Below are 59,059 nucleotides of genomic sequence, written 5' to 3' on the forward strand. Positions count from 1 at the left end.
TTTTGAGTTCATTGTGAATAAAGACGTGGTGCACTGTGAATCAAATGAGACAGAAAAGACGTTTTGAATGTAACATGTTTTGGTGCTCAAACATCACAGAGCAGATAATGACTATGTAGAAGGTTCGTAAGTAATAGATACCAGTGTGTTTTGGCTTCAAGCTCAATGGAGTGTTGCTTTAAATGCTCGCTGGCTCAGAAACTCGACCGCTTCAAACAAAACCTGATTAGCATTTGACGTCCCTCCTCCGCGGTAAATAGATGGTGCTGTGAATTCTTAACTCCAGCCCTGCCAGGTGTTGAATGGTTGTGTTCAGACTCATGAATGTGTGTTTCTGTGTGTGCTGCTGCTCCAGTCTCAAATTTAAACCCACCTGCTTTGCTCTGATCAAGAAAAGGTAACAGGATAGTCACATTTGGACTTTCTCCCTAGGGTTTGTAAAAAGACTCACACTTAAAATGCATCTTTCTTTCAGTCTCTGTGTTTTGTTGTTTTAATGGTGTATTTTCAAATTCATCAGACACATACTATACATACGCAACAAGAACTCACATACAAAACTATCGACAGTTTTTTTCAACAGATACTTTTATCCAAAGCGAATTACAAAATTAGATAATTCACACATTTTTAGAGCTTCTCAGAAAAAAAGCGGTACAAAACTCACAAGGGTGTTCTTATATATAAACTTAAGGTGCTAATACAGTTGAAGTCAAAAGTTTACATACACCTTGCAGAATCTGCAAAATGTTAATTATTTTACAAAATAAGATGGATCATACAAAATGCATGTTATATTTTATTTAGTATCGCTCACTGATACTTTAGAAGTAAAAAACATGCATTAAGAGTCAGGGGTGTAAACTTTTGAATGGAATGAGGATATACATTTTTCTTATTTTGTCTAAATACTTTTTTTTTTTTTTTTAGTACTGCCCTTCAGAAACTACAGAAGATACTTACATGTTTCCCAGAAGACAAAATAAGTTACATTTACCCTGATCTTCAAATTTAAAAAGTTTTCACCCCCCAACTCTCAATGCATGTTTCCTTCTGAAGCATAAGTGAGCATTTGATGGATCTCAAAATCATACAGTCATTGTAGGAAAGGATTCAAAAACAAAAAAATGCTAAAAAACAAAGAATTTGTGGGACCTGAAAGATTTTTTTGAAAAACAGCAGGCAGTTAACTGTTCAGGACAAACAAGAGACTCATGAATAATTATCACTAAAAAATAATAATAATACAGCTGTGGATGATTTGGATAAAAACTATTAAGAATCTAAACTTTTGAACAGGGTCATTTTTATAAAATCAACTATATGAGACTATATGTAAACGTCTTTTATTCAGGTCAGTACTACATTAAAAATAACATGCATTTTGTATGCATGATACCTCTTATTTGTGTCAAATAATTAGCATTTTGCAGATTCTGCAAGGTGTATGTAAACATTTGACTTCAACTGTATGTACCTTAAAGTACTATGTACCATGTTGGGGTAAATAAACACAGCAGATTTCCCTTAATAAATCCATGCTATAAATAATCAAAAACCTCCTTTTAAAATCAGAATCAGGATTTTAGCACAGCTATTCATCACACACGCTTCTTATTAGCAACGTGACAAATGCAACAACGCTCATCTATCAAATCTGTCGCATTAAATCTGAATCCAAGTACCTCAATACATATACATGAAGATAAACTGTTATGATGCGATATATTCGGCGACGTCTAGCGGCCACTTAATATCCAGGACACACTCACACGCACACAATCACGCAGAGAATCCAAGTACAGAAATCAATGAAATTGTACTGTCAGGGTTTTAGTGTCGTCTTCAACACGGCTGGCCGGAATAGATGCATAGCTCTGGCAGTAGATGAGAGGAGTTGGAGGCATCAGATCAATACCGAGCTGGTGGAACAGGTAATAATATATTGATGGTTTTTATGTGAGGTCTGGAGGGATGGGGGCGGTGTGTGTAAATGAAGAAGGAACTAGCAGATAAGACTCAAATCATGTGTGATAGCAACATAAAATGTCTCTCCACAAACTCTCACTGAGCTCCCGCTAAAAATGGGTTCTAAGAACGTTTTGAGAGTTAGGTTAAAACATTATTTCTGAATGTTTTTGGAACGTACAGTTTTTAAACATACAGTTTTTTAATGAAACATTCTAAAAATCTTGTTTACGCGAACGAAAACATTAAGGGAACGTTCCATTTTATAATTTTGCAAACTTCATGAGAACACTGTCTAAACTTTTGGAACAAGTAGTGACTAAAGCGTTAAAAAAGTTTCATGAACGTATTAATAACATTTTTGTGCTAATATTTTGAGAACGTTTTGACAAGATACCTTTGAACAAGCAATAAATTAGTGTACTAGTAGAACGTTGAGAAAACATTGCCAGAACATTCTGCGAATGTTCCTGTTAGCTGTATAGCGAAGATAGGAATGACTTTCAGTTTCTTCGATTTCAAACTCAAGTGACAATATTCAAATCTTTATACTTAACAGTGACTGGAGTTTGAGAGCATTTGGAACGCTCAGCCTGCGAGGGTTATCTTAAACGACTGTGATTTATTTAGCAGTAATAAGCACATCTGGCCATTTATGGTCCTTTATTTCTGTATGAGAGAGGGCCAGTTGGTATGAATTCAGATTTTGGCTCCTTGAACGTTTTCGGATGAATACAGTGCCCGTATTGTTACTGGAATCGTCTTTATGAAATTGGTACAACTGGATTTTTTTAATACTTTCATGAAATGCCTCCATGAGACAGAATAATTGAAAACATGCTGAAAGGAAAGACATTCATTGAATTGTGCGGACAATAAAGTATTGAACAGGATCACGTGTCACGCATTATGACACAGCTCAGAATGTAATGATTGCCAAATGTAAACTAATTCATTCTGGATGAGGTTCCCTAAAGGAGTACATGTAAAGATGATGACAACACACATGCAGTGGGGTCCAAAAGTCTGAAATTATGTTGAAAACCTAAGAATGTTTTCATTTAATCCATAAAATAAGCAGAGTTTTAGGAGTTCTAACAATGCAAAACAATGAAAAATCATACAGTGAAGTAGATTCTGCACTAAAGTATTGGCATTTATCATGTGTTTTTGTTATTTTCTACAGATAGCCAATGTTGTTGCTTGCCGTGAAGCTCAGGATCCTTTGGTAAACTTTTGGACAACATGATCATCATGTTTGGCTCTTGTCAGCTACAGTTCTGTCATTAAATCATGTGGAGGATACAGAAAATAAGAAATTGATGTAAACGTTTAATTTTCACTACTTTGGGGGCAGTAGTGGCCTAATGGTTAAGAGAGTCGGACTTGTAACCCAAAGGTTGCGGGTTCGAGTCTCAGGTCCGGCAGGGATTGTAGGTGGGGAAGGTGAATAACCAGCACTCACTCCACCCTCAATACCACGACTGAGGTGAGTCCCTTGAGCAAGGAACCGCAGCAATGGCTGCCCACTGCTCCGGGTGTGTGTTCACGGGGTGTGTGTGTTCACTACTGTGTGTGTGCACTTGGATGGGTTAAATGCAGAGGACAAATTCCTGGGTCACCATACTTGGCCTCACTTCACCTCCTTTCCTTTCCCTTTCCTTTCCTCAAACTGATTGTATAACAGCATGTAGTTTCTATAGGGATTTTTTTCATTCGAAAATTGTGATCATTTTCACTTATTTTCTCAGACATTTTGATACTTTATAAATGAAATATGGCATGAATATGCATGACATAAGACAAATAAATGAATATGAATGATAGATATACAAATAAAATTGGAAGCCTTAACTGCATACGAAAGTAAAATAGGTGTTGTTGTTTATCAACTTTGCCCAGCAGTTTTTATATATGAGCAGTGCCCTAAGGCAAATCTGTGCTACAATGGAACTACACCAATGCATTTCCTCATTGTAAAGTAACAAATATTTGTATGCATTGATTAAAAAAAAAACTTAATTAAAAGGAAAACCCCTTCCACTGTGGTATGAAGAAAACATATTGGTCTCAAAAAAATCTATCTATCTATCTATCTATCTATCTATCTATCTATCTACAATTTTTTTTTTTGTAAGTGTGCAACAGATGGTTAATGAAACTTTAGGGATATCTATTAACTGACATTGTGGAAATATACATCACATTTGTGTATAACTTCAATAAATCATACTATAGATCTTACTTTAGATCAGAAACACTCCATTTTAATGTTAATTATGGGTTTCATGCATCATCATTGCTATGACAAATGTAGGGCACCTCACAACTGTATGATATAAGTGGATATGACTACAAAACAGGAAGCTTGTAAATGTTTATATCCATCCTGCATTTTCTAGAGGCTAGAACAGAATCATACTGCGCTAAATGTACAACAAGATATGTGTATGTATGTATGTATGTATGTATGTATATATATATATATATATATATATATATATATATATATTACTTGCTATTTAACATATTAGCATATTAGTATGATTTCCGAAGAATCATGTGACACTGAAGACTGAAAATTCAGCTTTGTATCAAAAAAATAAATTACATTTTAAAATATATTCAAACAGAAAACACTCATTTTAAATTGTAATAATATTTCACAATATTATAAGATGATCAAATAAATGTCTTGATAAGCATAACAGATCCCCAAAAATTATCCCAACCCCAAACTTTCTGATGGTACTAAACTAACTAGTTTCTTTTTTTTTTTTGGTCTTTTTTGGTCTAAGAGGTCTTTATTATAACCATTAGTGACCCTTGGCCTCTGTCAAGAAGAATGATGGCAGAGAAACATTAATCTAGGCTGGAAACTATGTCTGTTTTCCCACATGGCAGTCAAGGTTGTGTAGCCCAAATTGTGCAGAATATCTGGATCACTATACAGTTGACTTTAAATTCCTGATGCCTTGTGCCATTAGCTTTGTCTATTGATAAAAAATAGTTTTTGGATGAGTGAGTTGAAGTTTTAGACTCAAACAGCATCCCATCTGAATGACAAGTACCTTAATGTCAGATCTGGAGTCTTAATACTGCCAGGCAACATTCTGTCATTGGCCCAAACCTGCTTCAAAAGCCACAGCAGGATTATGCAGTATTTTACCATTATTCAGGCCTGTCTTCTGCTGATTGTAACCATATGTTACAGGATGGTGTAGGTAAAAAAAACCCTCTAGTGATTTAAAGTTAAAATCTAAAGAAATTAACTGTACTGGATGTGCTTTAGTGTACACAGTGCATGTTTCAGACTCTGTCACACATGGTTGAGTCCTCAGGTGAACCCCACCAGTGTGAATAGTTCGACTCATACAGCATAAATGATTCATCGCTTACTTGGCAGATCTGAAAAATACTGTTCATGCTAAATAACTGTGATGAATGCATGGCACAGATCTGACCTAAAGTTCAGGGATTTTGATTCTGAGTGCTTTTGAACTGGAATGGTTGGATATGAAGGGGTGTGAAAAGAAAAACTAATTTAGAAAATTTATTTGTACATATTTTAAGAATGAAGTACTAGCCTACTGCTTAATGCAGAGCGTATACTCTATACTGCCTACTATTCATTGAAAAATAAGATAGGATTTTACATTACGCAAATGCAGTGTTGTCATCTGACTTCATTGACATTACATGTTGAATTATGTTAAATAATTAGTGTAGAAGATACTGTAGAGATAGTGAGATAGAGTAGTGTGCTAGTACGCGATTCTATATCGTGCGTCTTTTCTAAATCACAGGATGCCATAATACATTATTGACAACTTGGGTTTTGCAGGACTGATGCTCCTGTTGATGAACTAGTATAATTGCAGTATTATATGTAGGATAAATGTGTATGTAGGGCAACTAAGTGAAGAGCTAGTGGCAAGGAATAAAACCTATAAAAGGGAAAGAAAAAAATAAGGGAAAGAGTGTTTGAGTACGTAATCTCCTAAAATCCCCTCTGAAAAGCATGTATTGCCCATGTTGTGAACATCCTTGAGTCTATAGCGGCAAAGGTTGGTTATACTGCTATCTAGTGGACAATTGTATTTGATACAGAGACAAATGGTACCATTTTTCTACTGGCAGAAGGAGCTTGAAAATCTTGAAAATGGCAAAAAAGTAGAGATTTGGAGAATTTAGTGTTATATCACTAATAGATCCTCTGCAGTGAATGGGTGCCATCAGAATGAGAGTCCAAACAGCTGATAAAAACATAACAATAATCCACAATCCACATGACTGCAGTCCACCATTTAATGTCTTTTTAAAGCGAACTATTCCTTTAAATTCTCTGGATTGCAGTCTTTTTCAAATGCGCATTAATTTGTTTTATAACCACTCTATCCTTGGCTCATCTTCGTAAAACAGTTTTATACATCTCTTGCCAAACTAGACTGAAGTACATTCCTTAAAATAGTATGTTAGTGAGTCATTTCTTAAATCTTTCTAACTTTTAATCCATCTATCAATCCTTTTTTCTGTCATTCATCCATCTACTATTTTTCTGTTTATTCATCATCTATATATCCATCCATCCTTTTTTCCATCCATCTATTTATCCATCCTTTTTTCCATCCATCCATAATTTTAATCTATCCATCCATTCATCCATCCTTTTTCCATCTATTCATCCATCCACCCATCCATAATCTATCATTTTTCCATCCATCTATTCATCCATCATTTTTCCATCCATCCATCATCCATCCTCTTTCCATCTATCTATCCATCTGTCCAGCCATACATCTATTCATCTTTTTTGCCTTTCTTTCCATCCATCCTTTTTCCATCCATCTATCCTGTTTTCCATCTATCCATTCATCCATCCTTTTTGCCATCCATCCATCCATCCTTCCATCCATTTTTCCATCTATCCATTCATCCATCCTTTTTCCTTCCATCCATCCATACATACATTCTTTTTCCTATCTATCATCCATCCTTTCATCCATCCTTTTTTCCATCTATCTATCCTTCATCCATCCATCCTTTTTCCATCTATCTATCTATCTATCATACATCCTTTTTCCATCCATCCATCAATCCATTCATCTATCCTTTTGCCCATCTATCCATACATCCTTTTTCCATTCATCCATCCTTTTTCCTTCCATCCATCCATACATACATTCTTTTTCCTATCTATCATCCATCCTTTCATCCATCCTTTTTTCCATCTATCTATCATTCATCCATCCATCCTTTTTCTATCTATCTATCTATCTATCTATCTATCTATCTATCTATCTATCTATCCATACATCCTTTTTCCATCCATCCATCAATCCATTCATCTATCCTTTTGCCCATCTATCCATACATCCTTTTTCCATCCATCCATCAATCCATTCATCTATCCTTTTGCCCATCTATCCATACATCCTTTTTCCATCCATCCATCAATCCATTCATCTATCCTTTTGCCCATCTATCCATACATCCTTTTTCCATCCATCCATCAATCCATTCATCTATCCTTTTGCCCATCTATCCATACATCCTTTTTCCATCCATCCATCAATCCATTCATCTATCCTTTTGCCCATCTATCCATACATCCTTTTTCCATCCATCCATCAATCCATTCATCTATCCTTTTGCCCATCTATCCATACATCCTTTTTCCATCCATCCATCAATCCATTCATCTATCCTTTTGCCCATCTATCCATACATCCTTTTTCCATCCATCCATCAATCCATTCATCTATCCTTTTGCCCATCTATCCATACATCCTTTTTCCATCCATCCATCCATCCTTTTTTCCATCTATCTATCATCCATCTTTTTTCCATTCATTCATCCATCCATCCTTTTTCATCCATCATCTATACATTTTTCCATCTATCTATCATCCATCCTTTTGTCTATTTATCCATCCATCCATCCATCAATCCATTCATCCATCCTATTGCTCATCTATCCATCCATTCATCCATCCTTTTTTCCTTCTATCCATCCTTCTTATTTCCATTCATTCATTTATCCATCCATTATTTTCCATCGTCTATTATCTATACGTTTTCCATCTATCTATCCATCCATCCATTTGTCCATCTATCATCCCTCTTTTTTCCAATCTATATATCCATCCTTTTTCCATCAATCCATAAAAGCATTCAATGTTGGCCACCAAGTACACAAAAAAAAACACATATATGTGCATTAGTCTAGTCATTCTTTTCCTTGTTCATATGCAGATAGAGAAACTCTCTAATGTAATGAACTCAGTTCAGTTTCACTCTAGATTCTTTCTGTTATAAATATGTCTACGAACACATGACAGCTGTAGGACCATCATGACCAAATAAAGAGCTCAAATTCCATCGTCTCCTTTTCGTCCATCCACCATCCACTTCCTGCCCTCCTTGCTTAAATTATTATAACCTTTCACAATTATAATACTAGTAATCATTTACTATTATCATACTATTATTTACTATTACTATTATTGCTTTGCCCTTTTGAATTAAACCAAATGCAGAAAATAAAACTTCAAAAAGCAGAGAAAAAAGGGAAAAAAAAATATTTCTGTTAAACTATTCCTTAAGAACTCATTTGACCCATGCCAGCAGTACATTCATGCTCATTATTGGTCAGATGGTCAAGAGGCCTCAGCCAATGAGCGGCAGACTTGTACAGTATAACAAACTGACAGAGGGACATTTAAAAGATGGAGAGAGATCAGAGCAGAACTCCTGGGACACAGCTCAGAGAGCAGATACATACGGATCACAGGAGCACCAACAGGACTCAACTCCACAGCAAAGACCATGAGCACCCAGTTCAGCAAAGGACCTATATTTGGACTCTCTGCTGATGTCAGGAACAAGGTATGTGCACTTTATAATACAAATGCAATAAAAATTAAAATATAAAATTAAAATAGATGTGGCTTATCAACATTGCCCAACAGTTTTACATAAAACATGAGCTGTGCTCTATGACAGTTCTGTGCCACATTGCATTTCCTCATTGGAAAGCAACTGTTACACCTGGATCCAGTACAAATATTGATTCAGATAAAAACATGAACTTAATTCGAGGTTAAAGGAAAACCTCCTCCACTGCCAAGTTGCTAACCAATGCATTCAAAATATTTCTCTTAAAAAAACAACAACAATGTACAATAGATGGCTAAATGGTCATGGAAATATACACCAAATTAGTGTATAAATTCAATAAATATTTTACTTGAGAACTTTAGATGAGAAACACTGCATTTTGATTAGAGGTCGACCGATGTATCGGTTCATACCACGTCCTTTATGACATTTGCAAATGACACAAACTTCTTTCGTTATAAACAGATTGAACTGAAACAATCCGGTATCCGCCAGTGTGGTCCAACTTAGCTATCGGTATCGGTAAAAACCAATATCGGTCGAACCTCTAATTTTGATCAGAATTATGGAATTATGTATCATCGCTGCTATGACAAACGTAGGTCACCTTGCAACTGTATCATATAAGAGGTATCCACTTATATCAGTTGCAAGGGGACCTACATTTGTTACATTTTGACTTACAAAACAGGACGCTTTTGTAAATGTTCATGCTTGAACTTACTTCCAAAGGCTAGAACAGAGACACACTGCTCTAAGTTTACAACAACAATAAATGTATATAGTAAAATACAAGATGCAACAACTTGCATGCATGCATAATTTTAGGAAAGCATTATGTTAGTATTAACTTCTCATGACTTCACATCACAGCTGGCACAGAAGTATGACCCTCAGACGGAGGAGGCCCTGAGGTTGTGGATCCATGAGGTCACAGGTCGAACGGTTCCTGACAACTTCATGGAGGGACTGAAGGACGGTGTGATCCTGTGCGAGTGAGTTTCAGAAATGAAAGATGGTTAAAAACCTTTATCTAACCAGTTAAAGGTATGTCAGTGACTTGGCATGTTACCAAACATTAAATAAATAAAGGTTATTTAGGGACAATTATCACAAAAAGCACACAAAATTTTCATTAATAACTAAGGCAGATTAAGTAGATTAAGAAAAAAAGAAAAGTGATCAAGGGTAAAAATTCAAGAGTAACCCAGAAAATAGCACTCACAACTTTTTGAGTTTGGTCTAATTGCTCTTATATGGTGTTTTCTCTCACTAGGCTGATCAACAAACTGCAACCAGGATCCATTCCGAAGGTCAATCATTCAACCCTAAACTGGCACAAGGTACTGTGCATATAAACTTTGCAGGATCACTCATGTCACTGTAGTCAAACTTGTGTGCATACTATGTTTAATTGCAACAACTTGGACGTCACTTTCATGCTATGAAATGGAACTGTAAACCACATTTTTGCCATTCTAAGAATGCAACTGAGGTTTGTTTCAAACGTAATGCCACAGCTGTATGGGTATGTGCTGAGAAATGCAGGGAATGTAGATGTGTACAGAATTTAACTCTAAGCGCCTGCTTAAAACACTGACGCAGATTGGCTTTTCTTTGGGACTGTCAAAGTGGTTATTGATTTAACATGTAAATAGTTACAGAAGATAAAACAAACATGCAATTAAGAATAGTTTGCATAAACAGGGAATGCAGCACAAGAGTCAAACCCATCTAATAAATGGACTATTTTACCTCATTAACTCCTGCCTGTTTAAAGTACTTCACCTGTGGAGTTGACCTACAAATACTGTATTTCTGAATATGGCATAGTGGTATCTACTTATTCCAGCTATTTTGATCTATTCCTTCAAACTCTTTTAGTTAGAGAACATCACTCACTTTGTTCGAGCCATTGGTGAATACGGCCTGAAACCACATGACATGTTTGAGGCCAATGACCTTTTCGAGGACATGAACCACACCCAAGTCCAGTGTACCCTCGTCGCATTGGCTGGAGCGGTGAGGAACGCTGTTGAAACTCTTTAATATCATTTTAGAGCAGCTTAAAGAACCTGTACATATGACTAAAGATATGTAAGATATGTACTATGTCTCCATGTCCTCTCTCCACCCAGGCCAAGACTAAAGGCTTCTACACAAAAAGTGACATCGGTGTGAAGTATGCAGCCAAAAAGCAAAGGAAATTCAATCCTGATAAGATCAAAGCGGGGGATAGCATTATCAGCCAGCAGGTGACTTGACAAGCACTTGACATTTAATGCATCAGTGAGAAATAGCAATGCAACAGGAAAGGTGAATGTAAAACAGTCTCAGTTTCTAGCACTTGCAGCTATGACCATTATTAAAAAATGCAGTTAAATTGTGAAATAATATTATAATTTAAAATAATTTTCTATTTGAATATTTGTTTTTAATGTAATTTATTTCTGTAATGGAAAACTGAATTTTCAGCATTACTTTAGTGTCACATGATCCTTCAGAAATTATTCTAATATGCTGCTCAAGAAACATTTATTATTACTATTAGTGTTGAAAACAGCTGTGCTACTTCATATTTTTTGTGAAAAGTGTACCTTTTTCTCTAAATTCACAGATGGGCTCCAACAAATTTGCCAGCCAAAAGGGCATGACCTCTTATGGAACCAGACGCCATCTCTATGATCCCAATATAGGCATGGAGAAACCAGCGGATCGATCCACAATAAACCTCCAAATGGGCACCAACAAATGTGCCAGCATGGTGAGGCCACATGCCACAATAATGCCAATGTGTATTGATTACTGATGACAGTAAAATACGTACACCATTAATTTACCTCTATGTTACTGAAAAATATAAAAGGATTCAGAAAGCACACTGGACGGTTCTAGAAAGATCATAAATGCCCTAAAAATCCTCAAATGTTGCAATTTAAATATTATAAATATATGAACTTGTATATGTCCTGTTGTAGGCTGGAATGTTTGCTCTTGGCACAGCGAGACAGGTGACAGAAAAGAACGTGAATCTAGACCCGGTGGACACTACAACCGTGTCTCTGCAGATGGGAACCAACAAAGTGCCGTCTCAGAGCGGCCTCACCCCAATGGGAGGCGCACGTCTAGTGTACGACCGCAAATACTGCGCCAAGCCAATTGAACAAGATGGCATTGATTTTGTGAATTAATTCACTTACACCCTGGTATTCAGCATTGGTAGGCGAAGCCCCTTTTTCTCAATCCCAGACCAGCATAACTAAAACTATATTCATAATCATCCTTATGTGGAAAATGTATCAATCAAGCTGGTCTCTGATTAGTTTAAAGGGGATCATCCACCACACGAAAACTCCAAATCAACTGGTTTAGGTGCTTCGTTATGGATCAGTCATAGTTTGCCTTATATAACATATTAACCTTTGTCTTTAAAATTCCTCAAAAATTAATGCAATTGGTATTTAGTGTCAGAATATCAGAAGTTTGACATGTGATTAAACATAAAAGTTAATCAGTTAGTGTCTATATGTGTGGACAACAATAATTATGTATGTCTACACAAACCCTGATAGTACACGTACATCTCGGAGACGTCTATTTGGCATCTGCAGTCACATCTGCAAGACGTAGTTTGCTCATCTGCAATACGTCTATTGGACGTTTGCTATCAGATGTCAAATAGATGTCTATTAGATGTCTTTAAGATGTTTATGAGAATTTATCTACAACTGACATCTTACAGACGTCTGCCAGAGGTTTGTACACAGCAGATGCTTTCCAGATCAAGAGATCTTTAACAGACATCTTGCAGAAGTACGCATGCTATCTGGGAAAGTAATGAAAGCATAAAATTTGGTTCCTTGACATCAGTTACTAATTTATATTCTTTAGGGTGATTGAACAAGTAAAACACTCAAAAATAGATGTTCAGAATATACACAAGTATTGAGGAAGCAATGCAATGGCATTTGCGCATTTTACACACTTTTGAACATTTCAGCCTGTGCTTGTATATGTCTGCTTAATGTTTGAAATGTTTAAGCAGCATGAAACCAACATTGGTAGCTGCATATATACATAATTACTTGTTTCTCACTATTTTATTACTACTATCATTGTAATTGTTGCAAAAAATATGACTGCCTTAGTCCTAATACTGTACTGTATTAGAGTATCCTTACAAAGTGTACTCACAGTATCATGGACAGTGATTTAATTGTATTGTGGCCTTGATATATACCATAATACTGAATGATTATAGCCGATTGAACCATGGCACCAAGGTTCTTCAAAGAATACAGAGGAATTAAAATAGTACCATGTCCATATGATACATTGTCCGACAAAAAACATGGTAATTCTATTGTACTTTTTGTCACTTTTCTAAAGAATTCTCTAGAATTATTCTCTACTACATTCTGAATATGAAAACATTCATAAAACATATTTTATTGCAGACAATAAACGCTGACCAAACTAACGTGTCCTTTTTTTAATAAGTTGTGAAAATCAGTGAATCTGTTGCCATCACAAATATCCAGGGGAGCCACTGACACACTAACCTACATTTAAACGTCTCTGAAAGAGAAGGAACAAATTTGCCACTTTTTGTGATAGCAACTTCTCCATTGTAACAGGTTAAAAGAGCCACGTCGATTCAGACAAATCGATTTAGTGAATCATTTACGTCGTGACGCATCATCACGCAAGAGCTAGCTAAACGTTCTAAATAATAAATAAACGTTCCAAATGATTCATGTGTGAGAATACCTTGCTGTTTTTCGCGTTCTGTGTCTAAATTCGTCAAGTTTGAATGTACAACAAACAACAATTTACATTTCTTGGATGAAACGTTTTTGTTTGTTGCAATAAAATGCAGTTTGTTAAAACCAACATGTTAATCAAGTCGTAAACAATTTTAATTTCGACCAATTGTCGCTCTTAGCTTTTTAGTTTAGTAGTTAAAAACAAATCGGGCAAAAGTGAGTCTGTAAATTGTTTTATTCGAGAAACTCTCCGGCCGATTCGAAAACGATTCATTTTCGTGAACCTCTTCAACTGATTCTTTGAAAAGATTCGACTCACAAGAACGATTCGCTCTCGACCGTCCACGACATGCATGTGCTTTTATTTGTCACCTGAGTTCGGCAGACATGTCTCAACAGGTAATATATCAAAACATTCTCACATTTTGTGCTATAAAACGCGTTTCGTGACAAAATACGTGCCTGGATGAATGACAAACAACAGTAGGCTACAAGTTTCATTTGTTGTATTAGTCGCCTTCCCGAAACGCTATCATGTTGTCAAAGAAGTGTAAACAAGCTTTAAATTATACATTAAAACACGGTGTTATACATTTTTTCCTCATGTATGTCAGTTACATGATAACCACACTTGTCGAATTCGGAGATTACGATAAATATTCAAGAATAATCAATTATATGAATTATGCTAAGGTTTCATATTATTACACAACGCCCTGGAATACCTGATTCTCACTGGTCATTCACGTCAATCTTTGGTTAAGTATTTTTGTAAAATAAACTAATTGTTCAAGGCCACCTATTGCCTACATAACTGTGTTAGTGGTGTGCCTGAAAAATTAAATGTACACTAACGTTACCAGTCGTAAAGTTTTTTAAACAGTAATATTTTCAAAGTCTCTTCTGCTCAATAAGCCTGCATTTATTTGATTCAAATTACAGCAAAAACAGTACAATTTTGAAATATTTTTACTGTTTAAAATAACTGTTTTCTATTTGAATATATTTTAAAATGAGATTTATTCCTGTGATTTCAAAGCTCAATTTTTAGCATAATTACTCCAGTCACATGATCCTTCAGACATCATTGTAATATTCTGATTTGCTGTTCAAAAACATGTATTATTATTAGGCTATTATGTTGAAAACAGCTGGGTAGATTTTTCAGGTTTGGTAAATAGACAATTAAGAAGAACAGCATTTATCTGACAGAATTTTTTTGTAACATTATGATTATCTTTATAATCACAAAACAAAATCCAAGCTTTTGAATGGTATAGTGTATAATGTTACAAAAGCTTTTTATTTCAGATAATTGGATCTTTCTGTTCATCAAAGAAAAAATGTGCTCAGCTGTTTTAAATATTGATAATAATACTAAAAATGTTTATTGAACAGCAAATCAGCATATTAGAATGGTTTCTGAAGGATCATGTGACACTAAAGACTGGAGTAATGATGCTTCTTGTGCCCCACCGTTTTGCATATTTCGTATGTATCTCTTATCATGTTTGAGATTTGTTCTATTTGAACGTAAGTGCCCTGTGAAGTGGACATCACAGGATTTTCCACCATGATTCCAGTCTAAAGTGAAGGTATAGGTTCTATTTAAAGGTCATTAAACGAGCTGGTTATCAGAATTAGGCTAACTAAGAGAGATATGCAAAATTACAGAGCGGTGGGGCGTGAGGACTGGAATTGAGAACCGCTGCTGAAACTGGAGAACAATTTGGTCATTATACAAAAGCATTTGATTTTGTGTTTCCATGGGCCAAACAGAAACAAGTAATTGTGCAATAATTTGCAAGATGGATCAAAATAATAACATTTCTGTGGGTGGGCTCCATCTAGGCAGGAGCTTTCGGCTTTCTTGACACGACTGGTTAGGAGTTTGTGATCCCAACTGTATGTGCTTAATGAAACTCTAGAACAAAATGTTCACCTTCAGGCACATACTCCTCTTTTAATCTCTTTTTATTGTTCATAAAGTGTAATATAACACTGCTTTGCTTTCTAATCTGTTCTCTCTGTGTGTTTCTCAGATGTCATTTAAAGAGCTGATGAAAGTGTTAGGGCTAGGAGCCGTAGCTTTCGTTCTGGGGGTGGAGTGGCTAAACTGGCTGACGCGGCGTCTGAGAGACTCTCGCAGGCCTTTGAAAGAAGTTCTGTTCTTCCCTTCACCCCAAGTCTGCGTTGAGCACCTGTTCACACGCCATAATCATTTCCCCTGGTAGTTGGATCAGCTTTGTCTAATCTAAATGTGCAATAATGATAAATAAATGTGCAAAAACAACTAATTTCTCTTGCATTTCCCTCTGCCCCCAGTGCATGTCCTCTCCCCCATGGGGTTGAGACCTCCTTCTCCAGACTCCTCAGACATCTCCTCTCCACACGTTTGTCACTAGACCTGTGTGTGTTCTCCTTCTCTCACATGGAGCTGAGCAGGGCGATTCTCCTCCTGCATAAACGGGGAGTCGTTGTACGAGTCGTTACAGACAGAGACTATATGAGCATCACTGGATCTCAGATTGGCACCCTCCGTAAGGCAGGTGTGTTGGTCCATAAATGTGACTTTTCAAGGTTGGTTCACTCAGAAATAAAAATTCTGCCGTTATTTAACTCCAAATGGATATAAAAGAATATATATATATATATATATATATATATATATATATATATATATATAGTCAAAAGTTTACATACACCTTGCAGAATCAGCAAAGTGTTAATTATTCTACCCAAATGAGAGGGATCATACAAAATGCATGTTATTTTTATTTAGTACTGAGTGACCTGGATCAGATATTTCACATAAAAGACATTTGAATTTAGTCCACAAGAGAAAATAATAGTTGAATTTATAAAAATTACCCTGTTCAAAATTTTACATACACTTGATTCTTAATACTGTGTTGTTACCTGAATTATCCACAGCTGTGTTTTTTGTTTAGTGATAGTTGTTAATGAGTCCCTTGTTTGTCCTAAACAGTTAAACTGTCTGTTGTTCTTCTGAAAAATCCTTTAAGTCTTACAAATTATTTGGTTTTTCAGCGTTTTTGCATATTTGAACCCTTTCCAACAATGACTGTATGATTTTGAGATGCATCTTTTCACACTGAGGACAACTGAGGGACTCCTATACAACTATTACCGAAGGTTCAAACACTCACTGATGCTTCAGAAGGAAAAACAATGCATTTAGAGCCAGGGGTGTAAACTTTTGAACAGAATGAGGATGTGTACCTTTTTCTTATTTTGCCTAAATATAATATTTTTTCATTTAGTACTGCCCTTCAGATACTACAGAAGATACTTACATGTTTCCCAGAAGACAAAATAAGTTACATTTACCCTGATCTTCAAATTCAAAAAAGTTTTCACCCCCCAGCTCTTAATGCATTGTGCATTCTGAAGCATCAGTGAGTGTTTGAACCTTCTGTAATGGTTGCATATGAGTCCCTCAGTTGTCCTCAATGTGAAAAGATGGATCTCAGAATCATACAGTCATTGTTGGAAAGGGTTCAAATGCACAAAAATGCTGAAAAACCAAATAATTTGTGGGACCTGAAAACAGCGGGGAGTTTAACTGTTCAGGACAAACAAGGGACTCATAAAGAACTATCACTAAACAAAATATAATATACTGTTTACATTTTCTAAATTTAAAGATGGGTTTTTCTTTTAAATAAATGCTCTTGAGTTATTTTAGCCCTGAGAAAAAAACATAAAATGTCTATGATATCTGTGACTTTATTAATCTTCATTATTATTAAATTATATTAAATTATTAAATTTCTAATTTAAAATTCTAAGAATTTACGATTTTTAAAAATTTGTAAAATTCTAAGAATTTATTTATTTTTATTCTAAAATTCTAAGAATGAAAAAAAGTGTAGTAAACAAACAAACAATTCCTTGATTTTTTTTTCAAGGTTTTTATTGACTTCGTAAACCTTATCATTGTATTTAGCACGGGCCTGTCCTCACAACTCTGTGGTATGCAGTATGAAACAGTTTATAGTCAGAACTTGCATGACTGTTGCAGGCAGTAAAAACTGTCATTCTTACCTAGATTGCAACAGCACCGCAGCTCGCACATGTTCTGTCTGGTTCAATCTTTGTAATTTCAGCACACACTGCTGTAACTTCTGCAAGCTGTTTCACCCGGCTACTGTGGACTGTGAGAATGCATTAGTGCAGACCTAAAAGATCTAGATGATTCACACATAGAGGGGTTTGACACATGTCAAAATCTGTTGTTACTTAACAAGAGGATTTAGAGCTAATTGATATTTTCCAATCATTTTTGACCTCTGTTACAGGCATCTGTGTGAGGCACGAGATGAGTAAAGCTGTTCATATGCACCATAAGTTTGCATTGGTGGATGGCAGGAAATTGATCACTGGCTCCCTCAACTGGACCCTAACTGCAGTCCAGAGCAACAAAGAAAACATCATGGTTACAGAGGAGCCAGAGCTTGTGCGGCCCTATCAGCAGGAGTTTCAGAAGCTGTGGGAGGCCAATGATCCAGCCAATCACAAACCTCAATCCACCAATGGGCAGCTAAATAGATAGGGCTTCATATTTCATTTTTCCTTTACTGTTTACATTATAATTCTACACAGAGGAGTTAATTTTAAGTTAAAAGCTTGTATTTTTCTGAGTCTCTTAATGAAAATTTCAGCACCTTCAGATGTTTTCCAGTTTTTATGCAAAATGTTTTTTACAGTAAGCTTTAGATTTATTGTTTAGTTCAATTTAATTTAGTTTAGTTAATATAACATTTTTTTAAGATGTGCGCGATCTAAGTGAAAACTAGTTAAAATAAACCCATCTGCTAAAATAATACACAAAAACCTAGTGTGTAAAGCAAGCTGAAACCTGTGAGTATGTTTCACAGCCATGCATTTGATTGCTCAGTAATGGCGCTTGCCTTTTGTGTTCCTCTTTTGTGACTAGGAGATTTTAGATAAGCTTGTTTGTTCATCTATGCACCTGCATATTAAATTTTAAAAAGTAAAAAAAAAAACTTATTTCCTGAGTTTAATGTCGAGGTTTGCTTTTGAATAAAGTTCAAGCAGTGCATTAAATTTGCATTATTTATGTAATTTGTATCATTTTATTTATTTGTTTATTTTGGATATTCATATATTATTAGCTGGTAAATACGTTATTTATATTTTACTCTTTATTTATATGTGACTCTGGACCACAAAACCTGTCATAAGTAGCACGGGTATATTTGTAGCAATAGCCAAAAATACATTATATGGGTCAAAATTATCGATTTTTCTTTTATGGCAAATATCATTAGGATATTAAGTAAAGATCATGTTCCATGAAGATATTTTGTAAATTTCCTACCGTAAATATACAGTGCCTTGCAAAAGTATTCATACCCCTACATTTTTTTTTCAAATTTTTTTTGTTGCAGCATTATGTTAAACTGCTTTAAAGGTTGTATCAGCGATTTCTAGCCTAAAACATAAAGTGTCAATTTCAGCTGACCTTTCATCACGATCCGCTCGCTGCCTGACCCATAAATTGTCTGTGAAAAAACCGCGTCTCTCTGGTCAGCCTAGGGTCCGAGATATGCCAAAAAAACAATCGGCGCTATCAACACACCACAGATAACCAAACAGTGCTCCAACCAATCAGCGTCAGGGGTTTGGTGTTGTGGACTTTCCTACTGGTGCTGGGATGTGAGGGAGGCGGGGCGAAAATCCACAACACCAAATCCCTGACGCTGATTGGTTGGAACACTGTTTGTTTTTGTGTGGAAAGGTTGGTAGTGCCGATTGTTTTTTTGGCATATCTCGGACCCTAGGCTGACCAGAGAGACGCGGTTTTTTCACAGACAATTTATGGGGCAGGCAGCGAGCGGATCGTGATGAAAGGTCAGCTGAATTTGACACTTTATGTTTTAGGCTAGAAATCGCTGATACAACCTTTAAGTTAGTTTTTCCCCACATCAGTTTACACTCCATACACCATAATAATGACAAAGCAAAAACCAGATTTGCAAATTTTACACATTTATTAAAAATAAAACACTGAAATAAGTACATTGCTTAAGTATTCATACCCTTAACTCAGTACATAGTTGAAGCACCTTTACAGCCTCAAGTCTTTTTGGGTATGATGTGACAAGCTTTGCACATCTGCATTTGGCAATTATCTGCCATTCTTTGCCTCACCTTTTCACCTCTCAAACTCTGTCAGCTTGGATGGGGGATCTAATCGTCTTCCATTATGGATAATGCTTCTGTGAACCTTCAGTTTAACATAAGGCTGCAACATAACAAAACGTGAAAAAAATAAATAAAATGAAGGGGTATGAATACTTTTGCAAGGCACTGTATCAAAACTTAATTTTTGATTAGTAATATGCATGGCTGAGAATTAAATTTTGGATAACATTAAAGGAAATTCTCTCAATATTTAGATTTTTTGCACACTCACATTTCAGATTTTCAAATAGTTGTATCTCAACCAAATATTGTCCTATCCTAACAAATCATACATTAATGAAAAGCAAAAAAGGAAATTGACCCTTATGACTGGTTTTGTGGTTCAGGGACACAGTAAATAACTGATAATTGAAAAGTGTATATTTGTAGAAACATAAACAGATTTTTTATCCAATTTTTCTTCAATGCGGAAGTAAAATTATGGGTGAGAGAGGAAATAACGAAAAGTATAACAACTTGCAGTAAACGGTAAAACTGTTTGCACTACAAGCCAGTGTGTTCATAATTAAGACAATACATTAAAAAAGTAATTTAAAGCAGTTTAACTTAAGGCTGCAACATAAAGCGTGAAAAATGAAGGGGTATGAATACTTTTGCAAGGCACTGTATCAAAACTTAATTTTTGATTAATAATATGCATGGCTAAGAATTAAATATTGGATAACATTAAAGGAAATTCTCTCAATATTTATGGGTGAGAGGAAATAACGAGAAGTATAGACCTTTTTCCTGAGTAAACGATGAGCGTCGCCATTACGAATTCTAACGTCAGATTGAATGCTTTTCTGTTCCGGTTTCCATAGGAACCCATTCAAATAGCGTCCATCTGTTTTTAATGTAGCTAACGTCCGCTGCTTCGTGTCATCTACACACTCATTAAAGTGAGGCACTGACAAATGACGGTCATTGCGACATTGCCAAGTGATGGCGCTATGGAGCCATGTGCTTTTTAAAAACATTTTAATAGGTTTAACATTAGTTTATTAGCTCGGAATATATCCTAATTTGACTAGAAACAATGCAGACCGGAAATGCAAAGCATTCTTTCAGTTAAGACAAAAAGTCCCTTTAAGGCAAGTCATGTCACTCGGCGGCCATCTTTGATACGCCTCTCGGGCATACAAGTGCAGCTCCTATCTGTTTGAATGGGGAAACATCAAATTCTCCAAAACTGTTCACCAAGCTTACGATTAAATTTCATATTTTAAATCTTCAAAGAAATCCAACAAGAACTGCCTCATAAATATGGTTCCTTGTGCTCCAATAGGGTGAAAAAACGCTTATTTTTCCGGCTAGATGAGCCAGTGCGCATGCGCAGTACTGAGCGCAAGTCTAGAGCGCCGATTGTTTCTATAGCAACCGGGACTTCTAACGGCAGCTGCAGTGACGCGCTGACTTTACTAATCAACGATTGGCTCTTTCACTAAGAAGGCGGGGCTTCGCGGCCATAATGAGCGTTGCATTTGTCCCCATTCAAAACTACACGAGTGAAATGTCTTGGGTATTCTATAGTCTTTGGTTAAGAGTCGGACTTACTTCCGTGTTTAGGAAAAACGTCTATAACAACTTGCAATAAATGGTAAAACTGTATTACATTAAAGTAATATGGTAAGACACACCAATTTGCAATATCAAGCAGTAAAACGAGCTGTTTAGTACAGCTAGAAACAGCTGGACACAGATGATACCAGAAACCAAATCCATAAAATTTTCAAATGGCCAAGCCCACTCTTACCTGAAGAGAAAGCTGAGTATAAGGCATCCTGTAGATTCAGGACATTGGCCAAAAAAGCATATATACTCAAACTGTAAAACTTTCGACGTTGTTAGTTTTTTTTTTAATCACAATTTGAAAATGCTAATGGCACTCGTTTCACAAAATGACCCGTATGTAAATAGCAAAAGATAATGCTGCTGTGGCTGACAAGGGACCTGTTGATTGGTTGCTCCGTAAGTGCAGGCTGGAAGCTCGCCAGAGCCGCTGGCTGATCTGGAAACAGCCGTCGCAGTTTCGACGAGTCGTCAGCACAAATAAAAACTGGTCGACAGCCAGGTCGCTGCAGTCATCAAGCGTCTGGTTTTGCAACGCCCCTCTTTAGGGGAAGGGAATGGTCGGGTTTTAAACCGATGAGGCGAGTGGACCCCTTCCAGTGTGTTTTGCAGGAAAAGTGAAACTAGATCTGCGAGGGCTGGATGTCCGAAACCAGCTGAGGAAAAGCGCAACATCAACTTTATAGAATAAAACCACCATCTCAAAGAGGAGCCGGAGAAGGTTAGTAGCTCTATCATGTTTGTGCCCGAAGGACACGCATTTTTCTTTAGTCGCTTACAATGGAGAGAGATGTAAGGAAGATGTCCATATGGAAGCATTAGAGCCGTTTCAATTCACTTGCATTTACATTTCATACCCAAAATTCTGTTATTGTTGGCATGCTCATTTTTATATTTCTGAGTGTGTTTGACTTACTGTAAGCTGATATTGTGTTTGACAGATCTGTAAATTAGCTTTCATAGTTAAGGGTGTGTAATGCTGTTTGAGTCGACCAGCATCATATCAAATATAACTTGTCATCTAATCGTAATCTTTGCATGTGCAAAACGGAATATCCCTATGTATATTTTTTTAAGAATTGCCTATTGTCACTGTGACATTGTGTTCATTCATATGTATAAGGTGTGTCATATCCTGGTAACTCCCTCTTTAGGTACTCACAGGTGTTGATGTGATCACCTCTTTCTTATATGCTTGAGCAGGATGTTAATACTTGTTTATTTAAAAAAAAAAAAAGTCACTTGTTATTAGAGGGTTTCTTTTGTTCTTCTTAAATAAAGAAAAATTAGGTTTCAGAAAAGTTTTAATGCTGCTTATTTCCATTAAACAATATTTCTGTCAGCCTCAAAAAAGGGCCATAAAGTACTATAATAGTAATGCAAATGATTTATGGGCTGTATTTCAAGTCATACGATAGCTTGTGTGATGAATATACTGGGATTTAGGTCATTATCACAGAAAAAAAAAAACATTTTTGTTCATTGAAATAAAGCTGAAACAAATAATCAAAAACTTAAACGTTAAAATAAAGTTATAAAATAGACTCACATAAACATGAATTATAAAAAGTAAAAATTAATAAAAAATTACTAAATAACTAAAACTAAATAAATACTATAAATAAATACTAAAACTAACTAATAATTAAAACTAAAATATAAAAATAAAAGCTAATTCAAAATACAGTCAAACCAAAAATCATTTTGATATTTTTTTAACTAGTGGGTTTAGGACACTATAGTTCATTCATGTTAGTGAGGATAGTAAAATAAAGTAAACTTTGACATACTATACCTAAAAGTTCTACTTACAGTGGACTACCAGTAAAATTGATGATAATTTTGGACCTAAAATTTGATTTGACACTTTGACCTGACCATGCTTTGTCACATACCTTTTTATCAAAGTCATTATCAAGAGGAATTTGTTCTGACAGTTTAACTCTTGAGTTCTTGTTATATTTTATTACCATTTTCTAAACTATAGTCAATAAACTGTCATTAAATGCAGTGTACACAATAATAGAGATTTTTTATGAACTCTTTCTTATTCTCATTATGTGCTTCCCACTTTAAGTACTGTTTTTATAGCCAGAATGAATTGTGCTGAGCTGATCTCAGCTGTAATGCCTCTTAATCAAGGAAAGATCCTCACTCAGCATGTCTGATGTACAAAGAAAGAAAGACAGATAGATGACAGTGCTGGAAGAATACTTTAACTACATGTGAGTGTTCAAGTGTATCAATAGGGCTTCAGCTAAATAGGCAAAAGGAACATAGCATCCCCAGGTTTCATTGTATTATTTAGTTTCATTGTAAATGCTGACTATATGACTTTTATACGATTTTCTTCCACTACTCTAGATGGCGTCGGCCAATGATACCCGTCAGCAGACGCAGGTGCAGAAGGATGTAGCTGATCAGAATTTTGACTACATGTTCAAGCTCCTCATCATTGGGAACAGCAGTGTTGGAAAAACTAGCTTTCTGTTCCGTTACGCTGACGACTCCTTCACCTCTGCGTTCGTCAGCACGGTCGGCATCGACTTTAAAGTCAAAACAGTTTACCGCAATGAGAAACGAGTGAAACTACAAATATGGGTGAGTTTGAGTAATGGGACACTGGAGACATTTATATAGTTAAAATAAGGATGGTGAGTAGAATTGATAAAATATTTGTTTTCGTTCAAGCACTAATTTTATTGCTTTTTTGTGGAGAATAGCATGCTATATTTTTAATTAATTTGTTCTTTGAAGGTATAATACTGTGGTATCAGCTATTTTAGGTTTACCTGCCTCTAAATGGCACATAAAAACAAAGATATCAATCAGATGGTCATGTCCTGTCTAAAGTCCCATTCACACCAAGTACAATAACTGTAACGATAAAGATATACTTGTAAAACCCTTTCTAAATTTAGAGTTCGCACCACAACTATAACGATAACGATACAGAGAAACAATATCGTTGAAATCACTTTCAGAAGTTTTTTTTTTAGCTGATGAATGACAAAACAATGCCAGCCAACCAGAATTCATCCTGCTTTAAATCGCTTGATTATTTAAAGAGGCAGGGTTGCCAGGTCCTAGAATTGAGCTACTTTTATACAGTTGCCATTGGTTGTTTTTAGGATGTTTTTAGCGATTTCACCGGAGTGGAACGACAACAGAGGGAAAAACATGGAAAAAATGCAATTGCGCTAGTTTTGAATAGCAATTGGACTGATTTTGTTTCTCAGACCTGGCAACCCTAGTGGACCGGTTTTAACTTCCATTCATTTGTGACCCTGGACCACAAAACCACAAAATCCCTTAAAATGTATAAACATGAATAAGCTTTCCATTGACGTATGGTTTGTTAGGATAGGACAATATTTGGCTGAGATACAACTATTTGAAAATCTGGAATCTGAGGGTGCAAAAAAAATCTAAATATTGAGAAAATCGACTTTAAAGTTGTCCAAATGAAGTTCTTAGCAATGCATATTACTAATCAAACATTGTTTTTATATATTTATGGTAGGAAATGTACAAAATACAGTAATGGAACATAATATTGACGTAATATCCTAATGATTTTTGGCATAGAAAAATCGATAGTTTTGACATATACAATGTATTGTTGGCTATTGCTACAAATATATCTGTGCTACTTACGATTGGTGTGATCCAAGGTCACTTTTCCCATAGGGTTTTATTAAAGAGTTATAAGCCATAAACCAAACCAACCAGCTACCATGCAGTTAAAAATTATTTGAAAATCAGACAAAATAGACAAAAGTATAAGACTGTGTACATAACAGCTTTAATAAGAGAAAGAAATACAGTCACATGAAGCCTTGCAAATGACACTGGATAAAAAAAAACACTGTTAAACATGATTATTTAGAAAATAAGTTAAAATAATGCAGGCTGATGGCTTTAACAGAAGCAAATACCATTGATCGATAACCTCATAGCTCACAGTAGGTCTGTCTTAAAAGGTTTATAAGTTATTGTTAATAATTGAGAAAATGAATGGGATTTTTACTTCTGAAACCAGACTGCTGCACTATATGAAACATTTGGTGCAATGTTTTTGGTTCCCTGAGCTAAAATGCATTTGGTGTCATTGCAGTTACTTTGGAAGAATATGTTTAGGGTTTTATAATATGTAATTATTCATATTTTACAGTTTAAGCCAAAAAAAAAAAGTTATTGCCAAAGTCGAATGTTGTGAAAAGCGGTTGTGCTAATCATGTCATCATGACTTAGTGAAACCTTGATCAAGATAAGCAATGCCGGTAATGATGGTTAATGTTACAAAACATGCAGAACGACCCAAAGCAGATGGCCCCATCATTTGATGCACTATTTGTGAAGTGCACACACACACACACATACACAGTGCCAAATCCATTTTGGAGGGAACCTTTAGAAAATAAAAGCCATAAAATCAAATTGGTTGTGCTTTTTGACCGGCCAGACCAGCATGCATCTGCCTTCTGCTCTATATCACTAATTGAATCAATACCAAGAGAGGAAGTGGGTCAAAATATCAACTGCCCAATCCTGCCAAGAAATTATTTATGATTCAGTTATAGTCCACAGTGTGGTTCTAAGTGAAATATACAGTTATCTACTGTAAATTCCGACACTGTAACTTCAGTCGTATTGCTGTGGAGCAGTTTGCAGCCGCAGCCTTCCTCGACAGAGGAAGCGACAGCACTTTCTGTTGATGAAAGGAAGTGGGTGAGAAGCCTCAGAGGTGTTGAGTAGCATTTTCCCAGAATGCACTTGTATGTTGATAACCCACCATAGAACAACTTAGATCTGCCTGCAGTAGTCTGCGATTGACTAGAATAGAGCTAAATAATTAGATTTTTACATGCAAAACTAGTTTTGTTTGGTATGTTGCTGATATTTTGACATTTGATGGCCCAAGTCCACCAAGTCACTATGATACTCCACTTTCTTGGGTATTATTTATTTATTTTTCATCAGTTTTGTCATCCACCAAGTGAAAATTGTATGTTTAATTGATTAGAAAAGCCACAGAAAAATGGCATCATGTCAAGTGTGATAGGCTGATGCACTACTGGCTGCTGATGGCACAGTCCCAATTTGTTATATCATATTACATTGATGCTTTATCATACATTAGATCAGAGGTTTCACTTCAGGATACACATTTTACATTAGATATCAAGTGACGAGCTAATGCATGGGTGTACCGTACAATTAATGTTTACCGTACAAGTTTATTACACCACTATTGAAATGCATTTGCATTGTAATGCATGCAAATGCGATTTACCTGTGAACCCATACTCAGTGTAGTCTAAATGTAGTTTTCTTCTCTCTTTTAAAAATGGATGCAACTAATAATTTTTGCTATCTTAAAAGGATAGTTCACCCAAAAATTTAAATTACCCCATGATTTACTCACCCTCAAGCCATCCTAGGTATATATGACTTTCTTTCTTCAGATGAATACAATCAGTTATATTAAAACATGTCCTGGCTCTTCCAGGCTTTATAATGGCAGTGAATCACTGTTGAGATTTTGAAGGCCAAAAAACTGCAATTATCCATCATAAAAAGTACTTCACACAACTCCAAGGGGTTAATAAAGGCCTAATGATATGATTTGATGCATTTGTGTTAGAAGAGAATAACAACATAAATCCCCCCAAAAAAGCATTTAAAAAAGTTCTAAATTGATTTGCATTTTAATGAGTCAAATAAGTGTTTGACCCCTTCACAAAACATGACTTAGCAAAATCCTTGTTGGCAATCACATTGGTCAGACATTTCTTGTAGCTGGGCACCAGTTTTGCACACATCTCAGGAGGGATTTTGTCCCACTCCTCTTTGCAGATCCTCTCCAAGTAAGGTTTTGAGGCTGATGTTTGGCAACTCAAACCTCCAGCTCCCTCCACAGATTTTCTATGGGATTAAGGTCTGGAGACTGGCTTGGCCACTCCAGGACCTTAATGTGCTTCTTCTTGAGCCACTCCTTTGTTGCCTTGGCCATGTGTTTTGGGTCATACCCATCTACGACCCATTTTCAATGCCCTGGTTGGCTTCAATGCCCTGGCCCTGACGGTACATAGCCCCGTTTATTGTCCCTTTTATGCGGTGTATTTATCCTGTCCCTTTAGCAGAAAAACCCCCCCAAAGCATAATGTTTCCACCTCCATATTTGACGGTGGGGATGGTGTTCTTGGGGTCATAGGCAGCATTCTTCCTCCCCCAAACACAGCGAGTTGAGTTGATGCCAAAGAGTTTGATTTTGATCTCATCTGACCACAACACTTTCACCCAGTCGTCCTCTGAATCATTCAGATGTTCATTGGCAAACTTAAGACGTTCATCTACATGTGCTTTCTTGAGCAGAGGGACCTTGCAGGCGCTGCAGGATGTCAGTCCTTCACGGCGTAGTGTGTTACCAAATGTTTTCTTGGTGACTATGGTCCCAGCTGCCATGTAGTTCTGGACTGATTCCTCATCGTTCTCATGATCATTGAAACTCCACAAGGTGAGATCTTGCAGGGAGCCCCAGATCGAGGGAGACTGACAGTTATTTTGTGTTTCTTCCTGTTGTCACCTTCTCACCAAGCTGCTTGGCGATGGTCTTGTAGCTCATTCCAGCCTACATTGCAGGTCTGCAATCTTGTCCCTGACATCCTTGGACAGCTCTTTGGTCTTGGCCATGATAGAGAGTTTAGAATCTGATTGATTAATAGCTTTTGTGGACAGGTGTCTTTTATACAGGTAGCAAACAGAGATTAGGACCACTCCTAATCTCAGCTCGAAATCTTGCTGATTGATAGGGGATCAAATACTTATTTCACTCTTAAAAACGCAAATCAATTTGTAACTTTTGCGTTTTTCTGGATTTTTTTGTTGTTATTCTGTCTCTCACTGTTAAAATAAACAGTACCATTAAAATTATAGACAGATCATTTCTTTGTCAGAGGGCAAATGTACAAAATCAGCAGGGATCAAATTCTTTTTTTCCTCACTGTTTGCTAGTCTCGTGAGAACCAAGTTTTGTTTACAGCAAAAGAAAACCTGTCTCCTCTTGGCTTATATCAAATTTCTCAGACATTTTTCTTTACAAGTCTTCGTTTTGTACTTGTAATTTGTGATCGGTGTTTTGTTTTGCTTCGCCTACATCCTACATCTTCCACTGGAACGCCACGCTCTCGTAAATTGAATATGACAGTTAGCGGAAGCTAGAGATTACGGTTTATATACTTTTAAATGAGGATATTTTTCGTACACAAATGCATCAATCTGCTTCAGAAGGCCTTTATTAACTCCCCTGATCTGTGTAGAGCAATTTTATGATGGATGGATGCACTTTATAGGACTTCAAAATCTCAACAGCCATTCACCGCCAAACTCAGATTTTATTTGTCATAAAGAAGAAAGTCATATACACCTAAGATGGCTTGAGGGTGAGTATATCATGGGGTAATTTTCATTTTTGGGTGAACTATCCCTAACTGCGCATGATTGTATGGTTAGTTGCATTTTATTATTTGCATGTGTTTCTGGCTGCACCTGTAGGGAAGCGTAGTGTAAAACCTTACTGATGGTGCAGACCAACCCTTCTAATGTGTGTGTTTGTTTTTGTGACATATCAGGACACAAATTTGTGTAATAACATGGGTATGACATAGGTATTACAAGGAGAGGGTGACTTATGAGGACATTGCCCATGTCCCCACTTTTCAAAAGGCTTATAAATAATACAGAATACGTTTTTATGTTTTTAGGTGTAGGGAAGGTGTAGGGTGATAGCAAATATCGTTTGTACAGTATAAAAACCATTACGTCTATGGAATGTCCCCACAATTCACAAAAACAAACATGCGTGTGTGTGTGTGTGTGTGTGTGTGTGTGTGTGTGTGTGTGTGTGTGTGTGTGTGTGTGTGTGTGTGTGTGTGTGGTGTATTTAGAGGGTGGGGAAACACAGAGACTTTTCCCTTAAGCAAGTGTTTGGAGATGTCTAGTTAATAATCAGTCATGTTTTAATGATTATGTTGCTGTAAGCAATGGGAATGTGCATTATGAAGTATAATTCATTTAATAATAAGTTGAAAAATAGGGCCTTTAAGTATTAAATATAAAAATTAGAACCATTTTTTGTTTACTTCTTTTGAAAAAGTGGCCCGTGAATGTATATATTATGTTTAGTTAATTTATAATTATAGACAGTGTTGGGGAAAGTTACTTTTAAAAGTAATGCATTACAATATTGAGTTACTTCTTAAAGTAACTAATTACGTTACTTAGTTACTTTATTTTGAAAAAAATTTAATGCGTTACATTACTTTTGCGTTACTTTTTACATCTAGGCAGGGTTTGCTTGGCAAATGTAAAAGCCCTTTCACAACAAAAGCCTTAGGCTGAAGGAAAAATAAATTCAAGTCTGTAGAGTAGAACGCAGAAGAAAAAAGTTCAACACTCTTCAGCAATTAAAAAAAAAGAAAATAGTTATAATAGTTGATCTAATATTCTTCAGTTCCCAAAACACAAAACCAATGTTGATTTATGCATCCAGTGCTTTTTAGTGCTCTTGGGACACCACAGTGTACCTAACTTGTGCAATGTACTTTACATGTGCGTGTTCACATTAACATGTTCTCTGTTGACTTAAAGGAGGAGTTCTTGATTTAAAGACAAGGACGAAAGTAATTTGAGGCATTTCGCTATGAAGGAAGTGCAAATATTATACATTACATTGGATTAGTCATCACAGCGCTCTGTGCATTTAACTGCTGTTTTATTGACACAGTCATGGATGTTGGGGAAAAAAAATTCATTGACATTTCCTGACTGTATGGCTTGCTTTGAGATCTTTCAGCGTGTAAGATGGTAGTACTTACCAGAATGTTTGTAGATATGATTCATTTGTCTTTGTTGTGAAGTTCGTCATTATGCGTGTGTGTGAAGGGCAGGTGGCACATCTTATCTTTGTTGAAAGAAGGGGCTGAGGCTTTTGTCAAGCTCCCATTAGGTTGAATTTAGCTCTTGCCCTAAAATACAATACATGCATATGTACAACACTCTAACTGCTGCCCAAACCAGTGGTTACCATGGCTACCTAGATGGCTACCTGAGGTCACAGCATTCTAAATCAAGTCAAGGCTTTTCAGTATCATGGAAACTAATCAAACGTTGCCTGGTTACCACATTAACATGGCTGTTAAACTCTAAACCCCTGACTCGGTTTTGTTTGCACTGCATTTACTTGAATAATTAGTTTCTTTTTTTATTTTCACATCAGCTTATTAACAGAAATGAGGCAAATTGTTAAATATTCAAGATATATGTGGATTGACTTTGCTGGCAGTATGCAATTATCCAATATTGTCAATATTGCTGTGATTTTTTTTTAACACACTTTTGCTTTAGCCATCAGGTTTCCGAAAGATGACCAGTTTTGTGATCCCTTAATAAAACCGACTTAATTAAATCCATAATTATCAGTTTCGATCTTAACCTATAAGACATTTTGCTGCAGAGAACAAAATATTGTGAAAACAATTCAACTAGTGGAGAAAATTTATTAATACACATTTGAGTAATTCTGACAACGTAAGTTGAAAAAAAAATCAAATGTTCAATTATTCATCCCCCAAAAGTAAAATTTGGTGCAGATTTTTTTTATTCTTTAAAACCACCAATAAACGTTGCTTAGAAGGGCTTAGAAGCTTCTGTCACCTCTCTGCTGCAATCTTGGCCCATTCCTCACCTGAAAAAGCTTTCAGATCATCTTTGGTTTTCACTTTGCCACTGCTTACTTCAAATTTATCCAAATATTTTCAGTGAGAGTTAAATCTAGAGACTGAACAGGCCACTCAAGAACATTCTATGCAGGAAAGTCCATTGATCATTAGCTTCAGTTATTGCACTTTTCATCACAATTCTTGCCAAAATTGCCTGATACTTCAAAGAATCCATGATATCCTTCATACGGTCATGTTTTCCACTTCCTGCTCCATGTTTGACCATGGAGATGGTGTTCTTCTGCTCATAAGTTTTGCCTTTTTTTGCACCAACAATGGGTCCATAAAACCTTCTTCCAGAAATCCACAGGTCTAACCAAATGAACTTTAGCATGTTCATGACGGCCTTTTTGTTCTTCTTTGTCAAGAGTGGTATTCGACAAGATGCTTCAACATGAAAGCCATACTTGTCTAGTGTTCTTCTTATACACTGAATTAAAATGTTTTTCCTCCTTTTGTCCGGTCATCTTGCAAGTCTTTGGCTGTACATTTGCAGGTTTTTCTCAGTGGCTCTGATCAAACATTTTATGATATTGTGCTTTTTTTGTTCAACACCCTTAAAGGTTTTCTGGTACAACACTAACTAAGGAGTAAGGCTGCCTGCTGTGTCTCTAGGAACTTTTAATGTCTTGGAAATCTTCATGTAGCCTTAGACTTATTAATATAATAAAACTATTTCTTCTCTATAGCTTTTGTGAGAGCTCTGTTGACTTTACCATATTTGCTACTCAACTTCAGCACATGCATGGAATAAATGTATGCATGTGTGCATACAAGCTAATTCTGTTTTTAATAGATTTTCTAAAGGCTTAATTGTGTTTTAAGACAATTTTGTTCCCTGCCATAAAAATAAGTGGGTTTAAACAGCAATGTTAAATGGGGTTGAATAATTATGACATAGCTGTGTTACTAAAAAATCCATTAACTCAAAAACATTACATTATATATTTACATTATCACTTTTAGTACACCAGTAAACCATTGTATATTATGCAAGTCCTGGATCTTTAGAAAAGCTTGAGTTTGCAAAGTACTGCAGTCTCTGGGGGGTTGAAAAATTTCGATTGCAACTGTACCTGATCAAAAAGTTGTTCAAAGTTACACTGTAGCATTTTATATGTTTGAAAAGTTTTATTAAAATATATGGAGGAAAATATATAAATATTACAATTTGCCAAATTATGTAGTGAAAAGGAATGAAAACATTATTTTGACTAGATGTTTTCTGTATTTTACTTGCTTTAAACCTTGTGAATTTATATATAATATAATTTATTAATTTTTTTAAAATTGATTTTTTTTTAGGGCTGTACTGTTGACCCATTTAACTGTTATGAATTCACAAGCTTTACGATTCAATTAAATAAATATATTGATGCAGGTTTAATATATGCACTTTAATTATTTACATACATTTAAGACATTTTAAAGGCTTTTGTCAGCTTAGACCTATTTTTATTATCTAAAAAAAAATAATAATTATCCGATTACTTGATTAATCGCCAGAATAATCCAATTACTCGATTACCAAAATAATTGTTAGTGTGGCTTTTTTATTTCATATTATATATTTATAAGTTTTTTTTGTTGTTGTTGCACTTATGATTAAAGGTGAAATATCCACTTATTATTTTAAGTCTTCAGCAATCTACTGTAATATTAGACTCCTCTAACAAGAAGTCACACCAATGAATCATTAAGAAAAAGAACTCATGAAACTGACTCAAAAAACATAAAGCAATGTACGGTTTCTGTTTTAAGAAAAAATGCTTTCAGATATAAGTTATGAGTGTGTGTGGGTGTGGTTGTCTGTGTGCGTATGTATTGATCTAATGGCAGTATTTCTTATATGTTGTTCCTCAGGACACAGCAGGGCAGGAGAGGTACCGCACTATTACCACAGCCTACTACAGAGGGGCCATGGGCTTCCTCCTAATGTATGACATCACTAACCAAGAATCCTTCTACGCTGTGCAAGACTGGTGAGTTTACTTCTTTTATTTATAGTCCTAGAGTCAGATGCTAAACCTCAGAATCAGACGTCTTACTGTGACCTCAAGCTGTGAAAGTAATTGAAAGGTCAAATGTTCCTTGTTGAAGTGGTGCGCATTTCATAACGGCCTGATAGGGGGCGCTCTTGAGCATGTCTTTTGATAGAAAATGACTGAAGTTTTGTTTGTGTATGTGTTTTAAAGGGCAACTCAGATTAAAACGTACTCGTGGGACAATGCTCAGGTGATTCTGGTGGGGAACAAATGTGATCTGGAGGACGACAGACTGGTGTCCAGAGAAGATGGGCAGAGACTGGCTAATGAGCTAGGCATGTTACAGGATACACACACACACAAGCTTTTTTTTTTTTGCAGTTAACTGTTTTGCAATGGCAAAAAATACTTATAATTGGCTATGTATTCTGTTTTATTTTTATATAGTCATATGTGCCATGTGTCCTTTCTTGTCATTTTTGGAGTTACAAACTCAGTTCTCGTGCATTTCCATTATATAACATTGAGTTGCCTGGATATTCTTCAAAAATTCACTTATCTATGTTCCACATTTAAAACTGTCGTACAGGGTTGACAGGTTTAATTTTAGGAGACAAACTGTGTCTTTAAACCATGAAATGTTGAAGTTCCTAATAAAGTTGACATGCATTTTATTTTAAAGCCAAATGCTACTCTCATTCGGTGCTTGGCGAGTGTTAATTTGGACTGTGTCCATGCTACATCACCCTCTGAATTTCCTCTGTGCTTCAGAGCCTTATTTGGACAAAAGAAAAGACAGGAAGGAATTATAAAAGCGTTTCGAAGTACTGAGAGCAAATGTGTTGCTCAAAGGGTGTGAATCGACCTTTATTGCCCAACAGATGTTAGATATAATGCATTATGTAGTGTAGTATTGCTGTATGTAGTGATCTACCATTATGGATTTTTTTGATGGCTAATATAACACATGCAACTTATTACAGAATAATTTCTGTAATTAAATTTATATAGAAATCAATTTGAAAAAGTTATTTGTTTAAAAAAAAAAAAAGAAAAGTTGGAAAAAATTATCAACCAGATTATTTGATGCTAGTTTTAACCAAATTATACTTGATTCTGTAACACAAGAAGATCTAACAGCTGGATTTGCCAACATTTGTAAGGTTCATGGCATTAAATATTTATTATATACTTGTTTAAATTATATAAGTTTATATCTGACTGCATATGACAAAGTACTATAGCATTTGCTTTTGATTTATTTTACCTTTTTAAAAAGGCAGTAAACTAATGAAGATGGAGAATACAGTTGAGATCAAAAGTTTACATGCACCTTGCAGAATCTGCAAAATTATAATTATTTTACTAAATTAAGAGGGTTCATACAAAATGCATTTTTTTTTTTTTTCTTTTTTTTTTTTTAGGAATGCACCGAATATTTGCCACCGAAAATTTTCGGCCGAAAATGGACCAAAAGTGCATTTTCGGTTTTCGGCCGAAAGATTTTGATCACCGAAACAACACGGCCGAAACAGTATGCACGTGCTTGTCTGAAGCAACACGTCTGCGGTGTGGATGTATTTCAGTATATCTGAGAAAGACCCACGGATAGCGATTTGCAAAACTTGTAATGCCGAAATTTCAAGAGGGGGTGTGTCTGCTGTCGTGCGTGCAGCCAGTGATGAGAGCAGAGACAGATGTAGCTTTCAGTGAGTGAAAAACAATGGCCTTACGTTGGTGTTACGTCGCAATATTTTAAAGATATGTCTTTTCTATATACTGTATATATTTCATAAATATTTATGTTTTAAACCATGGAGGTGAGCCAATGGATATCACACATGCAACGTGAAAACTGCGCAATATGTTAAAGTGAAAGTAAAAACTGACAGTGCTTTCAGCATCTGACGTGCATTCTCTCAGAGACAATGAGAGATGATTATACTTCATATGCTGATATTAATTTATTCCCCTACTGTTTTTCTTGTGCCCCGAACTTGGTGGGAAAAAAAAAATAGAAACGTATTTTGTGTAAGGTTTGTTTTTGAAAGTCTTAAATAAAGCTCTTAATTTTCATTGATGACTGCAGTGTTATTAGGGGCTAAGAAAGTCTTAATTATGATTTCAGGTGGTCTTAAATGTGTGGACTGAAAGACAAGAATTGCGATGAAACTTCAAAAGGCTATCCATTGAATAAATATGAGCGCTGCACGTTTCATTCAATTCATTTGCTGCGCTGCTTTGTGTACTACCATTCTGACAGCGCCTCCTGCTGGAAGAGAAACGCGTAGACTTGTAAATGTGAACTGATGGATCCACAAGATAATGTGTTATTAAAATTTAAACAAAGGCAGTAAAATATATGTATATGTTATTTAAGTATAATACTTGATTGATAATAAATGTTTAAATTAATATAATTGATTTATTCTTTGAAACTTTAATATTAATTTATGCAATTACAATGCCTTGATTTTAGTAAGATTAGTACACAGTCATAGCCATAAATGCAATGGTACTAATAATTGGCATAATTCTTTTGGTGTTTCGGTTTTCAGTTTTCGGCCTTGGTTTCCTCTTTTTCGTTTTTCAGTTTCGGGCCAAGAATTTTCATTTCGGTGCATCCCTATTATTTTTTTTTTTATTACTGACCTGAGTAAGATATTTCACAATAAAGATGTTTACATATAGTCAACAAGAGAAAATAATAGTGACCCTGTTCAAAAGTTTACGTATGCTTGATTCTTAATACTGTGCTGTGCTGACTTCTTTTGGTTTTTTAGCATTTTTGTGTATTTGAACCCTTTCCAAGATTTACTGTATGATTTTGAGATCCATCTTTTCACACTGAGGACAACTGAGGGACTCATATGCAACTATTACAGAAGGTTCAAACTCTCACTGATGCTTCAGAAGGGAAACAATGCATTAAGAGCCAGGGGGTGAAAACTTTTGAACAGAATGAAGATGTGTAAATTTTTCTTGTTTTGCCTGATATCATTTTTTTTTTTTTCATTTAGAACTGCCCTTTGAGTATTACAGAAGATGTAAACTTTTGACTTCAACTGTATGTAAAACACTATATCTCTTCTTTTTCTCTCTCTCTGCCGTATTTTGCAGGCTTCCAGTTTTTCGAGGCCAGTGCAAAGGATAACATTAACGTCAAGCAGGTGTTTGAGCGGCTGGTGGACATCATCTGCGACAAAATGAACGAGAGCTTGGACGGAGACCCTAACGTGTTAACCAATCACAAAGGCCCGAGTCTGCAAGACACGCCCCCTGATGCACAGAGCAGCTGTGGATGTTAATGATCGTCTCTCAGCAAACACTCATACTTGAAGGCAAACATTCACACACACGCACACATTCTCTATCTCTCTCCAGCACACACGTACACCGGAAGACAGACTCTTTCATAAGCGTACAGCCAATAAATAGTATGAAATGCCAACCAATACGCCATATGCCCCTTAAAAATAATAATTTCAGTTACACAAACAGGCCCCTCAGGGATTGAATGAAATGGGATGGGTTTCCCTCAGTGTGATGATGATGATGTGTGGCTGCTAATACACTGAACTGTGATATCATGATGAGAACAGCCAGAAAAAACTGCATGAAACTGCAGGATTCAAAAATTCACATGCCAAAGTCTTAAATGAATGCTCAACGTTTTAGGAGAGTTTCAAACTACTCCAGTGTCTGTTTACAACATGCTCAGATAAAATGCATCTGGTTGTCGTCGTGAAGTACTAAATGTATTTTGATTATTTTAATGGATGCAAGATCATGTTTTACTTAAATATAGGTGATGAGACATTTTATGACTGCTCTGGAAACATCCAGTCCATATGGTGATATGAACATATCAGTCTTCATAGTTTTTGTTACTTGTTTCAATGTCCTTAAGTCAGATTTTATTTGCCTCTGCCATTTGCTTTGAACGCAATAAATTTGCTTCCCTGTGGACACTAAACAAGTATTTATGTAATGTATAATTTCATAAAAATGGACCACAAATGTAGCATGGGTATATATGCAGCAATAGCCAACAATACATTGTATAGGTCAAAATGGTAAATTTTTCTTTTATTCCAAAAAACATTAGGATATAAAGTAAGGACTATGTTCCATGAAGACATTTTTTCAAAATTTCCTACCATAAATATATCAAAACTTAATTTTGATTACTGATTTTTAAACTTTAAAGGTGATTTTCTCAATATCTAGATTTTTTTTTTGCACCCTTAGATTCCAGATTTTCAAATAGTTGTATCTTTGCCAAATATTGTCCTATCCTAGCAAACCATACATCAATAGATATATTTATTTATACAATATAGGATTGTATATACAAATTTATATGTATATAAACAATACTAATATTTTAATTCAGTAATAATTTATATCTTCTTTTGATGATTACTTTATCAGTTTATCTGCATTTGTTGAGTTGCTTGTGGTCATTGTGCATAGTACAGCATTTCCTTTTGCATGAACCTTGAGGAGGATGCGAGCATTTAGCACCTCTAGAAGAACACAGTGTAGGTGGGAAATGCATAAAATGAAAGGGGAAAAAAAGCACGACCACAGTCTATAAGGGTGGATATGGTGTGAACATACAAGAGCGGCCAAAACACATCTTTGCCAGAATCACTTCTCCACTCTGAAACGGTTTGATACCTGTGCTGGGGCCTCATTTCTTACGCACTGATTTGATCTTAGAGTGTTCGTGCGATCAAATCCACGTCAAAGTACAGATTTATAAAAACCGTCTTTGACGTGGAAAAGTACTTATCTCCACGTCAGATTCCAGCTTGGCGTACGACCGTTTCCTTGTGGTAATGCCTGGTATTGCAGATAGTTCAGCCTCACTATAATTTGATTTCTTGCGCTCCTTTTTACTTGCCATTGTCACAGAGTTTTTGCTTTAGGGATGAGCTCATTTTATATGTTAATTAATTAAGCAGGGGCGTTTCGACGGCGGAACATTCAGCTGCACACAATTCCACGATCATTTGTGATTTATAACCGAATGACTGGCGTACGTATGGATTTTGTGGTACGTTCGTTTTCTCTGAATCGCTCTTACGATCAAATCAGAAAAGTTCTTAGATAAAATCAAGGATGGTTTCTACGCAAGTCTTTATAAATGAGGCCCCTGATCTGTCAGGCCGCATCTCGTTGATGTGAGTATGTCTTTCTGTCTGTACCAAAGTTTGGATACTATAAGGTCCAAGTTCTTCAAATGAGAGTTTAGTTTGTATTTTCTTCACAGTGGATTTCTCATGATCATTATCGTAGTTGACAGATTTAGTGTCAATCAGTGCCGTTCAGACTAATTCTACATGTCTACAATGAATTCTAAAACATTTTTTATTATTATTATACATAAGACTTAATTGTACTTGAATTAATTATACAAAAATTAATGTCACACCACACATTTATAACATTCATTTGTATTACCACAGGAACATGTAGATAGACTGGTAAGTTAAAAAAAAAAATACATGGTTACAACAGTTACTTTATAGAAATAAAGAAATGTAGAATATAGAAATATAGAAATGTATTTGCTAAAAACTTTATACGTAGAAAGCATTTTAAGGTTTAAGATGCATTTTAAAGTTAACCCGGTCTAAAAAAATTTTGAGCTTAGGTTAAATCCATTTAAAGAAATTCCATTTGTGTCAAGGGAACCACACGAATAGCCTGCAATCTGTTGTGTCAATATATACACGAAATATTTTCTGACTTGAGTAAAGCTGAGCTGAATTAAATATGGCATATAATGGGCAAAAACTTTTAAAACGAAACTATACTTTAAGACAGTTGTTTTTCCCCCTCAGTGTCAAGGGAAAGAAACAATTGATTAACAAGAGGGGATTTCTTATGGTACTAACAAACCTGAAGAAAGAGGTAGAAGAATGAGGAAGTACCCTAGTAAAGCATAATCACAGAGTGAGAAAACAACAGGAAGGCGGTGGGTTAGTTAGTCAGTCAAGGGGCATTCGACAAATACTATTGCTCCATTTAAGTAACCCATCAGATGAGTTGATTATGGCAGAAGAGAGTCATCTGGTGGCACAAAAATGTGAAGACACCCTCACAGAAAGTGAGGCACAGCTTGCAGAACAGACTAAATATATAACAAAGTTGTCCACCTTTTTCTTGCTGTAAGAGTGGGCACGGCTGTTTGTAAATTTTATGGGTCTGGTCTCATCTGCATCCAGCTATTTTTAGCTGTACAAACAGCTCGTTTTGCTGCTTGATATTGTAAACTGGTGTGTCTAACCATATTATTTTAATGTATTATCTTAATTATGAGCACACTGGTTTGTAGTGCAAACAGTTTTACCGTTTACTGCACGTTGTTATTCTTCTCCCTATTTCCCTATAGCGGATAATGAACCAGAAGTCTCCCCTGCTGAAAAAAAAACAGCTAAAAACAGCTTAGGCTGGTTGGCTGGTCTTAGCTGGTTTAAGATGGAAGTAGCTGGTTTTAGCTGGTCTCTCAGAGGGATTTGGGCACTTTCCCAGCTGGTCTTAGCTAGTCAGACTGGAAGACCACCAGCTAAAACAGCTAAGACCAGCCTGGCCAGGCTGGGTAAGTGCCCAAAACCCTTCTAAAACCAGCCTGCTGACCAGTTCATTTATCTGGTCAAGAAACTGCATGACATGAAGTTTTTTTTCCTGATGTTTAGTGGTGGGAAAATCTTGAAGTGATAGCCCCGCTGAGAAAACCAGATAAAAAAATGGCTGGCCTTAGCTGGTTTAAGCTGGAAGTAGCTGGGTTTTAGATGGTCTCCCAGCCTGACCAGGCTGGTCTTAGCTGGTCAGGCTGGGAGACCATCTAAAACCAGCTACTTCCAGCTTAAACCAGCTAAGGCCAGCCAAAGTGGCCAAAACCCTTCTAAAACCAGCCTGCTGACCAGCTAAAACAGGCTGACTGACCAGCTAAAACCAGCCAACCAGCTTAGGCTGGTTTTAGTTGTTTTTTTTTTTTTGTTTTTTTTTCAGCAGGCTTACTTCTGCGTTAAAGAATATGGTGTATATAATTGATTAGTGCTGATAAATGGTTATCAACTAGTTTATTTATCTGGTCAAGAAACTGTATGACTATTATGAAGTTTTTCCCCTGACATTTAGTGGCAGGAAAATCTTGAAATGATAGCCCTGCTGAGAAAACCAGCTAAAACCACCTTAGGCTGGTTGGCTGGTCTTAGCTGGTTTAAGCTGGAAGTAGCTGGTTTTAGCTGATCTCCCAGGCTGACCAGCTAAGACCAGCCTAGGCTGGTTTAAGCTGTTTTTTTTTGTTTTTTTTAGCAGGCTTACTTCCGCATTAAAGAATAAGGTGTATAATTGCTAAGTGCTGATAAATGGCCATCAACTAGTACATTTATCTGGTCAAGAAACTGCATGCCATTATGAAGTTTTTTCTTCCTGACGTTTAGTAGCGGGAAAATCTTGAAGCTGGTTTAAGCTGGAAGTAATTGGTTTCAGCTAGTCTCCCAGCTCTCAGGCTGGGAAAGTAGCCAAAACCCCTCTAAAACCAGCCTGGTTGACCAGCTAAAACTAGCCAACCAGCCTAGGCTGGTTTTAGCTGTTTTTTTTTTTTCAGCAGGGAGTTCACCCCAAAAAATGTAAATTCTGTCATCATTTACTCAAAAGAAGATATTTTGAAGAATGTTGGTAACCGAATACTTGAAGGTAGACATTGACTTCTATAGTGTAAAAAAAATACTATAGAAGTCAATGACTAACGTCAACTGTGAAAGAAAGTCACAGGTTTGGAACAACTTGAAGGTTAGTAAAAAGTGACAGAATCAGTTTTAATACAACATATGAAGTTTGTTTTGACACACTTTTCTATCTTTTCTTACCACAGACAAACAACAACAACAACAACATGAAGGTGACAAGATGTTTAAAGCTGGTTTCCACCTTCTACAGCTTCCTCATTGTAAGTAAATGTAATTTGGTATATAATGAGTGAGTAGCCCACTGATGGTGAACGAGCACCTCCAAAAAGGCTAAACAATTCAAGTTTTCTTTCTCTCATTTGCACACTGTAGTTGGGTGGAGGCGCGACTGCAGGATTCGGTATTTGGTCACATATAACCAGAAAAACGTCTGAAGTGTTAAAAACAGTTGATGATTCCACCCTCACCATGGTCCTGTCACTGGGGGCCCCAATGCTGATCGCTCTGGGATGCATCCTTGCTCTGATGGGCTTGGTTGGCTTTTGCGGTGCTTTGAAGAAAAAAAGCTGGATGATCTTGGTTGTGAGTGTCAAGTATTTACAAAAAAAGTCAAGTACTGCAGAAATGTTCTGAAATTTCTTGACATGTTTTAATTTGTCTATTCTGCTTCATTGTCGTTTCAGTTCTTCATAGTTGTGCTCATCATCTTCATCCTTCAGGTCATCGCGTCAGTGTTTATCCTCCTCCCAAATTCGGTGGTAAGAGCGAAAATGTTATCTAATTTAAATGATAGCTGGCAAAATGTTATTCAGTTGGAGAACTAATTTGTATTTAATTAGTTTTAGCTATTTATGCTTTTTTGACTGTTTTAATGTTAAAATACATATATATACATATATATATATAAAATACAGAAAAAAACAGTAATATTGCAAAATGTTTTTACAATATAAAATAATGTTTTTTTTTATTTTAACATACTTTAAAAAAGAATTTATTCCTGTGATGAAAAGCTGAATTTTTATCAGCTGTTACTCCAGTCTTAAGTGTCACATGATCCTTCAGAAATATTTCTAATATGCTGATTTATTATTAGAATGATCAATGTTGGATAATATCAACAGTTGTGCTGCCAAATATTTTTTGGAACATTTTGGATTTTTTTTTTTCAGGATTCTTTCATGAATAACAAGTTTAAAAAGTACAGTGTTTATTCAAAATATAAATATTTTATAACAATGTAAATTATTTATTGTTAACGTTTAATAAACTTTTAATTATTAACTTAATGCATCCTTGGTGAATAAAAGTATTAATTTCTTTTAAAAAAAAAAAAGAAACAATAAAAATGTACTGACCCCAAACTTTTGAACGGTAGTGTATATTTATATATATTTTTCTATATGTAACTAACTATTGTTTGTTAAAAATGTCGGTAGCCAGGTGGAATGGTTTATTACAGATATTGAAATGTTTATCCATCTTTATTAAGTCATTTGTAGTTATGTGGTTAATTTTTGTTGTGAAACTTTGACTTGATCTTTGTCTTGACTGAATCAGAGAGTGATTGCAAATTTAGAAGACAAACATTAAAAAGATTTTAATTATAGAAATGAACCCTTTAGCCAACCAACCCTCTTTTTCTGCTCAACAGAAAGAAAATTCATTGCACAGCTTAGAGGTCAAATTTGTTGAAAGCCTTGAGAGTCAATATAAACCAGGTTCACAAATCACTCCCATATGGGATGAAACTATGAACAAGGTAAGACTAGCCTTCATGCAATTCAGCATGAATTTCAGCAGAGTTCCTTCTAATAAATATTTTTCTGAATTTTAGCTGGACTGCTGTGGATACAAAGGCTACGATGACTTCACAAATTCCACTTTCGTAAAGACGACCTCGAACTATCCCACACAATGCTGCGGGGAAGATTTAAAACCAGATTCAAAGTCAAAATGTGCAAAAGAAGAAGCTGCAGAAAAGGTACTGCCTCCTTGTGACCACAAATACAGCAAAAAAATAATGAATACATATTTTATGAACTCTTTCATTCCTGTTACAGAAAGTGAAGGGCTGCATTCATGCACTGTTAGACGAAAATGTACCTGTGTCTGGAGCTTTGTCCTTTCTGATCGGCATTGTAGAGGTAATATATGTGACTCTTGAAATAAACTTTTAACAAATAGAAAGGGTGAAATCATGCTTCTTGTATTTTAGTAATCTATATCAGCAGTTATGGAACGCAGTGTTTTGAGAAAGCATTATTGATTCAGTTACTGCTGTGTCATTTCCCTGAAAGCATCACACTGAAAATAACAATCAGTTTATGATGATGAATATTTATAATTCAACCTTGTTTTCCAGATTGTTGCCTTGTTCATTTCGCTGAAAGTCTACCGATGCTTGAGGCGCTTACCTGATCTCCCAGACCCCTTTGAAAATAATCTGTGATAAACCACTCTTGACTTTTTTTTTTATAAATGTGATGTGTGTATTTAAAAAAAATAAATAAATAAATAAAAAAATCTCTTAACCCTTATTAAAATTAATTATTAGAGGAGAAATATTAATCAAATATTAACATTTATGGACGTCTTAAATTTTGAGACGATTTATATTACTATTGTAATAATTCTCATAATTTCTACATTTGTATATCTTCTCAAAGTATACTATTGTTGAACAGATTTGGATTTGCTTATTAATATAAAATTTGTTTGTTTAGTTAATGGACTTTGGATTGTGTATTTCATTTTGCATCTGAAATATATAAAATTTATCTAAACCTATTTTGAATAAATTGTATAATCATTTTTAACCCCACTCATCTGACTCCGAATCAATCATTTTCCGCATCAAAATGTTTGGAAATTCTTTGTGTTTTCTAACTGGAATTGCATTTACATACAGTGCCTTCAGAAAATGTTCACAATTTGTTATGAAAAGTGAAGTGAAAGTGAAAACAAAGAAGGTAACTATCAAGATGAATATAGCTTATTTCTTTTATTAAAAATATTATATACGATCGTCTAGAGAAACTTAACATTTTCATTTTTACAATGTCTAACAAATACACAAAAAAAAAATATATATATATATGTGTGTGTGTGTGTGTGTGTGTGTGTGTGTGTGTGTGTGTGTGTGTGTGTGTGTGTGTGTGTGTGTGTGTGTGTGTGTGTGTGTGTGTGTGTGTGTGTGTGTGTGCATAGTGGTTCCTCGTTCATTCAGTAAAACGGATTCTTCATTTTTCGTAACAATTCACTTCCTTGCATAATGACAGAAAAACATGATACTGTTATAAAAAGCTGTTTAACTTTAAAAACAATGATTGATAATGAGGTCATACAACATTTCTGTAAGTAAATCATGTGGAATAATTAAAAGCCGAAAAACTGAATTAAAAGTTTTATTAAACTATATCAGAGTTCTTTCTATTCCTATAGTAAGACTACCAGCTGCTTATTTATTTTTTTATTTTTTATACATTTGACCAAAATCTTCATACAGTTGTAAACTATATAATGTGAAGAATAACTGCATAGCTTTATTTGCTGTTTATTACTGTGTTTCGTTTTTATATTGCACTTATGGATCAAAAAGCACCGGAAGCCTTACAATGCTGCAATGCTGCCCACATGAGGATCATTTCTATCATTACAGTTTGAATCACTGTCAAAGTTCACCAAATAATTTAAATTCTATCATTAATTGCCCTCATGACATTCCAAACCTGTAAGACCTTTGTTCATCTTGGGAACACAAACTAAGATATTTTTGATGAAATCCAAGAGCTTTCTGATCCTGCACAGACAGCAAGGCAACTGACTTAAGGGCCAGAAAGGTAGTAAGGACTTTGTTCAACCGTAACTTTATGAAGCTATGAGAATACTTTTTGTGCGCAAAAAAAAAAAAAAAGCAAAATGATCGGCTTTATTCAACAATTTCTTCTCTTCTGTCATGAACGTGTTTCAACGACTGACACGGAAGAGAAGAAACCGTTGACACGGAAGAGAAGAAAGTGGTTGTTTTTGTTTTCTTTGAGCACAAAAACTGTTCTTATAGTTTCGTAACATTAAGGTTGAACCACTGATGTCACACACTGCAAAAAAATGTTTTTCTTACTTAGATATTTTTCTGTTGTTTCCAGCCAAAATATCTAAAAATTCTTAAGAAGGATTTTCTAGACGAGTAAAAAAAAATTTTCTTGTTTTCAGAAAAAACAAGTCAAAATTAAGTGTGTTTTTGCTTGAAACAAGCAAAATAATCTGCCAATGGGGTAAGAAAAAAATCTTATTTCAAACTGAAAAACAAGATTATTTTTCTTACCACATTGGCAGATTATTTTGCTTGTTTCAAGCAAAAACACACTTAATTTTGACTTGTTTTTTCTGAAAACAAGACATTAATTTTTACTTGTGTAGAAAATTCTTCTTGATTTAAGAATTTTTTGATATTTTGGCTGGAAGCAAGACAAAAAATCTAAGTAAGAAAAGCATTTTTTGCAGTGCATGGACTATTTTAATTATGTTCTTACCACCTTTCTGAGTCTTGAACTTGTCTGTTGTATTGCTATCAGGGATCAGAAAGCTCTTGGATTTTATCAATAATATCTTAATTCGTGTTCTGAAGATTAACAAAGGTCTTGCGGGTTTGAAATGACATGAGGGTGAGTAATTAATGACAGAATATTCATTTTTGTGTGAACTGTCCCTTTAATAATCATCTGAACGCTATTATTCATATTCATAAAAGCATTGCGTGTGTTATATTGTATTCTTTCAATTATTATTATATATATATATACAGTCAAGCCCAAAATTATTATTATCCCTGGCAAATTCTGACTTAAAGTTACTTTTATTCAACCAGCATCACTGTGGAGAAAATTATTACTCATCTTTTATTTACATTCGAACCAGAAGTGGCATGTCCAAAATTATTCATACCCTTCTCAATAATCAATAGAAAAGCCTTTATTGGCTATCACAGCAATCAAACGCTTCCTATAATTGCTGACCAGCTTTTTGCATGTTTCCACTGGTATTTCTGCCCATTCATCTTTAGCCATGAGCTCCAACTCTTTCAGGTTGGAGGGTCTCCTTGCCATCACCCTGATCTTTAGCTCCCTCCACAGATTCTCAATTGGATTTAAGTCAGGACTCAAAACGGTAATGTTTTTGTCTGCTAACCATTTCTTCACCACTTTTGCTGTGTGTTTTGGGTCGTTGTCGTGCTGAATGTCCACTGGTGCCCAAGGCCAAGTTTCTCTGCAGACTGCCTGATGTTGTTGTTGAGAATTTTGATGTATTGCTCCTTTTTTATGGTGACGTTTACTGTGATAAGGTTCCCTGGTCCACCGGCTGAAAAACACCCCTAAAACATTAGGTTCCCACCACCATGTTTGACAGTGGGGATGATGTTCTTAGGGTTGAAGGCTTCTCCTTTTTTACGCCAAATGAAGGCCACATTATTGTGGCCAAACAATTCCATTTTTGTTTCCTCTGACCATAAGTCAGACCATAAGTCGTCTTCTTTGTCCAGATTTGCAAAGGCCAAGCGGGCTTTTGTGTGCCTTATCTGGAGAAGTGGTGTCCTCCTTGGTCTGCATCCGTGGAACCCAGCATTGTGCAGTGTCCGTTGGACTGTCTGCCTTGAGATGTTGCCACCAGCAGAGCCCAGATTCATCAGGATGGCCTTGGTGGTGATCCTTGAATCATTTTTACCTCTCTCACTATCCTCCTGGCCAGCACAGGTGTCACTTTTGGCTTCCGACCACATCCTCTGAGATTTTTCACAGTGTGGAACGTCTTGTATTTTTTAATAATACTTTGCACTGTAGCCACTGGAACTTCAAAACATTTAGATATGGTCTTATTTCCTGACTTGTGAGCAGCCACAATGCGCAGCCGCAGGTCCTCAGTGAGCTCCTTTGTCTTAGCCATGACTGTCCACAAACCAACAGCAGAGAGCTTCTGTTTTTCACCTGTTGAGTTGATTAAAACAGCTGTTCCCAATGAATCAGGGTCATTAGGATGCTTTAGAACAGCTTGGACTATTTGGAATGGTACAGAACTTTGGATTTTCCCATAGACTGTGACAGTTTGCAAAGGGTATGAATAATTTTGGACATGCCACTTTTTGTTAAAATGTAAATAAAATCTGAGAAATGTTTTTTTCCACAATGATGCCTCTTGTACATCATCTTATTATCTTTTGGAAGAAGCCTGTGTCATTTCCGGTCAAAAACTTGCTGGTTGAATAAAAGTAACTTTAAGCCAGAATTTGCCAGGGGTATGTATAATTTTGGGCTTGAATGTATATTTAAATATGATTTTGTTTGCGACATTGCTATTTTATCTAAACAAGCACTCTGTTCTCTAGAAACTAGAAAAACTAGATTGATTTCAGTGCTGATTATCATTGTTCTGTCACATGATTACTTTATCATACTATTCATTTTCAGGAAAATCTAAAAATACAGTATAAAAATGTCAAATCTTCAAACTAGAGCATCCACACTTTCTGATTGCATGTATTAATATAATATAAACATAATCATGTTGCTCAATCTGAGGCGTGGGGGGTGTTCCAGGTGTATTTGATTACTCTTTAACCTTACTTCCTGACCCTGTGACCTCTGACGCTAAACCTGCACAGTGACACTGAACTTGACCATTAGAAGCCAGCCACTGTGAATCTGCCAGCATCTGCTTTCTTTCTGAATTCTCAGGAAATGCTGAGACTTCAAGCGAAGGGACAGTCAGTAAACACACAGCTTCTGCTTTGCTACTGGTCGGTTGTTGTTTTAGGGTCATGACCTTTCCTGCATCACTGATAGGCTGAAAAAAGTCAGGTACAGAGTGGTTTTCATTTGAGGAACAGAAATGGGACTTGACTTGTCCCAGAGGAAGATGACTCCTCCTCCCTGTGGACGCCTGTGGTGTGGGTGGTGGGATTTTTGGCACTTGTGACTCTTTTTCCTTCATTTTCTCACCTTCACCTATTCCATCTCTCTCACCTTGATTGTGGAATTCCACATCGGACAGTGGAGGACAGGTGCTGATGAGTCCTCCACAGCTGCAGATGGTGCTCTGGGTGGTTTCCAGCCCAAGTCCAGACGGCATGGATCCGGCCGTTCCCACACTCCTCCCCAAGCTCTTCTCTTCTTCATCCTCTGCTTCTGAGAAAGACGGGTCGGGGCTGACCGAACGTGTCAACCGCTGCAGCTGGGCGGAGGTGCGCCGTAAAGCTCCGCCCATGAAGCCTGTGGGAGAGGGGGCGGAGCCCAGGAGCCGGTTAAAGAGGGCAAGGTTGTGATTGCGTTTGGCGGATTCTTCCAGATTCTCAGCGATCTCCTCCAGAGGCTGGAAATGCATCTCCTCTTTGGGAATTCTAGGGATTTGAAGTATTAAAAAAGGTATTACTTCTTTATTTTTCACTTTAACAATCATTTCAGAACATTAAAATTCTTTGAGAGAAATACATGAGTTTAAAAGATTAGATTAATTTAAAAAAAAAAAAAACAGTAATATTGTAACATATTATTACAATTTAAAATAGCATTTATTTTTTAAATAATTTAAAATGTTTTATATTTGAATATATTCTAAAATGTAATTTATTCCTGTGATAAAAGCTGAATTTTTAGCAACATTACTGCAGTCTTCAGTGTCACATGATCCTTCAGAAATCTTTCTAATATAATTTGATACTCAAGATACATTTTTTATAATTATTATAAATGTTGAAACCAGATGTGCTGCTAAATACTTTGTATACGCTCGGATATTTACTTTTTTGTGTAATATTTCTGTAAAAGTTTTACAAATATTTTAATATATTTATTATATTTTATATATTTTTTCAGGATTCTTTCAGGATGCATTAGTCCTTACTGTGAATTGTGATCAATTTAATGCATCCTTGCTAAATAAAAGTATTAATTTCTTTCAAAAATAAATAATTAAATAAATTATTTGACTATACTTGAGCCCAAAAATGTACAAAATAAAATTTTTCTATTTTAATATACATTAAAATCTAATTTATTCCTGTGATCAAAGCTGAGTTTTTAGCATCATTACTCCAGTCTTTACTGTCACATGATCCTTCAGAAATCTTGTTAATATGCTGATTTGATGCTCAAGAAACATACTCTTGGATATTTACTTTTTTGTGTAATATTTCTGTAAAAAAAAAAAAAAAAAAAAAAAAAAAAAATTCAATATATATATATATATATATATATATATATATATATATATATAATTTTTTTTTTTTTTTTTTTTTTTTTTTTTAGGATTCATTCAGGATACGTTAGTCTTTACTGTGAATTGTGATCAATTTAATTGCTAAATAAAAATATTAATTTCTTTAAAAAAGGAAATAAAGAATTTTGACTATAGACATTTGACTATACTTGAGCCCAAAATGTACACATATACTTCCGGCTCAAAAGTTTGGGATCAGTAAGATTCGTGTTTGTTTGATCAAAAATACAGAAAAGAGGTAATAATGGAAAATATTATTAAGATGTAAAATAACCTTTTTCTATTTTAATATACATTAAAATCTAATTTATTCCTGTGATCAAAGCTGAGTTTTCAGCATCATTACTCCAGTACTCAGTGTCACATGATCCTTCAGAAAAAATTATAATAATATGCTGATTTATTATCAGTGCTGGAAACAATTGTCCTGCTTAATATTTTCTGGGAACCTATTACGAACTTAGTTTTTTCCAGGATTCCTTGATGAATAAAAAGTTAAAAAAATAACAGTATCTATTTAAAATATAAATCTTTTCTAACAATTTAATTAATGCTTTAAGAAATTAATACTTTTATTCAGCAAGGATGTGTTAAATTGATCAAAAGTGATAGCAAAGACTTACATTGTTAGAAAAGATTTATATTTTGAATAAACACTGTTCTTTTTATTCATCAAAGAATCCTGAAAAAAGTATTTTTATATTCCAAAAAAATATTAAACAGCACAACTGATAATTCTAATAATAAATCAGCATATTAGAATAATTTCTGAATGATCATGTGACACTTATATTTATATTTATGATCTGAATCTTTTTTTTTTTTTTTTTTTTTTTTCAGATTGTTTGTGGTTGAGATGAAATGTAGTCTGAAAAGGTCTGTGGATTTGTGTTTAGTAAGTACTGACGCCATGTCGAAGGTGGAGCCTTGGAAAGAGGGTTTGCGCAATATGAAGAGCGTAGCGGCTGTATATGGTGGACGAGGATTTGAATCATTCCAGTAACGATCTCTCTCCATCATGGGCAAATCTCCATACATCTCATCCACTGCCATCATAGACACCTTTCAAACACACATACAGACAGAATAACTCAAGTGATAATGTCAATGAATGAGTTAGTGTGTGTTTCTTGACAATGAAAGGCAAACAGAATACATGATTTGAAACACTGTAAATAGCAAATAGCACCTGGAAGTTCCTATCTATCAACCAGTTGGTCTCAAAGTCATCATCATCCTCTCCAAATGGATTTATGAGCTGCTCTGCCACCTGATGAACAATTACACAATGACACAAGCACACAGTAATAACTGGAAAAAAAAAATTGTAACATTTACATTTGTGGGTGTGGTCATATATATAGAGGGAGGGGAATCTAATTAATATATAACATATTTTGAGTGTTTTTAATTAATTAATTTATTTTTAGAATTGTGAGTTTATAATTTCTTGCTTGTTTAATTTTAAGTTTATATCTTAAAATTGAGTTGACATCTCACAATTTAGGCTTTTTTCCCATGAATTTGAGTTTTTTTCCTCTGAAATTATATCTCTTTTAAGGAGTGCCTAATTTCACATATGAAAACATCTGTCTGATTCACAAAATACAAATTTGATTCGAGATATAGACTTAAAATGGCAAGAACTAGTCGACATTGTGTTATGAACTGACAATTTAGAGGAATAAAGGCAGACCTGCAAAATATAAAACCCTCTGAATTGCAAAATATAAAATCAAAATTGTGAGAAACTCAGAATTGTTACAAACATGCAATTCTGAAAAAGTGGAGATTGTGAGATTAAACTTGCAATTCTGAGTTTTTCAGAAAACATCTTTTAAATTCTGATATTTTTGATAAAGTTTACACCCTTTCAATTGACATTTTTTATTGCAAGTTTAGAACACAATTCTAAGAAGTCAGAATTTAAAAGATGTTAACTTAGAATTTTGAGAAAAAAAGTCAGAATTTTAAAACTTCAACTCAAAATTCTAAAAAAAATCTAAATCGCAAGATATAAAATCAAAATTGTAAGAAACTTAAACTAAATTCTGAAAAAGTGCAGATTGTGAGACAAACTCATTATTTTGAGAAAAAAGTTGAGATGTTAACATAAAATAAAGTTAAGAAATGAAGTCAGAATTGTGTGTTAAACATCTTTTAAATTCTGATATTTTTCTCAGCATTCTGAGTTTACATCTTTTAAATACTGATTTTTTAGAACACAATTTTAAGAAGTCAGAATTTAAAAGACGTCTTTGAACATTTACATTTGTGGGCAGGGCCATATATGTAGAGGGAGGGGCATCTAATTAATATATAAATCAAAGTAGGAATCCCGAATCCTGACCTTTAACCAGCCAGCATAGAAAAAGAATTGCAGAAGAGTAAAGATGGGCACGTAAAGGTCAAGGTCGTGACCCGGATAACCCTGAGCCGGGTCCAGAAACTGACGACCAATCAGACACACCAGGAAGAAACTGTAAACCGCCAGAGTCACAACCTAAGATGGACAAGAATATCAATTCATATTCCATCATATAGCATAAAACACTTTCAGTTTTTCTGGTCTTAAGCATGAATCTTACCTGAGTGTACACCAGCGGTATGCTGATCATGTCATAGTGAAAAAGCATGCTGCACTTCCCTCTAAAATCATTCAGCTCCTAAAAGACAGAAAACAACAGAATATTTTTAGACTAGACATTAGATCTTTTAAAAAGAATTAAATATGGTGTTCTTACTCTCATAAATACTGCCATGTAAAACCTCTAAAAGCCTTTTGTATCTAGTTACCTCCAATAGAAGTTTATAAGTATTGTCATCTTTGATTCTGCCCTCACAGCGGGCAACCGAGGCCAGGTTAGTGAACCACACACACGGGATCCAGTACTTATTATAGGGTGAGTGTAAACTCTCAAACTTCTTACGCTCTTCTCTTGTCATAAAACCTAGAAAGAGACAGACATTGCTCAGTGTATTTATATGGAAGTCAAAAATAAAAAAAGGTGATTGTGACTTTTCACAATTCTGACTTTATCCTTGCAATTTCCAAGTTTCTATTTTGTAATTTTAAGTGTTTTTAATTTTTTTTTTTTTTTTTTAGAATTATGAGTCTATAATGCACAAATTCTGATTTATTTCTCGCCTCTTTATTTCACCTTTTTATTTTATATCTCTGAATTTTTGAGTTTAAAATCTCACAATTCAGAATTTTTATTCCCAGAATTGTGTTTATATCTTGCAAGCCTGATTTTTTTCTAGGACATTTTAAGTTTACATCTCTCAACTCATAGATGAAAACATCTGTCTGTATCACAAAATGCATGTAAGACTTAAAAGTAAAGAAATAGTCAAAATTGTGTTATAAACCGACAACTGCAAGATGTAAACTCAGAATTGTGGAAAAAAAAACTATGAATTTCAAGATATAAAATCACAATTTTAGTCAGAATTGTTACAAACTTGCAATTCTGAGAAAGTGCAGATTGTGAGATATAACCCCATTAGTCTGAGAAGAAAAGAAAGCTGAGAGATGTTAATTCAAAATAAACTTAAGAAATTAAGTCAGAATTGTGCTCTAAATGTTGTAAAAGTTAACATCTTTTAACTTATATTTTTCTCATAATTCTAAGTTAACATCTTTTAAATTCAGATTTGTTTATTGCAAGTTTAGAACACAATTCTAAGAAAATAATTATCTAAGAACTTGAATTTTTTTTTTTTACTCGAAATTCTAAGATTGTTTTTTAAATGGCAAATGGCAATCAAAATTGTAAGAAAGAAAGATTTGTTACAAACTTGCAATTCTGAGAAAGTGCAGATTGTGAGATATAAACTTAATTAATTTAAAATAAAATAAAGTGATATTTTTCTCAGAATTCTGAGTTTACATCTTTTAAATTACAGAAACAGTTTTAAGAAGTCAAAATTTAAAAGACATTAACTCCGAATTTTGAGAAAAAAGTCAGAATTTTTAAAAATTAAACTCAAAATTCTGAGGAAAAAATTGTAAAAAAAAAAAAAAAAAAAAACTCTAAATTGCAAGATATATGCAGATTGTGGTATAATTCTGAGAAAAAAAGTTGAGATGTTAACTCAAAATAAAATTAAGAAATGAAGTGTGTTCTAAACCTGCAAGTTAACATCTTTAAAAAAATTTAAAATCTTAAAAAAAAAATTCATAATTCTGAGTTTACATATCACAGTTCTGCTTTTTCCCCTGATCTTAACATCTTGCAATTCTAAAAAATTTTCTCAGAATTTTGACTTAATTGTGACTCTTTTTTTTTTCAAAATCCTGAGTTAACATATTTTACATTCTGACATCTTTCTTAGAATTGTGTTCTAAATTGGCAATAAAAAAACTGAATTTAATAGATGTTAACTCAGAATTCTGAGAAAAAATATTAGAATTTAAAAGATGTTAACTCAGAATTGCAAGTTTAGAATGAATGAATGAATGATGCATTTATATAGCGCTTTCATTGTGTATTGCCGTACACCCAAAGCGCTTTACAGTCATATGGGGGATCTCTCTTCAACCACCACCAGTGTGCAACATCCACTTGGATGATGCGACGGCAGCCACAGTACAACGGCGCCAGTGCGCTCACCATGCTCCAACTACAGGTGGAGAGGAGAGAGTGATAAAGCCAATTCAATGAAACACAATAGAACACAATTCTGACTTCATTTCCTAACTTTTAAGTTGAGACAATTCTGAGAAAAGATGTCAGAATTTATAAGATGTTAAGTCAGAATTCTGAGAATAAAAGTCAGACTTTAAAAAAATGTTGGAAAAAAAATCTGGAGACATAAACTCGAATTTGTGAGAAATAAATTAAGAATTAGAAATAAAAATAATTAGAATCAGATAAGATGCAATTGTCTTTTTAATATTTTTATTCCTTGGTTGAAACTGGCTTCAGTAAGTTCTTTTAACAATTACATGCGGCTTGCCACTTGTTTTAGGTGGTTGCTAGGGCATTGTTTGGATGTTCTGGTTTGTTGCTATGGAATTGCTAGGTTGTTCCAGAGCCATAGAGAAACAGAGTTGCGACACTCCCATAGGCTTCCATAGGAACTGAGGAATGCGGATGTAAAGCGTATCATGGTGCAGCCAATAGTTCCAAACAACCAATAGTTCCTCCATAGAAGTCCATTCATTTCAGCGCTTCTCAAGCACAGTCGCCGGTAAATTGAAGAAATTACTGCATTTTTTTTACATCTTAACGCATCAGTTGTTGACCTATTGGAAAACTGGCCAGTAGTGGTATTTTATGAAGCGTGTCATAGTTAATGTTTATCGTTAAAAAATAAACAGTTATACTGTAAATGCGGTTAGATAACGTGAGAAAACAACGTAATAGCTACCATAACCAGATACTAGTTGTCATATTTTTACATTTTTAGTCTTTCTGCAATCTTTCTCTCACTGTAGGAGGTTGAATGAGTTTCAGTAAAGACTGCATTCAAGAAACACGATAAAAATGTATGCTGAATGCGATTCGTTGCCTTGTGTTTTTTAAACACTCTTTTCATCTTTTCTATTATGTTAAATGCCATTTTTGCTTGCCTTTTAATATTCAGTTATGTTGTATATTTGAATATCATAAAATAACTCGAGTAAATTACTTTTTTTTAAATTTAACATTAAATCGTTAAATCAAAACAAAAAAGAGAGTGTTTGATCATGTCCAAATACACAATCAAAAGTATCTAACCTTACATATTACGCTAACTGTAATATAAATACTATATTAGAAATTGTTATCTTTTAAATGGCCAGGATCATTACTGCACATATTATTTAGTAAACTCCTCAAAATATTAACTAATTAGAACTGAACTATATATTACAATTATTTAATTGAATAAAAGTTACACTTAAGGTGTTTGGTCACATTAGACTGCCAAAAAGTATGAGAACAACATATTAATTATGTAAGGGATAATCAACGGTTTGCCATGCGTTTAAGGATTTTAAATGCACGACGTGGAGGCTAATAACCGCCTGACGCGAAGCGGAGGGTGGTTGCCTCCGCGAAGTGCATTTTAAATCCTTTAACGCACGGCAAGCCGTTGATTATCCCGCTTATTCCATGGTTATAGACAAGTTAAAACTAGGATTGATATTTGAAGCGCAAAATTTGACTGAATGGATAAAAAAGACGCTTATTTTCGTCAGTTATAACACGCAGCTCTAGCATTCTGGCCGCTTCAAATCAGACTCAGAGATTAAATAGTCCGGTAAAATCACATTTATTTGAATGAAATATAGCATTTGTTTCAGTAGATTATCGATCGACCAAGAGAGAGTGTGAAGGCAAGAGAGATGACAGTTGTGTGTGTGCGTAACGTTACCTGCCTGCCTGCTATGCGTCTCTCTCTACAAACAACAATTCATTCAAAAACAGCAGCTTTACCACCCCGTTGCTGAGGAATATAATGTAGCGATCTAGTATCTAGGCTATTTAAATAAGGATCGCAGGCAAAGGCTGACCAGAAGTTTATGTATGTGCGCAGCACAGAATGCGATCTCCGACCTCTCTCTCTCTCTCTCTCTCTCTCTCTCTCTCTGTGTTTGCGTGCATCGATTAAAGCAGCGCATTAATATAGAACGGTGATTAAACTGACTTGGAACTACCTGTGCATTAAACGGTTTTACTGCACACCTGCCAGCCAATCAGAATCCAGTATCCAGACATTCCATGGAATAAGTCTTTTTATCACTCCCCAGAATAAAATGCAATTGTAAAGCGTATTCAGAGAAGTTATCGATACACAATCAATGCACATTTTGTGTTAATAATTGCTCGAAATTGCTGCAAATATAGTAAAACTGCTGTCTATCCTACTTAAAGCCATTCAAACACATTGACAGCGCGGAGTTGTTTGGAACTATTGAGAGCTCCGTGAACCACGTGACCGCACCGCGGCGAGTTCAAAGCGTGTCGCAACTCTGTTTCTCTGTGGCTCTGGGTTGTTCTCGTTACTAGTGTGTTTCTAGTTTGCTGTAAACTCACTTTACCTGCTTCAACGACATGATCCATAGTAGGGAATCTCTTGAAAGCGGCCGTGCTGACGGAGCGCAGGATCAGGAGCGCGGACAGACTGGCGTAGCGCATCAGCGTGCGGCGCAGCAGCCTGCCGTGCTCATCCCCGCCCTGCACGCCCCCCGAGAGTATGCACATAATCCTGTCCGGCAGCGGGATGGAGGTGTACTGATTCCACCAGCGGTTCACTATTAATGTGACGTAAAACCCTGCGTGTAACATAAAACAAAAACATGACAATGAAGGATATTTATTCATCTGAAGATCTTAAAACAGTATTAAATATACTGGTTATGATGTGGTACATGCGTACCTAACACAAAGGACATTGGGATGAGACTGGCGTAGTGGTTGCAGTAAATGGAAAGCTTTTCAAAGTATCTCTTCTGATTGTCCACAAGCAAGAATCTGAGGAGGAAAATGAAGTACGTAAAATAAAAGCATCAGATGAGGACATTGACATTGACACTGACACACACCTGTAGGTGATGCTGATTGCTGTGTACATGGCAAAGAAAGCCAGGAACTCTTTGTACAGGACTTTATAGATGCTTCCCTTCCAGGCCAGCAGCAGTTTGGAGAAGCCGCAGAAGCGCGCATTGGCCACTCTGGCGGTGTAAGTGACCGTCATCACGCACCACTGACGCCCCGCACAAACTCAACCTGTCACTGCTTACTGAGAAAAAATACAAGGAATGAAGAGAAGATTAATGGAAGTTAAGGAACACAACACAGTAAAGACTCAAGATACAGTTTTGACTGTACTGTAAGATACAGTTTTATGAGATTTATTTACACATTTTTTAACCCTTGTGTGTCAAAAAAAAGTTACACATATAGGTGCAAAATGGACAAAAATGTCCATGTCCAAAAACTGTCATAAAAATATGATTTATTAATATTTTTTTCCACTTTCACTGATGTCGATTTTTTTTAACCAGCATCTGTTCTATCCATAGATACCAAACATTCATTAATTTTCAGAATTGTAACCCTTTAAATGCTGGTTTGTTTGCATAATGCTACAGGTGTTTTTTTCTTTGCTTATTAGATTCTTGGGTGTGTCAGTGAAGAACAACAACATTAATTTAGAGGCATTTATATTTTTTATGTAGTGTTAGATATTTTTTTTTTTAAATGTACATGCCAAATTAAAAAAAAAAAAATCTAGTAAAAAATGGTAAAAAATTAAAATTTGAAGCCTTGCCCATAGAATGAATGCCTATTAGCAAATATTGCATCATTTTATAGTCAAATGGCCCTGGGTTAAAAAAAATTGCAGTTTTAATGGGTTTCAATCTGTACATTTTTGTCCCTAAGGTCCTGAGTGTGAGCATTTTTGTACAGAGGGTAAAATAGATTTTTTTTAAAGGATATATTAAAATTTCAATAAAATAAACACCTGAGCCAAAAATTATGCAGCTGGCACTTATTACAAAATAACAAAACTGAAATGGACAAACATGTCCATAAGGTCGCACAAAGGTTAAGAAACAAAGAAAGCAAGAACAGGAAAGAAAAGAAAAACATTTTGTATTAATAAAAATAATAATGTGACCTTGGACTACAAGACCAGGCATACTGGTAGATTTTTTTGAAATTGAGTTTTATGTATCATCTAAAAGCAAAATAAATAAGTTTTCAATTAATGTTAGGAAAATATTTACCCAAGATATAACTCATTGAAAATCTAGAATCTGAGGGTGCAAAAAAAAAAATTGCCTTTTAAGTTGTTTAAATGAAGTTCTTAATAATGCATATTACTAATCAAAAATTAATTTTTGATATATTTATGGTAGGAAATTTACAAATATCTTCATGGAACATAATCTTTACTTAATATCTTAATGATTTTGGCATGATTTGGCAAGAAAAATCGATAATTTTGACCCATATTGTGTATTTTTGGCTATTGCTACAATAAGCTCACATATAATGCTGAACAGATAAGTAGTTTATGCTAATATATATATATATATATATATATATATATATATATATATATATATATATATATGAATGAAGAGATTTAAATAAATGTTTGTAATTTTAGTGAAATATTATTTTAATTTGAATTTTTTTTTTATCATTCTACAAACCTAATGTCTATTAGTCTGTGTAAATAATGACTATGACTAAAAGGTTTCATTTTGGTATATTTCAAATTCTACATATTATTCTCTTTTTCTTCATACACAAACTTTTACTGTATTAGCAAATGTATTAACACTAATATATATGGTTTATCCCATTTAGGTGACCGCATCAAATTAAATTCACAAAAGTGAATTTAAAAACACAAAAAGCATATTAAATGCAAGTTTAGTGTCTACTTTAATGTTTTTTTTTTAAGTTTTCTGTTTAATTTAATAGCATTTTTGTTTTTCTGAGCAAAAAAATTTAAATAATACATTTCCCCAAATTTACAGAAGACACCCACTAAAATGTCATTCAGTGAAACAATCTTGCCAGGCATATTTACAACAAAAATCAATTTATGACATATTAAAAGATTAATTACTTTTCACCCAAAATACTAATTAGTTGTAATTCTACATTTTTAAAATGTGCCACTATCCTAGGTTTTGCCCATTTGTCAGTAAGACTTTTTTACCAATTTAAAACACAATAAAATGTAATATGCTCTCTTATTTTTTTATATATTTTAATATGTACAAATCAAAATAAGCATGTTGTTTGAATTTTTACATAAATATTGTGTTACACTGAATGACAATATAACATTATTGCAACCGAATCTTGACATTTTATTCACCAAAACTTATTTGAAACCTTAACAGTAGACACTTTACTTACATT

At 35.0% G+C, this 59,059-nt stretch overlaps 4 protein-coding genes across 5 annotated transcripts; 3 read left to right on the top strand and 1 right to left on the bottom strand.

Moving 5' to 3' along the window:
* Positions 1-8,796: 8,796 nt before the first annotated feature.
* Positions 8,797-13,261, top strand: cnn1a (calponin 1, basic, smooth muscle, a). Its single transcript, XM_073842756.1, has 7 exons — positions 8,797-8,856; positions 9,742-9,863; positions 10,145-10,211; positions 10,753-10,890; positions 11,007-11,123; positions 11,486-11,632; positions 11,847-13,261. The coding sequence occupies exons 1-7, from the start codon at positions 8,797-8,799 to the stop codon at positions 12,057-12,059; spliced, it is 864 nt and encodes a 287-aa protein (XP_073698857.1). The 3' UTR covers positions 12,060-13,261.
* Positions 13,262-15,676: 2,415 nt separating this feature from the next.
* Positions 15,677-18,712, top strand: pld6 (phospholipase D family, member 6). The gene is made up of 3 exons (XM_073841473.1): positions 15,677-15,864; positions 15,960-16,183; positions 17,957-18,712. The coding sequence occupies exons 1-3, from the start codon at positions 15,677-15,679 to the stop codon at positions 18,208-18,210; spliced, it is 666 nt and encodes a 221-aa protein (XP_073697574.1). The 3' UTR covers positions 18,211-18,712.
* A 3,281-nt stretch (positions 18,713-21,993) lies between these two features.
* On the top strand, positions 21,994-37,166 carry rab3da (RAB3D, member RAS oncogene family, a). The gene is made up of 5 exons (XM_073842006.1): positions 21,994-22,158; positions 23,802-24,038; positions 33,083-33,201; positions 33,415-33,539; positions 36,325-37,166. The coding sequence occupies exons 2-5, from the start codon at positions 23,802-23,804 to the stop codon at positions 36,510-36,512; spliced, it is 669 nt and encodes a 222-aa protein (XP_073698107.1). The 5' UTR covers positions 21,994-22,158; the 3' UTR covers positions 36,513-37,166.
* Positions 37,167-46,929: 9,763 nt separating this feature from the next.
* On the bottom strand, positions 46,930-56,891 carry best2 (bestrophin 2). Of its 2 annotated transcripts, XM_073843088.1 has the most exons (10): positions 56,719-56,891; positions 56,553-56,647; positions 56,215-56,448; positions 51,978-52,132; positions 51,770-51,847; positions 51,532-51,684; positions 50,371-50,451; positions 50,089-50,243; positions 47,930-48,303; positions 46,930-47,884 (listed from the first exon to the last, which is right to left on the bottom strand). In XM_073843088.1, the coding sequence occupies exons 1-10, from the start codon at positions 56,868-56,870 to the stop codon at positions 47,514-47,516; spliced, it is 1,848 nt and encodes a 615-aa protein (XP_073699189.1). In that variant the 5' UTR covers positions 56,871-56,891; the 3' UTR covers positions 46,930-47,513. The 2 variants fall into 2 exon arrangements, with proteins under 2 accessions (XP_073699189.1, XP_073699188.1); XM_073843087.1 differs by having other exon boundaries at positions 46,930-48,303.
* Positions 56,892-59,059: the final 2,168 nt, after the last annotated feature.

The sequence above is a fragment of the Garra rufa genome, chromosome 6 (genome assembly GCF_049309525.1).
Source record: "Garra rufa chromosome 6, GarRuf1.0, whole genome shotgun sequence".
Classification (NCBI taxonomy): domain Eukaryota; kingdom Metazoa; phylum Chordata; class Actinopteri; order Cypriniformes; family Cyprinidae; genus Garra; species Garra rufa.

Excerpts from the sequence above, each read along its gene's own strand:
- cnn1a (XM_073842756.1), top strand. The coding sequence starts at position 8,797 with ATGAGCACCCAGTTCAGCAAAGGACCTATATTTGGACTCTCTGCTGAT. Across the intron at positions 8,857-9,741 it reads CTGCTGATGTCAGGAACAAG|CTGGCACAGAAGTATGACCC; the intron begins GTATGTGCACTT and ends TTCACATCACAG. Across the intron at positions 11,124-11,485 it reads ATAGCATTATCAGCCAGCAG|ATGGGCTCCAACAAATTTGC; the intron begins GTGACTTGACAA and ends CTAAATTCACAG.
- pld6 (XM_073841473.1), top strand. The coding sequence starts at position 15,677 with ATGTCATTTAAAGAGCTGATGAAAGTGTTAGGGCTAGGAGCCGTAGCT. Across the intron at positions 15,865-15,959 it reads CGCCATAATCATTTCCCCTG|TGCATGTCCTCTCCCCCATG; the intron begins GTAGTTGGATCA and ends CTCTGCCCCCAG. Across the intron at positions 16,184-17,956 it reads TGGCACCCTCCGTAAGGCAG|GCATCTGTGTGAGGCACGAG; the intron begins GTGTGTTGGTCC and ends CCTCTGTTACAG.
- rab3da (XM_073842006.1), top strand. The coding sequence starts at position 23,802 with ATGGCGTCGGCCAATGATACCCGTCAGCAGACGCAGGTGCAGAAGGAT. Across the intron at positions 24,039-33,082 it reads GAGTGAAACTACAAATATGG|GACACAGCAGGGCAGGAGAG; the intron begins GTGAGTTTGAGT and ends GTTGTTCCTCAG. Across the intron at positions 33,202-33,414 it reads TTCTACGCTGTGCAAGACTG|GGCAACTCAGATTAAAACGT; the intron begins GTGAGTTTACTT and ends TGTGTTTTAAAG.
- best2 (XM_073843087.1), bottom strand. The coding sequence starts at position 56,870 with ATGACGGTCACTTACACCGCCAGAGTGGCCAATGCGCGCTTCTGCGGC. Across the intron at positions 56,648-56,718 it reads GCAATCAGCATCACCTACAG|ATTCTTGCTTGTGGACAATC; the intron begins GTGTGTGTCAGT and ends TTTCCTCCTCAG. Across the intron at positions 50,244-50,370 it reads TGATAGATAGGAACTTCCAG|GTGTCTATGATGGCAGTGGA; the intron begins GTGCTATTTGCT and ends TGTGTTTGAAAG.